We start from the raw sequence: 72,089 nt of genomic DNA, 5'->3' as shown, positions 1-72,089 counted from the left end.
TCCTCTAGATATTAGTCCTCTATCAGAGTAGTAAGTAGTTGGCAAAAATTTTCTCTCATTCTTTCAGCTCTCTTTTGAGGTTTTTCATAGTTTCCTTTGCTATACAGAAGCTCTTCAGTTTCATACAATACCATGTGCTGATCCTGTTTTTTATATTTCTTGTGCCTTTGGTATTTGTTGAGAAAATGTATTTAAGTATGGGACTGATGCCCTCTTCAAGGAGCTACAAGATTTCTGGTCTGAATTTCAAGTCTTTTTTCCATCTTGAATTGACTCTTGTGCAAGGTGAGAAAGTGGGGTTTATTTCCATTTTTCTGCATGTGGTTAACCAGTTTTGCCAATTCCATTTATTGAAGAGGCTATCTTTTTTCCAGTGTAAATTTTTGTCCCCTTTGTAAAAAATCAATTGGCTTTAAGTGAACAGATTTGTTTCTGAGTCTTTTACTTTGCCTTATTGGTCTATGTATCTGTGTTTGTGTCAATACCATTTTTTTATTACTATGGCTTTGTAGTGTAGTTTAAAGTCAGGTATTGTGATGCCTCCTGCATGGTTCTTGTTGCTGAAAACTTTTTTTGTTATTCCATATGTTGTTGTTGCTGTTGTTGTTGTTGTTGTTGTTGTTGTTGTTGTTGTTTCAAATTAATTTAAGGGCTGATTTTTCTATGTCTGTGATAAATGATCTTGGCAATTTAGTGGGTATTGAGTTGAATCTGAGATAACTTTTGGAAGAATGGCCATTTTGATATTTATTCTAGTAGAATAACCTGTCCAAGAATATGGAAGATCTATCCATCTCCTAAGCTTTTCTTCAATTTTTTTCAATATTTTATGATTTTCCTTGTAGAAATCTCTTCTCTCTTTGGTTAGGTTTATTCCTATGTAGTGTGTGTGTGTGTGTGTGTGTGTGTGTGTGTGTGTGTGTGTGTGTAATATTCTGAGTGGAAGTATTTTTTATTTGTTTTTTAGTGGATTTATGGTTTACATACAGGAAAGATTCTGATTTTTTAAGATTAAGTTTTGTATCCAGACATTTTGCTTTTCTTTTGCTTTTGGTTGAGTTTTTTGGGTCTTCTAAGTATAGTATCATGTCATCTGCAAATAGTGAAAGTTTTAGTTATTCTTTACCTAATTGTATTTCTTTGATTTTCTTCTCTTGCCTTATTTTTCTGTCTTAAGTCGCAAGTACTATATTGCAAAGAACGGTAATAATAGACATCCTTGTCTGGTTCCTGTTTTTAGGGGAAATTCTCACAGTTTTTCTCCATTTATTATGATGTTAATTATGGGCCTATTGTATATTGCCTTTATGATGTTGACATATGTTCTCTTCTGATTCTCTACAGTGATTTTAGCATAAATGGCTGTTAGATTTTATCAAATGATTTTTCAATGTCTATTGAAATGATTATGTGATATTTGCCTTTGTGTCTGTTTATGTGATGAATTACATGAATTGTTTTCTGTATGTTGAACCAGCCTTGCACTACTGGAATGAACCCTACATGATCATGGTGTATGATTTTCTTTATGTGATTTTGGATGCATGTTGTTAGTATTTTGTTTAGCAGTTTGTGCCTATGTTCATCAAAAATATATGCCTATTGTTTTCTTTTCTTAAGCTGTCTTTATTTGATTTGGGTATTAATATTATGTTGACTTAATAGGATGTATTTGGAAGAGTCTCATTTCTTTCTATTTTATGAAATAAATTGAGGACTATTGGGATTAGCTCTACCATTAAGGTTTTATAAAATTTACTTGGGAAACCATCTAGTCCTGGGTTTTTGTTTGATAGTAGGCTCTTTATTGGTGCTTCAATATTCTTGTTTGTTATTGGTTATTTTTAAATTTTTATATCTTTTTGACTCAATTTAGGAAGGTTGTATATGTCTAGAAATTTTTTATTTTCTTCTATATTTTTCTATAGATTTTCCATTTTGTTTGAGTATAGTTTTTCAAAGTAGTTTCTGATAATCCTCTAGATTGGTGATAATATCTTTTCTTTCATCTCTTAATTTTATTATTTGGATTGATTCTTTCTTTTGGCTAGGTTGGCTAGTGGTTTATTTATCTTATGTTTGGAAGAGAGAAACCATCTTTTAAGTTTGTTAATTTTCTGTATTTTTTATTCTATATTTTATTGACTTTTTAATAATTTTTTGTCTTCTACTGGCTTTGGGGTTAGACTGCTCCTGTTTTTTAAGGGTTTTGAGGTCTATTATTAGGTTATTTATTTGGTTATTTTCTGTTCTTGTTATGTGGGCACTCAGTGCTATTAATTTTCCTCTTAATAATGCTTTAAAGATGTCTCAGAAGTTTTGATATAATGTATACCTGCATTCATTTGTTCCTAGAAATTCTTAATGTCACCCCTTTTTCAAATTTATATTAATCCTTAAATCTAAGTTGTAAGATTATTTAAGAAACTATGATTTTTCACAAATTATTAGACGTCAATGATAATGCTATCATCATATAAAACATTTTAAACTATCTTTCTAGTATAATGTAGTTTTTCTAATGGCTGTCTATAAGTACCACAGCCTAGTTTGTAAAAGAGAGTTTACAAAATACTAAGAACAAAATATCATTAACCACAGTTGCATGGTTCAGCACCTAGGACAGTGCCTGAAAAAGTAAGGTGTTGTGTTTTTATTTTATCATTAATAAATAATTGAAAATAAATTAATGAATGAATATGGCTGACCCTAAAGCTTCTTATTTAAAGTTACCAGTATAATGCTACTATATGTAAAAAGAAAGTGGAATAGGCTCTCTAAGATAGCACAACTGGCTCCAGCGCATATTTCAGTCTTTTTACATGACATATCTGCCTGAGGATCTAGTGTAGATCATGCTTCCAGGAAAGGTTAGTAATCAGCATTACATCACACAGACATACACATATATACTAAAACTTTTGCATTTGGTATTATTTAATTCCCTCTTAAATTACTACATGTTTCCAGGATTTCCAGGATTTCCTTTGAAGTCACAAAACATAATATTTTAACACACTTACTTCCCACTAGTGTCTATACTCACTCCACAGTTAACAAAGGAAATAGAATTTCCTGTGTAGAGATGCTTTCATGGCAAAAGTTTCATTTTAAAGAAACAATTTTTTCTTTTATATAATTTGCAGGAATTTTTTATATTTTGAACAAAAGATAAGTGTACATCTACAAATTTGAAATTTTTGAGTTACTGAAATACCAATCTGTGTAGTTAAGGTAAAAGCAAGTTTATATAAAAAATTTAGAATCCTTCAACATATGATACTATGAAATATGATAATCCATTTAAATATAATATATGCTACAGTTACTTATATTCTTTTATCATCAATTACCTTAAAAGTAACTTTCTGAAGAATACTCCTTCCAAATTTTCTACAGTCTCTTCATTCAAAGAATCACTGAATCTCATGAAAAAATGTTAATAAAAGATAATTTGTGATCTAAATTTTTACCAAATTGTATGATAAAATAAATGTTTATTGAATAAGTTCTATTAACAATAATGAGATCTCTTTTTGTTTTTCTAGGATAAGACTTGAGTGATATAATCTATCTTGTAAACTCTAACTATAATAGAAGAAAATTGCATTTTAAAACATGATAGAGGCCAACTTCCAGGAAGGTGGTGACCAATAGAAGCAGCACATACTGGTTCTGCTGACACCCAATCTCCATTGCCTTAAAAACAGCATTCTACAAAACCAGAAAATACTACCAGTAGAGTAAAAACATGATAGGTACGTGGCAGCAGGAAAAAAATAGGTGAGACTGATCAGAGAGCAGAATAGAAATCTGCCTGCTATGGCAGTGCCATCTTGCCTCACTGCACCCAACTCCAGAGACAAACAGAAAAACAACGAGGGACCTGAAATGAGCAGCTACAGATAACTGGCATTGTAAGCCATCAGTTCTTCCTGCACAAACACCAGCTACAACTTCTGGCAGTGGCAGATGAGCTCTCCACACCCTCCAAGGATCCAGAGTAGCTCTCAACATTAGAAAAAAACCTGTCCACTTTACAGCTGCAGCCACCACACCAGCACCAGCTTGCATCACAGCACCCAACTCCAGGGATGAACAGGGAAACAAACAAGGTCCTGAAGTAAACAGCTCCAGATCATCAGAATTGTAAGCCATTAGTTCCTCCTGTGAAAATACCTGCCACAACTGCCAGTAATGGCATCTGAGCTCACCACGCCCTCTAGAGATCCAGACCAGTGTTCACAAACACCTGGAATGAAGCCACAGTCTTTGCTGGAGAACACTCAATGTGGCACCCCTAGGAACTCAAAGAAGTGTTGGAATAGCAACTATGAGATCAGACCAGTAAGACTTCAAGTCCAACCTTATTAGATGAGATAAAGGAGGTCATTTTTTTTTTTTTACTGGTAAAAGAAACAATAGAGCAAGGGGAAAGAATGATAGTCAACATTCATGCCCCAAACATAGGTGCAGCTACTTTAATAAAACAAACACTTTGTGACATTAAGTCATACATAATCCCAATACAGTAATACTGGGAGACTTCAACACCCCTCTCATACCATTAGACAGATTTTCTAGACACAATGTCAGTAAAGATTCCTCAGACCTAAAGAGCACCATCAACAAAATGGAACTATTAGACACATATAGAATATCCCACCCAACTACAGCAGAGTTTATATTTTTATCAGCTGCTTACAGCACTTCTCCAAAATAGATCACATCCTGGATCACAAAGTGAGCACTAGAAAATTCAAAAAATGTGACATACTTCCCTGTGTCTTTTGAGACCATAATGGAATGAAACTAGATATCAACAATAAGACCCAGAGGAACCACATGAAGATGTCAAAACTGAATACCACACTGCTAAATATAGAAGGGGTCATAGAAGAAGTAAGGGGTAAAATCAAGAAATTTTTAGAAACAAAAATAGAGAGCCGGGCATGGTGGCGCACGCTTGTAATCCCCGTGCTTGGGTGGCTGAGACAGGAGGATCGAACGGGTTCAAAGCCAGCTTCAGCTACTTAGTGAGGCTTTAAGCAACTTAGTGAAACCCTGTTTCCAAATAAAAATATAAAAAATGCCTGGGAGTATAGCCCGGAGGTAGAAAGCCTCTGGGTTCCACCCCCAGTACCACCAAAAAAAAAAAAAAAGAAACAAACAAAAATAGAGATACAACATATAAAAACCACTGGGACACTTTGTTTTGTTTTGTTTTAAGTTATAAATTTTTATTACTGTATTGTAGTCATACATCTCATTGGGACATAAAACTTGTGGAGATACACATGCACATATTACCCATTTAACCCTTTCCCAATCTCTATCCCCTTCCCTCCCCCTCTCTTCTTCCCATGTTTGGTCTAGTGATTGATTTTGATATGTTTGTTTAAGTACATCATGTGCTTTAAAGGGAAACCCCCTCCCATCCCCTCAGATAGGTCACCTTGACTGCTCCTCTATAGGATCCCTTCTTCATCTAGAGTTCCTCCTGTCACCCATTTATCTTCAGTTTTCACATATTAGGGAAAGCATCTGATTTCTTACTTTTTGTGACATTTCCCCAATGCCATAATTTTGTTCTCCTTTATGGATGGGTAAAATTCCATTGCATACATATCACATATATTTGTAATCCACTTATTTGTTGATGGACATCTTGGCTCGATCCATAGTTTGGCAGTGATTAATTGTGCAGCTATGACCATAGATACTCATACAATAATTTGGAAGTTTGATTTTCATTCTTTTGGGTAGATACCCAGAAGTGGTATTGCTGGGTCATATGGTAAGTTCATTCCCATTCTTCTGAGGATCTTCCCTACTGTTTTCCAAAGTTGTTGCACTAATTTACAGTCCCACCAATAATGTATTGGAATTTCTACTTCTCCATATCTGATCAATTACAGTTTCTTTCTCCCTTGGAAGGCCTTCTTTTATTTTCCACACTGATTCCCACTTACTGAAATCTTGGAAGTCAGAAGGTGAATAACTTTGAAGAGATAATCCATTCACTACCTTTTTTTTTTTTTTAATAGACTTCATTTGGATCTGGGAGCCAGCAGAGATGAGGTGATGCAGCAGCAGCCTCAAGTGCTTCCTGACTGCATGGTTGCAGGGACCTGCTGGCCCTTTGTTGTGGAGCAGACCCCAGTCCTGGCCTCACCATGTGGCAGGCCCCGGTCCCAGCCTCACTGGCTCCAGGCTCGACCTCACTGAGCAAGCAGCAGACTCTGCACTGGCCTCACTGGCTTCAGTCCCAGCCTTGCCAAGTGGCAGACCCCAGTCAATGGGACACTTGAAAGCAGTTTTAAGAAAAAAACTTTATAGCACTGAGTGTTCACATAAGAACAGAAAATCACCAAATAAATAAACCAATGACACACCTTGAAAAAGGGGAGCAATCTAACCTCAAAGCCAGTAAAAGACAGGAAATAATTAAAATAAGAAGAGAAACTAATAAAGTAGAGAATTAAAAAATTCTGAAAATCTAATAAACCAAAAATTGGTTTTTTGAAAAAATTAACAAGATACATAAAGCACTAACCAACTTAACCAAAAAAAGAGAAAATCAACCCAAATTATAATGATAAGAAGTGAAAAAGGAGATATTACTACTGACCATTTAGAAATCCAAAGGATATCAGAAACAACTTTGAAAAACAGTACTTCAACAAAATGGAAAATGTGGAGGACATTGACAACTTTCTAGATAAATACAAACTGCCTAAACTGAGTCAAGAAGATATAAAAAAAATTTACACCAACCAATTGCAATAAAAAAGATTGAAACAGCAATAAAAAGCGTACCATCAAAAAAAAAAAAAATAAAGCTCAGGACCAGATGATTTCCCAAGTGAAATTTCTGAAACATTTATAAAAAGAACTAATCCCAATACTCCTCAGTTTATTTTGTGAAACAGAAAGAAACAGGACTCTTCCAAATACATTTTAGGAAGCCAACATCACATTGATACCAAAACAGAATAAAGACAGCTCAAGGATGGAAACTACAGGTCTATATCCTTGATGAACATGGATACAATATTGCTAAACAAAATACTAGCAACATGCATTCAAGAAAATTATATACCATGACCAGATAGGGTTCATCCCAAGGAAGCAAGGCTGGTTCAACATACAAAAATCAATCAATGTAATTAATCACATAAACAGAACCCAAAACAAAAATTACATTATGATTTCAGTAGATGCTAAAAAAGCATTTGACAAAACCCAACATCCATTTATGCTAAAAGCATTGCTTTTAGCAATGGAATAGAGAATTGGACTAGAAGTAATGTACCTCAACATCATAAAGATAATATACAATAGGCACATAGCCAACATCATATTAAATGGGGAAAAACTTCAAGAATCTTCCCTAAAAATAGGAACAAGACAAGGATTTCCATTATCGCCACTTCTTTTCAGTATAGTACCTGAGACTTTTGTCAGAGTAATAAGGAAAGAAAAGGAAATCAAAGGAGTAAAAATAGGAAAAGAACTAAAACTTTCCCTATTTTCAGATGATATGATACTACTGAGAAGACCCAACAAAGTCAAGCAAAAGGTTTATAGAACTTATCAACAAATTTAGCGAAGAATCTGGATACAAAATCAATCTTAAAATATCAGAAGCTTTTCTGTTAACTAACTATAAATCCACTGGAAAAAAAATCCAGAAAACACTTCCACTCAAGATTTACCACAAAAAATAAAATATTTAGGAATAAACTTAACTATGGAAATAAAAGACCTCTACAAAGAAAATTATGAAACACTGAAAAAGAAATCAAGGAAGATCTTAGAAGATGGAAAGATCTTCCATGTTCATGAATAAGCAGAATAAATATCATCAAATGGCCATACTTCCAAAAGTGCTCTAGAGAGTCAATGCAATACCCATTAAATTACCAAGGTCATTCCTCACAGACATAGAAAAGTCAGTCCTTAAAGTCCTTAAATTAATTTGGAACAACAAAAACAGAATAGCCAATGTAGTTCTCAGCAACAAAAGACATGCAGGAGGAATCACAATGCCTGACTTCAAACTATACTACAAAGCCATAGTAATGAAAATAGCGAGGCCAGGTGTGGTGGTGCATGCTTAAAATTCCATCATTCAGGAGTCAGAGACCAGAGGATTGTTTTTCAGACAGGCTCAGCTATGTAGTAAGGCCCTACAGAACTCAGTGAGACCCTGTTTCAAAATAAAAAATCTCTAAAAATAGGGCTGGGGGTGTAGCTTGGAGGTATAATGCACCTGGGTACCATGATTGGTACCACACACACAAAAAAACAACAACAACAACAACAACAACAACATGGTACTGGCACAAAAACAGATACATAGACCATTGGAGCCGAATAGAAGACTCAGAAACAAATCCACACACTTACAGCCAATTAATTTTTGAAAAATGGGCCAAAAACATACACTGGAGAAAAGATAGCCTGCTCAACAAATGATGTTGGCAAAACTGGTTAGCCATCTGCAGAAAAATGGAAATAAACCTCACTTTCTCATTCTGCACAAAAGTCATTTCAAGATGAATCAAAGACTTAGAAATTAAGTCACAGACCTTGATGCTCCTTGAAGTGGGCATAGGTCCAATACTGCAACACACAAGCACAGACAAAAATTTTCTCAACAAGACCCCAAAAGCACAAGAAAGTAAAAGGCAAATCAATACATGGGATTGCATTAAGCTGAAGAGCCTATGTAAAATAAACTATCAAGAACCTCAGACAAGACCAAAAGAATGGGAGATTTTTGCCAACTACTCCTCGGATCAAGGACTAATATCTAGACTATACAGAGAACTCAAAAAGCTCAGCACTATGAAAGCAAATAACCCAATCAAAAAGTGGACAAGTGAACTCAATAGATACTTCATGAAGGAAGAAATTCAAATGGCCAATAAGTGCATGAAAAAATGAACAGCATCATTAGCAGTCAGAAAGATGCAAATCAAAACTACCCTGAGATTTCAACTCCAACTAGAATAGCAATCATTCAAAACACAAACAACATCAAATGCTGGTAAGGATGTGGAGAAGTAGGAACTCTAATACATTGTTGGTGGGATTGCAAATTAGCAAAACCACTCTGGAAAACAGTATGGAGGATCCTTAGACGAATGAGAACAAATTTACCATATGATCCGGCAATACCACTTCTGGGTATCTACCCAAAAGAAAGGAAACCAAACTCCCAAATGCATGTATCTATGCTCATAGCTGCACAATTCACCACTGCCAAACTATAGAACCAGCCAAGATATCCATCAACAGATGAATAGATTACAAATCTATGGGATATGTACACAATGGAATTTTACTCAACCATAAAGAAAAACACAACATTTATAGGCAAATGTATTGAACTGGAGGACATTATGCTAAGTGAGATTAGTCAGTCACAAACAATAAGAAATCAGATGCTCTCCCTAATCTGCAGAAGCTAGGTGGAAAATGAGTCATGGGAGGAATTTAATTTTATTAATCAGTAAAACTTCATGGTTTTGTTTTCGAATAGGCAAAATAGTTATATCTCCATTATCAAATGCCTTGAGAATTATTTAGATTTCTCCATTTCATCCATATTTCTATTTTTTTATAAAAAACTCTCTTTTATTCCTATTTCTTTTAGTTGTATTGTGAGTCCTTAAATAGGTCTTGGTAAGTTTATTATTTTGTATATTTTCTCTTTATTCATTTTATTTATTATTTATTTTTATTTGTTTATTTACCTTTTTTGTGGTACTGGGCGTGGAACCCAGGGCGTTCTAACTCCAAGCTACTGTCCCTTATTTTTTATTCTTTATTTTGGAACAGGGTCTCACTAAGTTGCAAAAGACCTCACTAAGTAGTAGCTGAGGCTGTCTGCGAACCGCGATCCTCCTGTCTCGGCCTCCCAAATGCTGGGATTACAAATGTGAGCCACCATGCCAAGCTATCTCTTACTTTTTTTTTTTTTTTTAAGTACTGGGGATGAATTCCAGAGGCATTCTACCTCCGAGCTACACCTAAGCCCTATTTTTTGGTCTTTTTATTTTTGAAATAGGGTCTCACTGAGTTGCAAAGGGCCTCACTAAACAGCTGAGGCTGTCCATGAACCTCCATTCTCCAATCTCCGCCTCCCAAATGCTGGGATTATTTTTATTTATGTATTTATTTATGTATTTATTCATTTATTTATTTGGTGGTAGTGGGGATGGAACCCTTCTACCTCCGGGCTACAGGGTCTCTTAAGCCAGCGTGGCTGGCTCCAAACCTGTGCAATTCTCCTGTCTCCACCTCCCAAACGCAGGGATTAAAAGCGTGCACCACCATGGCTGGCCGGAATGCTTGGATTATAAGCATGCACCACCATGCATGGCCTTATTTATTTATTTTTATTTCTTTTGGTTTTAGTATTAAAACAAGAACCTTGCACATAGTAGGCAAGTACTTTACCCCTAAGATGATTCCCCCAGCCCATGATTATATTTTACTTTATGAACACATTCTCTTAATGCATATTATCTCAAACATCACACATACAATATAAACCATTTTATAGTTAAATTTTGGCACTGTTTTTTTTTTATTTCATTTGCTATATGAATTCAAAATCCCATCGTCCTAATGCAAATATTTTGGAGGTAGCTGTTAATTATCTCAATATTGGGTATCTTCAATAAAAATTTCTCAATTTAATGTAGCTTTTTGGAAATAATTTAACATTTTCAAACGTCCTTACCATATTGCTACAAGTTATAACACAATGCTATCAGTGAGTAAAGAGATACATAATCACAACAGTAATCACAGCAGTAAGCAAAATAAATATATATAAGCAAAATATAATCTTAAATGTCATTAAAATATAGTTGGCCCTGAATAAATATCACCTAAATGAGGTAATGCCATTTATTTAAATGACAATGTAGAAAACAATTAAAAATGAATATTATTAATTTGATAGGAACCCTGAGGGAAATCAGAGCTACACACCTCTGTGCATATTACCACCATCAAAGTCTCAATATGCAAATGAGGACACTGTGCACTGGTACTCCTTCAGGGAAGCTGCTTTCATGAGAGGGGGAGAATTGGGTCTTGGTAGTTTGTCTCTTTATCTCAACCTTCTTGTAACTACCGCAGACATGATGTAGGTAATGATCAGTTTGTTTGGCAATGTGACAATAAGATCAGTCTGAACAAAATTATCTCAAAATAAAGCGTAACTGCTTTTTTCAATACTGGGAATTGAAACCAGAAGAATTCTACTTCTGAGCTATACCTCCAGCCTTTTCTGTTTATTTTTTTTTAATCTTGAACTAGAGTCTTGTTATGTTACTGAGGCTAGCCTGCACTGGGATTACAGGCATATGCCACCATGCACAGCTTGTAATTGCTTTTTAACACAGGTGAAAAATAAATTAATACATTAACTTACAGGAATTTCCTAATTTACTTGTATGATAATTGGTGCCAATTTTTAGAGTACTTTATCTGAATTGTGAGGGCAGCACTGTTCGTGTCTCCTGCAACCAACAGTGTGGATTCAATCTGGAGATGCAGATTGCCTGCTACTTGACTGAATTTTCCATTTCTGACACCACAAGCCATAATGGAAGCGTCTAAGATTCCTGGTCTCTGACTATAGGCTGCTCATTTTGAAGTTCATTACTCTGCTCCTCTGGACTCTATTAAACTTCTCCCTGAGCAGTTCCACCTGCAGGGCTCCTCTACTTGAGTCCCTCCCCTGCCTCTATGCTCACAACTGAAATGCCAACTTAACCCCTGACTGCCAGGAAAAAAAAGTAATTCAGATAAAGCATTTTCCATTTGGATTAAACTGAATGGGAATATTCTCTAATCGAAACAAAGTTTTATACTTTAATTTGGATTAGCATTCTTCTTTACATATGCTCATTTATTATATTTAATGTGAGAAAATGCAATTTGTGTTTAACATTAAACTGTGCCACTGTAAATTGTGGTGCATCAAATTTGTATTAATATATCTTCATATCTTCTTAACCTTCATTTCTTCTCTTTGTGTGTGGGTATCCCAGAAAGGGAGAAGAGAAGGGGAGAGGAAGAGGGAGAGAAACTGCATGCAGAGGAGGAGGAGGAAGAGAAGGAGAAGGAGAAGGAGGAGGAGGAGGAGGAGGAAGAAGAGGAGGAGGAGGAGGAGGGGGAGAGAAGGAGGAGGAGGAGGAAGAGGAGGAGGAAGAGGAGGAGGAGGAGGCAGAAATGAGAGCAAAACATGCTAAGTAAGACATAGGTACAGACAAAAATTGAAGAACAACAGTCTTTGAAGGTCCCCTGAGGCTTTGAAATACCTAAAAATTCAACAATCCGAACATCAGTTATTAATATCTTGAGGTATCTATAATATGGATTTCATGTGCTACCAAAGTCCCCATTACCACTCCTGATAAAACTGCCAATTTATGCTCATATTCTAAATTATAAATAACACCTTTGGTTTCTGAAATAGTCATTTTTTTTCTATCATGATATGTAACAATTCTGCCTTTGCTTATTTCTTGACTCCATAAAGTATTCAGTAATTGGTAACACTGTGCCCCAAAAGAAAGATAATACTCTACCAGGTAAGACTTAATTTCAGAAAAGGAAAAAAAGAAGGAAGGAAGGAAGGAAGGAAGGAAGGAAGAAAGGAAGGAAGGAAGGAAGGAAGGAAGGAAGGAAGGAAGGAAGGAAGGAAGGGGAAAGGAAAGTAGGGAGGGAAGGAGGAAGGGAGGGAGAAAGGAAAAGAGAGATGTTTTTACTATGGAGAAATTGGAAATAAACCAAAATTAAAAATAAAAATGAGATACTGATTTTGATGATTTGATCATAACATGTAATCAGGTCACATGTATTCAACTGACTTAACACGGAATGCAAAAGAACCTTCAAGATAGAACATGATATTTGTGTGTGGGGAGGGTCTGGGGATGGAACCCAGGGGCATTCGACCTCCGAGCTACACCCCCTGCCCTATATTTTTTATTCTTTATTTTGAAACAGGGTCTCACTAAGTTGCAGAGGGCCTCATTAAGTATTAGCTGAGACTGTCCACTAACCGCGATCCTCCAGTCTCAGCCTCCCGAATGCTGGGATTACAAGCGTGAGCCATCACGCCAGGCTAGAATATGATATTTTAAAGGCCTATAAACTGATCATGGGCTACTGACATAGGAGCAAATCATCTCAGCTATGAGGGCCTTGTTTTCTTAACATACAAAGATACCCATGATGTCATCTGAAGCAAATTTCTGAGATGGTGTGACGTTGACCTGCCTGTGGTTTCCCCACCCACCGCCCAGGTGTATAAAAGGCTCTTGACAGACAGCGACATCCACACTCAAGCTCCCTTCCTGCTCCTGCACTCGACCTTCCACTCCTGACACCATGTGTTACTATGGCGGTTACTATGGTGGCCTGGGCTATGGCTACGGTGGCCTAGGCTGTGGCTATGGAGGCTTTGGCGGCTTCGGTGGCTATGGTGGCTATGGTGGCTATGGTCGCTATGGTTATAGCTGCTACCGCCCCCTGTGCTATGGAAGATACTGGTCTGGTGGTTTCTACTGAAGAATATCCACAGCTGCTCAGCCTATGGACTAAAAACTCCTATCTTACTGAAATTATAACCAAATGTTATCACATGAAAAAATTTTAAGTGCCTCCCCAAATGCCAATTATATACTATGCAACTTAAAATATAAATGAAATTTATATGAAATGTTTCATTATTTTCAATTCAATTGTATAGAGAAGTTTTTAAATTACCTCTAAAAATCTATGTAAAAATGCTATCAAGTTTAAATTCATATAGATATGTATTAGTGAATAAACATTGTTTTATTGCAAATATTGCTTCCCTGAAGTTCTTCTAAATTATCTCCACCAATTTGGCCTATGTGCTTTTGTACATGTGATTAGTCACCTGTGTGTGTGTGGTTGTTCATGGTAGACTGAGAGAGGCGATTTAAGGAAGGGAACGGAGTTCTTTTGTGGTCATTATTGAACATGTCAGTTTTTTCTAACAACAGCATCAATACATATACACCAAGAATTACTCAACTCCTTTTTTTTTTTTTTTTTTTTTTGGTGGTACTGGGGTTCCTGGAAGCCCTTCTACCTCCAGGCTACACTCCCAGACCTATTTTTATATTTTTATTTGGAAACAGGGTCTCTTAAGCCAGCGAGGCTGGCTCCAAACCAGCCTGATCCTCCTGTTTCCGCCTCCCAAGCGCCGGGATTACAAGCATACGCCACCACGCCCGGAAACTTAACTCCTTCTTTAGTCACTATATTCTTAATTTATAATTCCAGAATTTTCTTTGAGGTCACAAAAGTTAATTCTTCAACTCACTTCCAATTCCCACTAATGCCTACATGACAAAAATAAACAATGGGAAGGAAACAGGACTTCCTTTGAAGAGATACTTGATTAAAGTCTCATTTTGAGTTAAAAAAAACTTATCATTTAATTGACATGAAAATTTAATACTATCACCAATGAGTGTATGACAATTTATATTTTAAATGTCAGTGTTTTTAATGTTATTACAGAATAACAATACATGTGGCCAAATTGCAATCAAAATTAGTTGAGTAATTTTAGAAGCTCACAACATTTAACATAATATATAATAAATCTGGTAAACATAACACATTCTACAGTTACTTACATTCTCTTCAACCCTTAAGTCCCTTTAGAATTAACTTTCTAAAAATCCTCCTTCCAATATTTTTGTCATCTATTATTATGAATAGTCATTGAATCTCAAAAAATGTTAATAAAAAACAGTCTTCTATGACCCTAAATTTACTGGACTGTAGTAGAACATAAATATTTATTGATTGAATTATAATTAATAGTGAGAACTCTTTCAAACCCTCTTATGTGAGAATAAGATTTAATATAAACAATCTTTAAAAACTTTCAAAATAGAACAAAATTACATTTAACATATTATAAAATGCATCCACTCAAGGGCATGTTTTTATATACAATTTTTATTTTTATATTTTATTATCTTTATTTTATTTGTACACTATAGATTCACATTATAATGTGGATCATACTGACAATGGCATACATTCACAAAGTACTTGGTGCCCTCCCCCCTCACTCTGCTTCTCATTCCCTCCCCACCCAAAAATGAGTTTCCTGATTAACCATGCTACATTCACACTCCTCCATTAATCAATCTCAGCCTTCTTCCTCCCTTACCCATCCTTTCTAGTTTTGCTGAGATTTCCCCTCCATTATCTGGAGTCCCTCTGGTATCCCTAATACTCCCTAGTTTGGGCATATTCGAGAAAACTTATGTCCCTTCTCTTTCTGTGCTTGGCTTATCTCACTAAATATAATGTTCTCCAGGTCTTTCCAGCTTCTAACAAATGACATGATTTTGTTCTTCTTTATTGCTGAGTAGAATTCCATTGTGTGTATATCCCATAATTTTGTAAATCATTCATCAGTTGATGGAGACCTGGTTGATTCCATATTTTGGCTATTATGACTTGTGCTGCTAGGAACATGGGTATGCATATGTTACTGTAGCTGTCTGATTTCAACACCTTTGAAAAGATACCCAGGAGTGGTTATAGCTGGATCATATGGTGGATACATTCCTCCTTTTCTAAGGAATCTCCACATTGATCTCCATAGCGGTTGAACTGGTTTGCACTCCCACCAACAGTATGAAAGAGTTCCTCTTTCCCCACATCCTCACCAGCATTTGTTGTTATTTGATTTCTTTATAATGCTTGCCACTCTGACTGGAGTTAGATGGAATCTCAGTGTAGTCTTGGTTTGCATCTCCCTGATGGCTAATGATGTTGAAAAATTTTATATATATAATTGGCCATTTGTTTCTCTTCCTTTTGTGAAGTGTCTATTCAACCAGTTGCCAATTTCTTTATTGGGTTATTTATTTTGCTAATGTAGAGTCTTTTGAGCTCTTTGTATATTCTGGATATTAGCCCTCTATCAGAGTAGTGGCTGGCAAAGATCTCCCATTCTGTAGGTTTTCTCTTTAGGTTCTTGATGGTTTCCTTTGATGAGAAGAAACTTTTTAGTTTGATGCCATTCCACATGTTAACTCTTGATTAAATTTTTTGTGTTTTGGAGGTAACATTGAGCAAGTTACTACCTGTGCCTGTATGTTGGAGTGTTGATCCTATGCCCTCCTCTAATAGTCTCACGGTCTCTGGTCTGATTTCCAGGTCTTTGATCCATCTCAAGTTTGTTCCTGTGCATGGTGAGAGGTAAGGATTTAGTTCCATCTTCCTATAAATGGATAGCCAGTTCTTCAGCACCATTTGTTCAAAAGGCTATCTTTTCCCCAGCATATGAGTTTGGCCCCTTTGTCAAAGATCAACTGACCTTAAGTGTGTGGGCTTGTTTCTGTATCTTCTATTCTGTTCTATTGCTCTGTGTCCCAGTTGTTGTGCCAATACCATGCTGTTTTAACTACTATTTCTCTGTAGTATAATTTGAAGTCAGGAATTGTATGCCTCCTGCATGGTTCTTATTGCTGAGAATTGCTCTGGATATTCTGGGTCTTTTCTTTATCCATATAAAGTTCATGTCCGATTTTTCTAGGTCTGTGAAGAATGTTGTTTGGTATTTAAATGGGAATTGCACTGAATCTGTAGATCACTTTTGGCAAAATGGCAATTTTGATAAGATTTATTCTATTCATGAGCAAGGGAGATATATCTTCCAAGGTTTTCTTCAGTTTCTTTTTTTAATGTTTTATAGTTTTCATTGTATATGTCTTTTACATCTTTAGTTTGGTTTAATCCTAGGTCTTTCATTAGTTTTGAGGTTACTGTGAATATAAATGTTTTCTTTCTTTCATAGTGGATTCATTGCTGGCATAGAGAAAAACAAGTGATTTCTTTAAGTTGATTTTGTGTCCTGCAACTTTGCTGAATGGTTAATCTGCTCCAATAGTCTTTTATTTGAGTTATTTCGGTCTTATAGATAAAAGATCATGTCCTCTGCAATCAAGAATAATTTTAATTTTTCTTTTCCTATTTGAATTGCCTTGATATCCTTCACTGAAGGTTTTGTAGAATTCAGCTGGTTTTGTAGAATTCTTCTGGACCTGGGCTTTTCTTTGATGGCAGAATTTTTATTGTTTTTCTACTTCTTTGCTTGCTATTGGTTCATTTATATTTGCTATGTCTCCTTGGCTCATTTTAGGTTCATTCTATGTGCTTACAAATCTATCGATTTCTTCTATGTAGTTAGTACAGAGTATTTAGATATAGATATATGAAATAGCTTCAATATAAAACAGAGAGATACAGTGAGGGAAAAACATTTTGAGAGAAGAGAGTATATAGACTAGAGGGAGAAAACTTGCAAAAGAAATGGTGGAGGGAGCAAACAAACATGTATAAAGTAACAAAATGAGCTACAAAACCTAACAATTATAAACCAAACACAAAAAAATACCAACCATAACAACAAAACAGAACAAAAAGAACTAGTGACAGTATGAAAGAAAAAAAAAAAAAACCAGCAGACTTGCTAATTTAGATATATAGGGCCCGGGTCCTTGTAATATTTCTATGTCTGTCCACTGTAGTAGATTCTGGAGTAAATTCCAGTGTCTCTCATTTTCTCTGTAACCTTTTGTCAACTTTTGGACCTACTTTATGAGTGTTTGCGCCCCCTTCTCATCTGTGACATCTTTGTGCTCAGGTGTCAGGGTGTCTGGTGTCACTATAAATGAGTTTTGTGTAAGCTTAGGGTTCTGCATGTCTTCATCTTGGGCTTGTGCTTTCTGGCCCTGGGCTCTGCACTCTTTATCCCTGTGCTTTGTATTTTTGGGCCCTGGGCTTCCCACCTTTTAGCCCTGGGCTCCACTTCCTCTGGTCTTGGTTCTGTGATTTCTGCCGTGGGCTCTATGATCTCAGACCCTGTGCTTTAAGCTTTTAGTTTCTCAGCTCTGTGATTTTGGGGCATGGGCTCTGTGCTTTTTGGGCCTGTGTTCTGCACCTTCAGACCCTGGCCTCTGCACCTTTCTATCCTGGGCTCTGCACCTTCCAACCCTGGCCTCTGCACCTTCTGGTCTGGGCCTACGCCTTCCTACCCACACCTGCGGAGAACATCCAGTGTAGTCACAGAGTGACCTCCTGTGACCCTGTGCAGGCACCGCACCTTGAGCAGTATGGACCTTTCATGTGCCTCTGGAGATTCTAACTAGATTACCTCAGGGATGGGCCACCAGATCTTAGCCCTCTGGGCTCCCTGCAGCTGATCTGGGTGGTTGTCCACTGAGTAAGGAGTAACACAAAGCAGTTACCTTGCTCTCCTGCAGGCCAGGTCTCTGGAGGGCACAGTGTGCTGCTGTGGGTGACAGCCTCTGGTGAGCACAAGGTTGTTTGGATCTTTCTTTGCGTCCCTGAATTGTGGTGCTAGTTGCTTAAGATTTTGAAGCTCAGCCACTGCTTTCTGCACTTCAAGTTCTTTGATTACTTGCCAAAATTTCTTGGGGTTTCTGAGCCGGTGCTGGCAGTTGCAGTTTGGACAGGCGGCTCGAGATGTCGCTGGCTGCCATATCAAGTCAGTTGCTCACTCAAGCTCTTTGTAGTGTATCTTGCATTTAGAGTATTGGATTTCCTTCTGTCATGATTCCCTTTTTTGTGTTTTTGTTCATAATATCTTCTGCTGCTTTGCTTTTTTTTTGTCAAGATGCTGACTTCTTGGTAGTTGAATTTTATTTGTTATAGTTGCCCTCGTATGTACCATTTTAAAATATTATCTTTACATATTTTCTTTTATTTTGAAGCAAATTGTGTGTGTGTGTGTGTGTGTGTGTGTGTGTGTGTGTGTGTGTGTGTGTACTGGGGATATAACCCAGGGGCTTTCAATCTCTGGGCTACACTCCCAGACCTACTTTTATATTTTATTAGAAACAGGGTCTCACTGAGTTGCTGAGAGCCATACTAAGTAGCTGAGGCTGGCTTCAAACCTGTGTGATCCTCCTGTCTCAGCCTCCCAAGTACTGGGACTATAAGCATGCCCACCATGCCTGGCCAGAAGCAAAATTTTACTCAAACATTTTATTTTGCTCTTTTTGCTTGCACAATGCCTTGCCTTTTCATTTAGATGAATAAAGGATTCTAAAAGGTTATCTCAGCCTGGCATGACAGAGAATGGCTGTAGTCTCACTACCAGGGAACCTGAGAGAGAAGATTGCAGGTTCAAGAATAGCCTCAGCAACTTAGTGAGACTCTTAACAAGAAATATAAAAAGCTAGGAATGCATCTTGGAGGTAGAATGCCCCTGGGTTCAATCTTCAGTACAGAAAGAAGAAAAGAAAAAGACTAAAAGAAAAAAAGAAAAAAGAAAGCAAGAGGAGAAAGGAAGAAGGAAAAGATCATCTCTGTTACATTCTAATATTCATCTTAATGACAACCCTGAAGCATAGCCTCATATAAATAAAAATCTATGCAAACAAGAAACCTGTCTTCTCAGATAAGCATTGGCAAATATCCAGATGGGTCCAAACATCACATGAGCATTTCTGAGTCCTCAAATACTTTGGACAGATTAGTTAAAGCAGAAATATAAGATCAACTGTGAAAGAGAAGACAATTCTTGAAAATCAAGCATAGGAATTCATTCAAACTAAATGATTTACAATTTGAGACTTATGTGTGGACAGATAATATAGATTGTAGGTATAAACAAGGGCATGAAATTTGTGTTTCACAAATCAGTGAAATTTCACACTTTTGTTTTCTTATAGGCAAGTTAGTTGTGTCTCCACTATCCTAGTGTCTTGGGAAATAGACTCTTCTATTTTTTGTGTATTCCTATTTTCCTGTAGAACTACTCTAGTTTTATTCCTATTTTTCTTAGTTTTATTGTCAGTCTTAGGATAGATATTGATCATATTATTATTTTGCCTATTCATTTTCTTTATTTATTCATTTCATTTTATTAATGGTTTTATAATACTGGGGATTTAACCCAGGAAATTGCACATGTTAGGCAAGCACTCTATCAGTGAGTTATGTCTCCATCCCATGATTTATCTTTTACTTTACAAAACTATTCTCTTAAAATGAATTACCTCAAACATCTCACATATAATATAAACAATTTTATTATACAATTTTGAATATGCTTCATATTTCATTTGCTATATGGATAAAAAAATCCTATCATCATAATGTAAATATTTTGGAGTGAGCTATTTATTATCTCAACATTGGGTATATTCAATAAAAATTATAATTTAATATCACTTCCTAGAAATAATTCAATATTTTCAAATGGTTTTTCTACATCGCTGCAAGTTATAACATAATGCTATAAATGTATAAAACAATCATACAGGGAACCATAATCACAATGATAAGAGTAATTTGGCCCTTAATAAATACCACCTAAATGAAGTAATGCCATTTACTTAAAAGAAGAATATAGAAAACAATGTAATTTTAAAATACATTTATTGATGCATACTATCCTTAAATCATAATGTAATTTCAATAAATATTATTAATTCAAATAGGAACAGGAGAGGAAACTGCAGCTATGCATCTCTCTCTACATACCTGTTGGCAAAGGCTCCTGAGGACACTGTGCAGTGGTGCTGATTTAGAGGTGAAGAACTGCCCTTTTCTTTCTCTCAATATTTCTGTAAGTACCTAGACTTTATGTAGACAATGATCATTTTGTTTGGGCAATGTATCAGTAAGATCAGGCTGAACAAAATATCTTCAATTGTAATTATGTCTTAATGCAAGTGAAAAACATATTAGTATGTTACATATAATAGTGCAACAGTTGACCTGCATGGTAGGTGGTGACATGTCATTTGAGTATTTATTCTGAATGATGAGGGTAGACCTATTCGTGCTTTCTGCAGCCAACAACATGGTATTTCAAAGCCCATGCTTGAGCCATAGATTGACATTCCCTCTGAGAAGCAGATTTCCTGCTACTTGACTGGACTTAATGGCAGCCTCTAAGATGCCTGATCTCTGACACTGGGCTGCCCAATATGCAGTGCATCATTCTGCTCCTATGGGCTCTAATAAGCTTCTTCCCGAGCAGCTCCACCTGCAGGGTGGTGCCACCTTGTTTCCTCACCATGACTCCACTCTCACCTCAGAAATGCCAACTTAATTTCTGACTGCTGGGAAAAATAGTTTAGATTCCACATTCTCCAGTTTGACTAACCTAAAAAAAGTCATGTGATTAATACAAACGCATTACAGTTTATCTTGCCTTAATTTCTTCTTCTAATGGACTTGTTTCATATATGTCATGTGAGAAAATATAGTTCATATTTAAATTGCATTTTATCATACTTTAATTAATTTATATTCTTATCTTCATTATTTGTGTTGTGCATGTGAGAAAAAAGGATTTTGGAAGATATATCTATTTTCTCTGTCTCACATATTATATATAATATATATATATATATATATATATATATTACCTCAACTCAGATATAATAAAAATCTTTTTATTTGCTATAGGAATAAAACTTTTCTATAGGAATATGAATATATATATATATATGTATATATGTATATATATATATATATATCATATCTCTCTCTCATAGACATATGAGAGAGAGAGAAAGAGAATGAGAATGAGACATGAGAAAGAGATGAGCCAAAACATGTCAAGAAAGACAGAGGGAACTGTAGAACATTATGCTAAGTGAGATCAGTCAAAAAAGTAAAAATTGGATGTTTTCCCTATTTTGCAGAAGCTATGGAGAACATGGGTCATAAGAGGAACTCTAGACAAAGAAGGAGAAAACATAATTGAGCAAATAAGACAAACTAACGAGAAAGATGGGAGGGTGGAAGAGGGACAATCTCTAATATACATGATTATATTTTTGAACATATTGAAGTCAATCACTAAGCCAAACATGAGGAGGGAGCGGGGAGAAAATGGGATGGAAGTGGGGAAGGGCTAAATGAGTGACATGTGCGCGTACGCCTCTGCCATTTTGTATCTCATTAAAATGTCTGACTACAATGCACCAATAAAAATTAATATTTTTTAAAAAAAGAAACAAATACTGAAGAACAATGCATTCTTTGGAAGTTCCCTGATGTTTTGGGACACCTAAACAGTCAACAAGTGAAAAATCAGTGATTTTTTTTTAACTCGGGTCATTTGTAATCTGACTTCCATGTGTCACCAAAGCCACTGTTTAGTTCCTTAGCACTGTGCCTCAGAGAAGAGATATTATACTAAGTGATATTTATATATTTATTTCAGAGAAAAAAAGAGAGAAAGAAAATAAGGAGAGAGAGAAAGGGAGGGAGGAAGGGAGAGAGGGAGGGAGAGAAGAAGGGAGAGAGGGAGGAAGGGAGGGAGGAAGGCAGGCAGGCAGGCAGGCAGGCTAGGAGTAAATGAAGGAGGAGGAATAGGAACTGAAGGAAGAAAGGAAGGATAGATGGGAGGGATGTTCTTCCTAGAGAGGAATGGAAACAAAACAAATATAAAAATGAAATGCCAATTTCTTGATTTGCATCATACCATTCAATCAATTCACACATGTTCAACTGATTTAATATGGAATGTGAAAGAACCTTCAAAATAGAACAGAAGTATCATAGGTTAAAGGCCCATAAACTGATTATGGACTTCTGACATAGATGCAAAATCATCTCAGCTATGAGGGCCTTGTTTTTTTGACATACAAAGATACTGATGCTGTTTTCTGATGCACATTACTGAGATGGTATGATGTTGATCTGCCTGTGGTTCCCCCACCCACCATCCAGGTGTATAAAAGGCACCTGGCAGACAGCGACATCCACACTCAAGCTCCCTTCCTTCTCCTGCACTCGACCTTCCACTCCTGACACCATGTGTTACTATGGCAGCTACTATGGTGGCCTGGGCTATGGCTACGGTGGCCTAGGCTGTGGCTATGGCTGTGGCTATGGCTATGGTGGCTATGGTGGCTATGGAGGTTACGGTGGCTATGGGTATGGCTGCTACCGCCCCCTGTGCTATAGAAGATACTGGTCCTGTGGCTTCTACTAAGAAGTTTCCTCATCTGCACGGCCTATTTCCTGCAAACTTCTGTCTATTGAAATTATCTCCAAGTTTCTTCACATGAGAAAAATTTAAATGCTTTAAAACACCAATTATATACTACATAATCTTTGAAATAAATAAAAATCATTTATCATGACCTACTTCATTTTCAATTGTTTTGTGTGATACTAAGTAGAAAAATGTCCACATTACCATTAAACACTGTGTAAAATGTGATGGAATTTGAATTCATCTTCTGTATAAAAAGATATGTACTAGAAAATAAATTGAATTTTATTGCAAATATTACTTTCTTGCAGTTCTTCTATATTGTCTCCATAAGTTTGGTATATATACTGTGTATGTTTTTTCATGGAAGTTGGGGAGAAAAGGATATTTATGAAGGGTATGAAGATTTTTTTGTGGATAATAATGAACAGGATAAACCTGGAGTGGTGGCACACACTTATAATCTCAGCATTCGAGAGGCTAAGACAGGAGGATCCTGGCTCACAGACAGCCTCAGCTACTGAGGTCCTTTTGCAATTCAGTGAGATCCTGTCTCAAAATAAATAATAAAAAAAAATAGGGCTAGGGGGGTATTTCAGAGATAGAATGCCCTTGGGTTCCATTGCTAGTGCCGCCAAAGGGGGGGAAAAAACAGGGTAAAAATAATAAAAATTTCTACCAAATCATAAAAATTCTATTTTATGTATGTCTTTTAAGAACTCAAATAATTTAGGCTGTGCTCTCCTGGTTTGTGGTTAAGCCAATATCATGGGGCAAGGAGAGCCCTGACTTGTAGAGTGGGCAGAGACTTTCTCATTGTAAATATTCCCACTCTTTCTTGCCTAAAGCTTCCCATGAAACGCTATCAAATGCAAAAAGAAAGTGGAATAGGCTCTGAGCTCAAGCTGGTTCCAGCCCATCATTCAGAGTCTGCTTAAATGACATATTTGCCTGAGGTGCTACTATAGAGCATGCTTCCAGGAAAGGTTAGTTAATAATCAGCACCACAACACACACACACACACACACACACACACACACACACACACACAACACCCATACAACAAACCTGTTATATCATGAATTAGTTGATTCCCTCATAAATCTCTAGATTTTTTTTTTTGGTTGTTTGTTTTTTGCGGGTCTGGGGATGGAACCCAGGGGTATTCGACCTCCAAGCTACATTCCCTGCCCTATTTTTTATTCTTTATTTTGAAACCGGGTCTCACTGAGTTGCAGAGGCCTCACTAAGTAGCTGAGGCTGTCCATGAACTACGATCCTCGCATCTCAGCCTCCCGAATGCTGGGATTACAAGCATATGCCACCACACCCGGCTCTCTAGATTCTTAATTTATAATTCTTATTATCCTTATTTATAATTACAATATTCTTATTGAAGTCATAAAAATTAATTTCTCAACACCTAATTCTCACTAGCACTTACACTGAATCAGTAAATGATGAGAATTAGCATAGTGGTGAAAGCCTATAGTCCCAGGATCTGGGAGCTAAAGACAGAATAATCCCAGGTTCGAGGCCTTTGGAAAGACTGAATGAGGAGCATCAGAGCAACTGTAAAATAGAAAAAAAATTCCTGAAAATCAAGCAGAGGCACAATGTCTGTAACCCCACATCCAAACTCAACCTGATTTAAATTTGAGAATTATCTGTGGACATGTACAAATATGTACATGCAAGAGGCAAAATACTTGTAATTCACATATCAGTGAAATTTGAATTTTTGTTCTGTTGTAGGCAAATTAGTTGTGTCTCCTCTATTCAAATATCTTGGGAGTATAAGTATTTGATTTATTTATACTCCTCTACATCATGTATATTTCTATTTACCTATAGACCAACTCTTGTTTTATTCCAATTTTTCTTAGTTAATCATGAGTCCTAGGATATGTCTTGGTGAATTTACTATTCTGCACATTATTTTCTATTTATTCATGAATTTCATTTTATTTCTTGTTTTACAGTACTGGATACTGAACCCAGGGTCTTGTACAGGTAAAGCAAGCCCGCTACCACTGAGCTACATCCCTGGCTCATGATTTATCACCTACTTTACAAACCATTTCCTGAATACATGTTACCTCAAACTTCTTACATAAAATAGAAATTATTTTATTATAATATTTTGGTGGTGCTTTATATTTAATCTGCTATAAGGATAAAAATCCCCATTATTGTACTGTAAATATTTTGGAGTTAGATATTCATTATCTCAACATTGGGTATATTCAATAAAAATTTTTCTATTTAATATCACTTTCTAGAAATAATTCAATATTTTCTCATGGCTTTCCTGTATTGCTACAAGTCTTAACATAATGCCATAAATGAGTAAACTGATCATACTGGAAAGCATAATCACAATAATAAGACTAATCTGGCTCTTAATAAATATCACCTAAGTGAAGTAATGGCATCTACTTAAAAAACAGAATGCAGAAAACAATGAACTTGTAAATATTTTATGGCACATTACATCATAATGTAATGCACCAATGCACCTTACATCATAATGTAATTTCAATGAATATAATTAATTGAAATAGGAGCATGAGAGAAATTGAAGCTATGCACCTCTTTGCACATCCCCATCAACTGCAGCTCACCATCCAAACGAGGACACTGTGCAATAGTACTGGTTTAGGAAATGTACACTCATGAGACGTAGAGAAAAATGCATGGACAGTTCTTTTCTTTTCCTCGAACTTTTGGTAAATATCATAGGTATGATGTAGATGATGATTGTTGGGGCAATGAAATGAGATTAGGTTGAACAAAATTTTCTTACAGTGAAAATTACATTAATAAATGTCATACAATAATGGCATAAATGACCTGTGTTAGGTGGTGACACTGCATTGAGTGATTACTCTGTATCGTGAGGGCAGACCCGCTCATGTCTCCCGCAGTTAACAGCACGATATTTCAAAGTCCCTGCACAAGGCATATGTTGACATTGCAACTGAGGAAGAGGATTCCCTGCCACTTGACTGAACTTTCCTTTTCTGACACCTTTGCCCTAAGGCAGCCTCAGAGATGCCTGCTTCATGACTCTTTGCTGCCCATTTTGCCGTGCATCACTCTGCTCCTATGGACTGTATTAAACTTCTTCCTGAGCAGCTCCCCTGCAGGGAGCCTCCACTTTGTTTTCTAACCCTGCCTCCATACTCACTGCCAGAGCCAGCCAGCAAAAGTACAGGTTCCGAAGAGAGGCGTGAGGATGAAGAATTCAACTCTTAAGAATTTGATTCCAAGAATTTTTTTAATTCTAACATGGGGTGGGGCCGCCAGCCTACTATCTCTACTGGCCGACCCCTGCTCCTGGGTCAATATCTCTACTGGTTAACCCCTACTCCTGGGACAGTATTCTCTGTTGGGCTGACAATGAGTTTATTTTTCTAGAGATATTTATACAGTTACAGGTTGATCAATATCCTCGTGCTATCACCACCAGAATACAATAAAGACCAATCCAAAGCACATACATTACAGGTAGGTTAATCAGTACCTCGTACCATCACCACCTGATCTTCTCTTAGACCTTTTACTTAGAACTTTCCATAAACTCAAACCTTCATGACTCTGGGCAAAGGACAGTCAGCTAAGTCAGAAATATTCTTTTAGGGGAAAACCTTAATGGCTTCCCACAACTCACATCAGAAATGCCAATTGAAACCCTTACTACAAGGAAAAGTTACTCAGATCCCATATTCCCCATTTTGAATAATCTAAATGGAATGTTGCATAATTGATAGAAATGTTTTATGCTTTAGTTTGCATTAACATTCTTTTTTTCACGTGGATTCATTAGATACACTTCATGTGAGAAAATAAAGTTCATGGTTATTAAACTGCACCACTGTTAAATGCGTGTCATTATATGTGTGTGAATATCAAATAGAAAGTTAGAGAAAGAGAGACAGAGATGCAGAGACAACGAAGAGCAAAACATGTCGAGAGAAAGGAGTACATGCAAATACTCAAGGACAAAGCTGTCTTTGGAGGTCTCCTGGAGTTCTGGTATACCCAAACATTCAACAGTAGGACAATCAGTTATTTTTTCTATCTCAAGCCATTTTTATTCTTCCATGTGCTACCAAAGCCACTGCTACTACTTATCAGACTAGCAATTTATAATTAATTATAAATAACACACTGCTTACTGAAACAGTTGTGTGTGTGTGTGTGTGTGTGTGTGTGTGTGTGTGTGTATGTGTTTCTGGGGATTGAACCCAGGGGCATTCTACCTCTGAATTACACCGCCAGCTCTAATTTTACACTAAGTTATGAAGGGCCTCATTCAGTAGCTGAAGCTGATCAGGAACCTACGATCCTCTTTTCTCAACTTTCTCAATCCAAGTACTGGGATTACAAGCATGTGTCACCATGCCCTGCTTGAAACACTCATTTTTTGTCATTATATACAATAATTCTTACCCTTGTCTATTTACTGATTCTGCAAATCTTTTCATAATTCCTTAGTACTGTATCTCAGCAAAGAATAATATTATACCAGGTAATATTTATTGCATAGAATAAAGGAAAGAAGGGAGGAAGGAAGGAAGGAAGGAAGGAAGCAAGGAAGGAAGGAAGGAAGATTTTTACTATGGAGAAATGGGAAAAAAATAAAAATGAAATAACTTTTCATGATTTGCATCATACCGTGTAACCAGTTCATATGTGTGTACAAATAACTAAATATGGAATGAGAAAAAGTCTTCAAAACAGAAAGAAGGATGATTTTACATGCCCATAAATTGATGTAACATCCTGACATAGGAGCAAATTATCTCAGTTATGAGGGAGTGAAGCACATTACTGAGATGGTGTGACGTTGACCTATCTGTGGTTTCCCCACCCACCGTCAAGGTGTATAAAAGGCCCTTGGCAGACAGCGACATCCACACTCAAGCTCCCTTCCTGCTCCTGCACTCGACCTTCCACTCCTGACACCATGTGTTACTATGGCAGCTACTATGGTGGCCTGGGCTATGGCTACGGTGGCCTAGGCTGTGGCTATGGCAGCTATGGTGGCTTTGGTGGCTATGGTAGCTATGGTGGCTATGGTTATGGCTGCTACAGCCCCCTGTACTACAGAAGATACTGTTCCTGTGGCTTCTACTGAGGAGTTCTCACAGCTTCTCAGACTAATGGCTGAAAAATCCTATCTAATTGGAATTATCTCCACATTTTTGACATAATAATTTAGAAGTTTTCAGAAACATCAACTCTATACTGCACAATCTAAAAGATAAATGAAAATTTAACATGACCCAGTTCATTTTTCATTTGATTTGTTGATGCTGATTAGAAAAGTTTTTGAATTACATTAAAAACACTTTAAATGTGATCAAATTTGAACTTATTTTTGTATAAAAACATGTATTAGTAAATAAATTTTGTTTTATTTCAAATATCGCTTTTTACAGTTTTTTCTATATTTTCTGTATCAGTTTGGCCTATGTGTTTGTGTACTTGCATGTGATTAGTCACGTGTGTGTGTGGTTGTTCATGAACACGGTCAAGAGAAGGATATGAAGGGGGATACTGAATGATGGCTAGGGTGTGGAGGAGCAGTGGGAACACTAGTACATTGTTGTGGGATTGCAAATTAGTGCACCTACTTTGGAAAACATTATGGAGGATCCTAAGAAGAATGGGAATGAACCTACCATAAGACCCAGCAATACCACTTTAGGTACCAACCCAAATCTATCAATATTTTCTATCAAATTAAAAAAATCTGTTTTATGTATGTCTTTTAATCTCTCCTACAAATTATGTTCTACATTTAAATTGCTTCCCTGGTTTTTCATTCAGCCAAAATCAGGGAAGAAGGAATGTCCTCATTTGTAGTGAAAATTTTCAGCCATTTCCCATATGTATAATAAAACTTAATATAAACTATATAAACTTTAAATAAAATAGAAAAATTGCATTTAAAACATTATAAAATACATCCACTCAAAGTTTTATTTGTGTATGCCCTTCATAATGATCTTCATGTATTTTCTGAAACAAAATTTCAAACTTTTTTTTTGCTCTTTTGTTCATACAATATCTTATCTTTGACATTTAGATGAATAAAGGATCAGAAAACGTTATCTCAGGCCGGGCGTGGTGGCACACACTTGTAATCCCTGCGCTTGGGAGGCAGATACAGGAGGATCGCGCAGGTTCGAAGCCAGCCGCGCACGCTGGCTTAGGAGACCCTGTTTCCAAATAAAAATGTAAAAATAGGTCTGGGAGTGTAGCCTGGAGGTAGAAGGGCTTTCAGGAACCCCAGCACCACCACAAAAAAAAAAAAAAGAAAAAAGAAAAAAAAGAAAAGGTTATCTCAGTCTGGCATGGTGGTGAACACCTGTAGTTCCAATATCTATTAGCCTGAGACAGGAGAATCACAGGTTCAAGACTAGTCTCTGCAACTTAGTGAGACTCTTAATAACCCAGCAAGACCCTGTAACAAAATAATGCATATAAAGAGCTGGGAATATAACTTGGATTTAGTATCCCCCTTTCAATCTTCTTTACCAACAAAATAAGTGAAGAAAGTTTATCTTCATTACATTCTAATATTCATCTTAATGACAATCTTGAAGCATAGGAACAATGTCTGTAATTCTGAAGCCAAACTAAATCTGAATTGAAATCTGAGAGTTGTCTGTGGATATATCTGTAGGTACAAGCAAAAGGCTTACAACTTGTGGTTCACGAATCAGTACTATTATAACCTTTTGATTTTTTTTTTTTTTTCGGTACTAGGGATGGAACCCAGGGGCATTCTACCTCCAAGCTACACCCCAAGCCCTATATTTTATTATTTTATTTTGAAACAGGGTCTCACTGAGTTGCAAAGGGCCTCACTAAGTAGCTGAGGTTGTCCTCGAACCACAATCCTCCTGTCTCAGCCTTCCAAATGCTGGGATTACAAGCATGCACCACCACTCCTGGCTTACCTTTTGATTCTTATAAGAAAATTAGTATATTTCCACTATGTAAATGTCTTGGGAATTATTTAGATTCTTCTACTGTATAAAAATTGGATTCATTCCTATTTTTCTTAATTATTTGTCAGTACTAGTATAAATTTTGGTGAGTTTACTACTTTGCATATTATTTTTCTTTATTCATGTATTGCATTTTATTTATTTTCTTGTAGCATTGAACCCAGGGCCTTGCACATGTTGAGGAAGCACTCAACTAAGCTCCATCCTCAGTCCATGATTTATATTTTATGTTATAAACCTCTTAATATGGGTTACCTCAAACATCTCAGATACAATATAAACCATTTTATTATAAATTTTTTACTGGTGTTTCATATTACATTTCCTACAGGCATAAAAATCTCATCATCCTAATGTAAATATTTTGGGGTTAGCTGTTAATTATCTCAACATTGTGTATATTTAATAACTTCTTTTTCCTTTCCTAGAAATAATTAAATATTTTCAAGTGGATTTCCTGCATTTCTATAAATTTTAACATAATGCTATAAATGAGTAAAGTGGTCATACTAGGGAGCACAATCAAAATAATAGGAGTAAAATATCCCTTAATAAGTATTACCTGAATGAGCCAATTTCATTTACTTAACAGACAGAATGTAAAAAACAATGTATTTTTAAATACTTTCATTGGTGCAATATTACATCATAATGTAATTTTGATGAATATCATTAATTCAAATAGGAGCATGAGAGAAATTGGAGCTATGCACCTCTCTGCATATACCCATCACTGGAGGCTCATTATCCAAATGAGGACACTGTGCAGTGGTGCTGCTTTGGGGAACTTGCGTTTATGAGAGGCACAGAATCCCACCTGAACAGTTCTTTTTTTCTCTCTCAATCTTCTTCTTTATATACTTTTTAAATTTTTATTGATACATTTTAGGCATATATGCACACACCACGTTAGCCCTTACCCAATTTTCCATTCCCTCTCTCTTCCTCCTTCTCATGTTTGGCTTACTGATTGACTTTGATATGTTTGTGAATGTTTCTATAACTATCATAGACATGATGTAAACAATGATCACTTTGAACAATGTAATGGTAAGATTAGATTGAACAAAAATATCTTATATTTTAATTACATTTTAATACATGTGAAAAATACATTAATATGTTACATATAATAATGTCACAGTTGACCTGTATGCTAGGTAGTGACATGTTATTTGAGTATTTATTCTGAATGTTGAAGACAGACCTACTCGTGCCTTCCGCAACCAACAGCATGATATTTCAAAGCCTCTTCTTGGGTCAGAGGTTGACATCCCCTCTGAGGAAGCAGATTCCCTACCACTTGACTGGACTTAATGGCAGCCTCAGTGATGCCTGGTGTCTGACTCTGGACTGCTCAATTGCAGTCCATCACTCTGCTCCTATGGGCTCTAATAAGCTTCTTCCTGAGCAGCTCCACCTGCAGGGCACCTCCACCTTGTTCCATCACCATGACTCCAGTCTCACCTCAGAAATGCTATCTTACCCCCTGACTGCTGGGGAAAATAGTTCAGATTCCACATTCTCCAGTTTGACTAACCTGAAAGGACTGTTATGTACAAAAATGTTACAGTTTATTTTGCCTTAACCCTCATCTTCTTCACATGGGTTCATTTCATACATTTCATACATTTTATGTGAAAAAAAAGAATTCATATTTACTGAATTGTACTACTGTGAATTGTACCTCATCGTATTTCTATTAATTTATCTTCATTATTTTTTATCTTTGTGTATGCAAGCAATAAAAATAATGGAAGATTCTATATTATATATCTTCTATCTATATATCAATCTATTTAATATGTCTTTCTGTCTGTCTGTCTCTCTCTCTCCCATATATATTGTTCTCCCTCAGGAAGCTCCAGAGAGAAATGAGAGAGAGAGAGAGAGAGAGAGAGAGAGAGAGAGAGAGAGAGAGAGAGAGAGAGAGAGAGAGATCATATATCTATCATTTATTTATTTATAGAGAGAGGATAGTGGGAGATAACTCTCTCTATATATAATATATATTATGTATAGAGTTGGAATAAGAGAAATAGAAAATATATGCATATCTTATATATATTCAGATGTCTCTATATCTATATATAGATATATAGACTAATGGGTATATAGATGAAGAGAGAAACAGAGACATGAGAGAGATGTGAGAGGTAAAAACCAAGAGAGACAGAGGTTGGAGCAAACACTGAAAAACCACAGTCTTTGGAGGTCCCCTGGTGTTCTGATACACCAAACAGTCAACACTAGGAAAATCAGTTATTTTTTCCATCTCAGGTCATTTGGGATCTGACATTTCATGTGCTACCAAAGCCACTACTGTCCCTGATCAGACGACCAATGTATTTTCACTTTCAAAGTTTTGCAAAAAAACACCATTGTTTAGTGAAATAGTCATTCTATTCTACAATTATATATAATGTTTCCTAACATTGTCTATTTAGTGACTCCATAAATCCTTTCATAGTTCTTTAACACTGTGCCTCAGGGGAGAGATATTATACCAAGTAATATTTATTTCAGAGAAAGAAGAAAGAGAAGAAAGAAAGAAGGAAAGAAAGAAAGAGAGAAAGAAAGAAAGAAAGAAAGAAAGAAAGAAAGAAAGAAAGAAAGAAAGAAGAGACAAAGTGAAAAGGGGAAGGAAGGAAGGAAGGAAGGAAGGAAGGAAGGAAGGAAGGAAGGAAGGGATCTTCTTCCTATAGAGGAAAAGAAACCACACAAGTATAAAAATGTGATACCTATTTTTTTTATTTGCACCAAACCATGAAAACAATTCACATATGTTCAATTGACTTAATATGGATGTGAAAGAGCTTTCAAAATAAAACAGAGAAACATATATTAAAGACCCGTAAACTGATCATGTACTGCTGACATAGAAGCAAAATCATCTCAGCTATGAGGGCCTTGTTTTCTGGATAGACAAAGATACTGATGATGTTGTTTGAAGCACATTACTGAGATGGTGTGACCTTGACCTGCCTGTGGTTTCCCCACCCACCACCCAGGTGTATAAAAGGCCCTTGGCAGACAGCGACATCCACACTCAAGCTCCCTTCCTGCTCCTGCACTCGACCTTCCACTCCTGACACCATGTGTTATTATGGCGACTACTATGGTGGTCTGGGCTATGGCTACGGTGGCCTAGGCTGTGGCTATGGCTATGGTGGCTATGGTGGCTATGGTTATGGCTGCTACCGCCCCCTGTGCTATAGAAGATACTGGTCTGGTGGTTTCTACTGAGAGATTTTCTCATCTGCACAACCTGTTTCCTGCAAACACCTGTCTTACGAGAATAATCTCCAAACTTCTTCACATAAGAAACTTTAAATGTCTTGAAAAACACCAACTTACTTCATAAATGTGAAAAATAAATGAAATTTATCATGACCTGTTTTATCATTTTCAGTTGTATTGTGTGATATGTGATACTAAGAAAATTTATATACGTACCATGTCAAATGTAATTGAATTTGAATTTTATTCTGTATAAAAATACAGATAAATTGTGTAAAATCCAATAAATTACATTCCATTGTAAATATTGCTTTCTTGCAGTTCTCTATTATCACCACCAGTTTGGTATATGTATTTGTGTATTTGCATGTGGTTAGTTACCTGTTTGTGGTTGTTCATGGAAATGGAGGAGAGAGGCTATTGAAGGGGGATACAGGAGATACAATACTCTTTTGTGGTCAGTAATGAACAGGGTAAAATATCAGCATTTTCTACCAAATAATAAAGAATTCGTTTTTATATATGATTTTTAATCACTTCTAACATTTAGGTTGTGAATTTGCTGTGCTTTCCTAGTTTGCGCTTAAGCCAATCTCAGGGGAAAGGGAAGCCCTGACTTATAGAGTGTGCGTATTTAGTCATTGTAAAGACTCCCACTTTCTGATATAAAGCTTCCAATATAATGCTGCTAAATGCATAAAGAAAGTGGAATTGGCTCTCTGAGCTCACACAAGCTGGCTCCAGCCCATCATTCAGAGTCTGCTTAAATGACATATTTACCTGAGGTGCTGCTATAGAGTATGCTTCCAGAAAAGGTTAGTTAGTAATCAGCACCACACACACACACACACACACACACACACACACTCATATATTAAATCTTTACATCATGAATTAGTTAATTCCCTCATAAATCTCTAGATGCTTAATTTATAATTGCAATATTTCCCTTGAAGTCACAAAAATTAATTTTTCAACACCCAATTATCACTAGTACCTATACTGAATCAACAATCAATGGGAAATAGCATTTTCTTTGAATAGATATTTATGTGGTTAGAGTCTCATTTTGAATGAAAGAATAAATTTAAATGACATATTTAAAATAAATTTCAATATTTTGAACAATTATGAGTGCCTATCTATTTATATTTAAATGCCAGTACTGCTGAAGTTATTACAGAGGACCAATACATGTGGCCAAGATAAAATCAAATTTATATAAATAATTTTAGAAGTCCTCAACATATAATATTAAATATAATAAACCTTATAGACAATATATACTACAGTTAGTTATGTTCTCTTTTACCCTTTATGTCCCTTTAAAAATAGCTTTATAGCCGGGCATGGTGGCGCATGCTTGTAATCCCCGTGCCTGGGAGGCAGAGACAGGAGGATCACGCAGGTTCGAAGCCAGTCGTGAGCGCTAGCTTAGGAGACCCTGTTTCCAAATAAAAATATAAAAATAGGTCTGGGAGTGTAGCCCGGAAGTAGAAGGGCTTCAAGGAACCCCAGTACCACCACCAAAAAAAAAAAAAAAAATAGGTTTATAAAAATCCTCCTTCCAACATTTCTACAATCTAATACTATGAATAATTGATCTGCAAAAATTGCTAATGAAAGACAATAATCCACAACCACAAATTTTTACTAGATCTAGTAGAAAATAAATATTTCTTTAATGAATTATAGTTAAAGACACTGAGAACTCTTTCCTCCCTATGACAATAAGACTTGATATAAACTATCTTTATAAACTCTAAATATTAAAATAGAACAAATTTTGCACTTAAGAGGTTATAAAATACATCCATTCAAGGGTATATTTTTGTATACCATTTTCAATGATGATCTTCACGTTTGTTTGTTTGTTGTGTGTGGTACTGGGGATGGAACCCTGGGGCCTTCTACATCCGATATACATCTCTAGGCCTTTTTTATATTTTATTTGGAAACAGTTTCACTAAATTGCCAACAGCCTCACTAAGCTGCTGAGCTGGCTTCAAACCTTTTATCCTCCTGTCTCAGCCTCCCAAGTACTGGGATTAGAAGTGTGTGCATCAGTCCTGGTATGATCATTGTGTGTTTTCTGAAGTAAAATTTTACTCAAACATTTTGTTTTACTCTTTTTGTTCATAGAATGTCTTGCCTTAGACATCTAAGTGAATAACAAATCAAAAAGTTATCTCAACCTAGCATACTGGTGAAAACCTCTACTCCCAGTATCTAGGAGCTTGAGACAGGATAAACACAGGTTCAAAAGCAGCCTGAGAAATTTAGTGAGACTCTTAGCAACCTAGCAAGAACTTCCTTCAAAATAAGGGGTATTAAGATCTGCAGATATAGCTGGAAGGTAGAATAGCTTTGGGTTTAATCTTCAGTACCACCAAAGAGAAAAAAAAGAAAAGGTCATCTTCATTATATTCTAATATTCATCTTAATGAGAAATATGAAGCATATTCTCATTTAAATAAGAAACATATCTTTTTCAGATAAGCCGTGAGACACATCAAGATATGTCTGAACACTACAAGAGCTTCTCTGACTCATCAAATACTTTGGAAAGATTGAAGGAGGAACATCAGAGCAACTGTAAAATACAAAACAATTCTTGAAAATCAAGCATAAAAACAATATCTATCTATAACCCCACACCCAAACTCAATTTGATTTGCAACCTGAGAATTATCAGTGGATGTATATGTAGAATTATCTGTGGAGATATAAGCTTGTACCTATATGCACAAGAAAAAAGGCAAAGAAATTGTGATTCACACATCAGTGAAATTTTACTCATTTTGTTTTGTCAAACAAAACACAAGTCAATTAGTTGTGTCTCCATTATCTAAATATCTTGGGAATTATTTAGACACCTCTACTTTAGGGATATATCTATTTCCCTATAGAATATATATATATATATATATTCAATTTGGGAGCTGGGTGTGGTGGTGTATGCTTATAATCCCAGCATTCTGGAGGCAGAGGCTGGAGCATTGCAGTTGTCAGACAGCCTCAGCTACATAGTGAGGCCCTTTGTAACTCAGTGAGACCCTGTTTCAAAACATAAAAAAAGAATAAAAAATAGGACCGGGGGTGTAGCTCAGAGGTAGAATGCCCCTGGGTTCCATCCCCAGGACCACAAAAAAATTATTCAATTAAAAAATTTTCCTAGATATAATTCAATATTTTCCCATGGGTATTCTTCATTGCTACAAGTTTTAACATAATGGTATGAAATGGTAAAATGGTCATACTGGGCAGCATAATCACAATAATAAGAATAATTTGACTCTTAATAAATATCACCTAAATGAACTAATGTAATTTACTTAAAAGACAGAATGTAGAAAACAATATAATTTCAAATATTTTGTTGTCCCATTACACCACAGTGTAATGCACCAATGCACCTGACATCATAAAGTAATTTCAGTAAATATCAATAATTGAAGTAGGAGCATGAGAGAAATTGGAGCCATGAACCTCTCTGCACATCCCCATCAACGGATGCTCACCATTCAAATGAGGCCACTGTGCAGTGGTAATAATTTAGGGAATGTGTGCTCAGGAGAGGTGGAAAAATGCTGTGTGGACAGCTACTTTCTTTCTCTCAAACTTCTTGTAACTACAGTAGACATGATATAGATGATAACTTTGAACAATATAAGATCAGGCTGAACAAAAATATCTTAATTTTTAATTATACTTTAATACAAATTAAAAATACATTAATACACTACATACAATAATGTCAAAATTGACCTGTGTGGTAGGTGGTAACATTGCATTTGAGTGATTACTCTGAATTGTGAGGGCAGACCTGCTCATGCCTTCTGCAGCTAAAAGCATGATATTTCAAAGCCCCTGCACAAGGCATATGTTGACATTCCAACCAAGGAAGAAGATTCTTTGCTACTTGACTGGACTTTCAGTTTCTGACAGCTCTGCCATAATGGCAGCCTCAAAGATACTTGTGTTATGACCTTTGCTGCTCATTTTGCAGTGCATCACTCTGTTCTATGGACTGTATTAAACTTCTTCCTGAGGAGTTCCACATGCAGGGCTCCTCCACCTCTTTTCCTCATCCTGCCTCTATACTCACATCATAAACGCCAACGTAACCCCTGACTGCTGGGAAAAATTATTCAGATCCCATATTACCCATTTTGATTAACCTGAATGGAATGTTGTGTAATTGATAGAAATGTTTTACATTTTAATTTACATTAACTGCCTTTCTTCTTCCTCTTCTTCTTCTTCTTCTTCTTCTTCTTCTTCTTCTTCTTCTTCTGAGTTCATTGGATACACAATGTGAGAAAATAAAGTTCATGTTTATTGAACTGTACTACCATTAATTGCACTTCATATTTCTATCAATTTCATTATTGTTACTTTTCTTTGTGAGTTAATATAAGAGAGAAGGTTAGTAGTAGACATCTATACATATATATATATATATATATATATATATATATATATATATACACACACACACACAGAAAGAGAGAGGGAGAAAAGAGGAGTAAGGAAGAGAAGAAGGAAGGAAGGAAGGAAGGAAGGAAGGAAGGAAGGAAGGAAGGAAGGAAGGATCTTCCTATGAAGAAATAAAAACCAAAAAATTTAAAAATGAGGTGCTGATTTTGATTATTTGCATCATGACATGTAATCAGGTCACATGTGTTCAATTGATTTAAAATGGAATGTGAAAGAGCCTTCAAAATAGGACAGGAGTATCATATATTAAAGGCCTATAACCTGATCATGCACTCCTGACAAAAGAGCAAATCATCTCAGCTATGAGGGCCTTGTTTTCTCAACACACAAAGATACTTGTGATGTCATCTGAGGCACATTTCTGAGATGGTGTGACGTTGACCTGCCTGTGGTTTCCCCACCCACCGCCCAGGTGTATAAAAGGCTCTTGACAGACAGCGACATCCACACTCAAGCTCCCTTCCTGCTCCTGCACTCGACCTTCCACTCCTGACACCATGTGTTACTATGGAGGCTACTATGGCGGCCTGGGCTATGGCTACGGTGGCCTAGGCTGTGGCTATGGCTGTGGCTATGGCTATGGCGGCTATGGCGGCTATGGTGGCTATGGGGGCTATGGTGGCTATGGTTATGGCTGCTACCGCCCCCTGTGCTACAGAAGTTACTGTTCCTGTGGCTTCTTTTGATGAGTTTCCACACCTTCTCAGAGGATTGGCCGCAGACTCTTGTCTTACTAGAATTATCTCCAAATTTCTTCATATGAGAAATTTGTAGATGTTTTGAAAAAACTAACCATATACTACATAATCCAAAATATAAATGAAATTTAACATGACCCGTTTCATCAGTTTAATTGAATTTGATGTTGAGTAGAACAGTTTTTGTATTACATTTAAAACACTGTAAAATGTGATCAAATTTGAATTTATCTTCTGTATAAAATACACACATTAGTAAATAAATTGCGTTTTATTTCAAATTGTGTGTTCTTGCAGTTTTTCTAAACTTTCCCCATTAGTCTGGCATAAGTGTTTGTGTATTTGCATGTCATTAGTCACCTCTATGTGGTTCTTCATGGACATGGGAAGGGAAGAAATTGAAGGGGGTACTGAGTTCTTTTGTGCTTATTAATGAATATGATAAAAAAATCAATACTTTCCATCACGTAAAAATCTGTTTTATGCATATCGAAGTCAATCACTAAGCCAAGCAAGGAAGGGAGGGACGGGGAGGGAATGGGGTGGTATTTGGGTAGGGGTTAAATCAGCGATGAGTACATGTTTATACACACAAGTTTTTTACCCCAATAAGTTGTATGAAATATAATGCACCAATAAAAAAAAACTATGTTATCACAAAAAAATGTGGCTCACCAATAAACATTTCTCTGAAAAAAAATAAAAAAATCTGTTTTATGTATATCTTTTAATCTCACATGCTATCTAGGTTGTACATTTATCTGGATTTGCTGGGTTGTTATTCAGCCAAAATCTGGGAATAAGAGAAGACCTAACTAACTTGAAAAGTATGCAAATTTTTACAGTATAAATACTCCCACTCCTTTTTATTTAAAGCTTCCAAAATAATGACACTAAAATCACTACTGACAGTGTAGAAATCTATAGGATCATCAAAACTGCTTTGAAAATCTATACTCCAACACAATGGAAAATCTGGAGGAAATGGCCAACTTTCTAGATAAATACAACCTTCCTAAACTGAGTCAAGAAGATATAGAAAATGTAAACCAACCATTAGTAATCAAAGAGATTGTAACACCAATAAAGAAAAGCCTAGGACCAGATAGTTTCCCAAGTGAATTTTATAGAAGAGTTAATCTTGATATATCTCAATCTATTTCATGAAATAGAAAAAAATGGGAATCTCCCAAATGTAGTCTATGAAGCCAACATCACATTAATACCAAAACCAAATAAAAACAGCTCAAGGAAGGAAAACTACAGGCCTATATTTTTTATGAACCTGGATGCAAAACTGCTAAACAAAATACTAGCAACACGCATTCAAAACCACATTAAGAAAATCATACCCCATGACCAGGTAGCGTTCATCCCAGGGATGCAAGGCTGGTTCAACATACGAAAATCAATCCATGTAATTCATCATATAAACAGAACCAAATACAAAATCACATGATCATTTCAAGAAATGCTGAAAAACCATTTGACAAAATTCAACATCCATTTATGCTAAAAGCACTGCAGAGAATTGAAATAGAAGGAACATGCCTTAATATCATAAAGGCAATCTACAAGAGGCCCACAGCCAGCATCATGTTAAGTGGGAAAAAACTTCAAGAATTCCCCCTAAAAACAGGAACAAGACAAGAATGTCCAGTATCACCACTTCTTTTCAATATAGCACTTGAGACTCTAGCCAGAGCAATAAGGCAAAAGAAAAAAAAAAAGAAAAACAAAAAGGAAATCAAAGGAGTACAAATAGGAAAAGAAGAACTCCATTATATTTTAACAAAATTCACCTTAATGGCAACCCTGAAGCATAGTCTCAAGTCTCATCTAAATATTTATATAAACAAAAACATTTTCTCAGATAAACATTGAGAAAGTCCAGATGGTTCCAAACACTACATGATCCTCTCTGACTCATGAAATACTTTTCATAGACTGGTTGAAACAGGAGCATCAGCACAACCGTGAAAGAGAAGACAATTCCTAGCCGAGCGTGGTGATGCCTTCTAGGAATCCCAGCATTAGGGAGGCTGAGAAAGACGATAATGGTTCCTGGACAGCCTCAGCTACTTAGTGAGGTCCTTTGCAACTCAATGAGTCACTGTTTCAAAACAAAGAATACAAAATAGTGCTGGAGGTGTTGCTCAGAGGTAGAATGTCCCTGGGTTCCATCCCCAGTACTGCAAAAGAAGACAATTCTTCAAAATCAAGCATAGAAACAGTGTCTATAACTTCCTATTCAAACTCAATTGGATTTGCATTTTGGGAATTATCTGTGAACCTGTATGTTGTTGGTACAAGCAAACGGCATAAAATCTGTGATTCACAAATCAGTAATATTATGCTTTTTTATTCTTAGAGGCCAATTAGTACATTTCTACTATATAAATGTCTTGGAAAATTTTTATATTCCTCCACTTCATCTATATTTCTATTTCTCTATAAAACAAATTTGGTTTAATTCCTATTTTTTAGTTTTTTTTTTGTTGTTTTTTTTTTTTGGTTTTTTTTTTTTTTTTTTTTTTTTGGTGGTACTGGGGTTCCTGGAAGCCCTTCTACCTCCGGGCTACACTCCCAGACCTATTTTATTTGTGGAAACAGGGTCTCCTAAGCCAGCACGGCTGGCTTCGAACCTGCGCGATCCTCCTGTCTCTGCCTCCCAAGCGCGGGGATTACAAGCGTGCGCCACCACGCCCGGCCTCCTATTTTTTAGTTTTATTGTGAATCCTAGGATAGGTGTTGGTAAGTTTAATACTTTCTCTATGTATTCATGTATTCATTTTATTTACTACCTTACAGCACTGGGGATTGCACCCAGGGCCTTGAATATGTTAATCAGGGCTCAATCACCGAGCTCCATTCTCAGCCTATAATTTATCTTTTACATTTTGAACCTATTCTCTTAATATGTGTACCTCAAACATCTTACAAGCCGGGCGTGGTGGCGCCGCTTGTAATCGCAGCTTTCAGGAGGCTGAGACCAGAGGATCGTGGTTCGCCGACAGCCTCAGCTACTACTTAGTGAGGCCCTCTGCAACTCAGTGAGACCCGGTTTCAAAATAAAGAATAAAAAATAGGGCAGAGGGTGTAGCTCGGAAGTCAAATGCCCCTGGGTTCCATCCCCAGACGCGCAAAAAACAAAAACAAAACATCTTACATGCAATATAAACTATATTATTATAAAATTTTTACTTGTGCTTCATATTTCATTTGCTATAGAAATAAAAAATCCCATCATACTAATGCAAATATTTTGGACTTGCTGTTTATAATGTCAACATTGGGTATGTTCAATAAAAATTATTCAATTTATTTTCATTTTCTAGAAATAAGTCAATATTTTCAAATGTCTTTCCTGAATTGATACAAGCTATAACACAATACTATAAACTAGTAAACGAATCATACTGAGAAGCATGATCAGAATAAGAACAATTTGGCCCTTAAAAAATATCACCTAAATGAAGTACATTTACTTAACAGACAGAAGGCAGAAAACAATGTAATTTTAAATACTTTAATTGATGAAAAATCCCATCATAAGGTAACTTTGAGGACTTCCGGGAAGATGGCGACCGAGAAAAGCGGGGCTTAAGAGCCCCGCTAACAACAAATCTCCATTACCACAAAATCAGCGCCTTTCATAGCCAGAAAGCACCATCACCAGTGAAACAAAAAATCACCAGGCTCCAGAGAGAAAGCGGACTGAGAACAGAGCCACAGAGGAGATACACCGGCCTCACGCCCGAGGACGCGGCAGCAGCGCCATACTGCCGGAGGCACCGGCGAATTCACGGAACGGCTACAGCAAGCCGAGGTGAGCCACTGCGGAACAGCTAGGCGGGATTTCTCCCCGCAGAGAGCATCTAAAGCTCCCAGTGGCCGAGCTCAGCACACGCTGCAGGGATTCAGAGTAGAAATCAAAATCAAGAAGAAAAATGCCAGCCCCATAGCCGAGGGCGTAGCAGCGGCGCCATATTGCCACCGGCGGCAGCAGCAGTGAATTCAGCGAGGCCAGTACAGCTACATCTGCGTACTCAAGAACAGTGAGTCAAATTGCGGGCCACAGAGGAGAAATCCCAGTACTGTACTCCCTGGGACTTGACCCAGTAGGGGAGGGGCAGTGGCAGAGATATCACACCATAGGAGAACGTGCAACCTGGCACCCCCCACAGTCTAAAGCAGCCTCTATCGACTCTCTGGGTTGGAGACTCTGTGATAAAACCCAGTAAAGGAGTAGTGGGGTCTGAGATACTACTGACTCGAGATCCAGAACACCTTAAGGGAAGTCATAGTGACCCAAGGAAAGAACCCAGAGAAGGCACAAACATCCGAAATCATGGGAAAGAGGAATAATACTGGAGCAATGAATGCCCACAACCCCACAACATCAGAACCCGATAAAACAGAAAATCAGAGATTTCTAGAAGATCAAATCAGGAAAATAACTGTAGAAATAATAGAGGTGCTTCGAAAAGAACTCAGAGAGAGCCAAAAAGAGATAAAGGATGCAATTAATGAAGTAAAGGCCTCAATTCAAAGCACAAACAACCGATTAGAACACATGGAGAACAGAATCTCGCTCTTAGAAGATGAGCAATCCAAAAATGAACTCATAGTTTCTAGAAAAAAATATCCGACAGCAGGAATCTGATATTGAAGAAATATGGGCCCATTTTAAGAGAGCTAACCTAAGAATAATTGGAATAGAGGAGGGAAAAGAAAGTGATACCAAAGGGATCAACAATCTCTTCAAAGAAGTAATAGCAGAAAATTTTCCAAACATAGAGCAAGAGGTTGATACAAAGGTCCAGGAAACTTATAGAACTCCCTTTAGACAGGATCGGAGAAGAGGATCCCCACGCCACATAATTGTCAAAATGACCAATGTGGAAGCCAAGCAGAGAATCTTAAAGGCAACAAAAACAAAGGGCCAAGTGACATTCAGAGGCAAACCAATTAGAATCACTCCAGACTTTCCAAACCAAGTCATGAGAGCCAGAAGGGCTTGGAGTAACATATTCCAAACTCTGAAAGAAAACAACTTCCAGCCAAAAATTTCCTACCCAGCAAAACTTTCTATCAAATTAGATGGAGAAATAAGAAGCTTCCATGACAAACAGAAACTGAAGGAATTTATGTCTTCAAAACCAGCACTAGAGAAAATACTCAAAGAGATTAACTACAAAGAAGAAATAGGTAACACACACCAGAACCAGAGAAACAAGATTTTCCATCCAACAGACAACTAAGATTGGTTATCTGTGGAGATTCATTATTTATGTTAGTCTTTTACCTATCTGTAAAGGGTATTGTTTGCCTTTATTATTGTTAATTTTTAGGATTTCTAGTTGGAATATTAATATACCTTCAGATATAGCAATTGGAAATATTTTATCCCATTCTATTAGTAACTGTTAACTCTGTTTACATTGTCTTTGGATATACAATTTTTTTATTTTTTTATTTTTTAGGGAGTCTGTATACTCCTCTGTTGCCTGTGTCATTGAAATCATAACCAAGAAATCACTGCCAATTTCAATGTTGTGAGGTTTTATGACCCAGATTTTCTCCTAAAAGTTTATAGTCTTAAGATTTGTATTTAGGTCTATTATCTATTTTGAGTTAATATTTGTATATGGGATTAGGTAAGGGTCCAATTTTATTCTTTTCCATGTAATTATTATTTTTTAACAATATTTAGTTAAAAGATTATCATTTCCACCACCAAATGTTTGTGAAAACCTTGTCAAAAATAACTTGACAATATAGGGAAGAATTTAGCTCTAGGCTTTTATTTAACTCCAATGGTTTATATATATGCCTTTAGAATAGTACTACACTGTTTCAATTATTGTAGCTTTATATGGTTTGAAATTAGAAAATATATATCTTCTAGCTTTGTTCTTTTTCAAGATCGTTTTGGGTACCTAGACTCCATATTCCATATTAGGATAGATTTTTTTCTGAAAAATAAATATATAAATATATGATAGTTTCACCTAAAAAATAGAAAAAAATATTCTCTGGTAAGAAAGAAAGCAAAAAGAAATATTGAAATGTTATCTTTAAGTCATCAAAAGCTTGGTATCAGACAAATGAAACTGTTATGTGAGATTATCATTTTTAATTTTAGATAAATTGCCATAATACTAGATGTCAACTACTAAGCCAAGCATGGGAGGGAGGGATAGGGAGAGAATGGGGTGGGGATTGGGTGGGGGCTGACTGGGAAAAGTGTGCATGTATGTCTACAAAAGTATGTATCCTACTACGATGTATGAATACAGTGCACCAATAAAAAAAAAAAAAAAAAATAAGGTAACTTTGATGAATGTCATCAATTCAAATAGGAGCATGAGAAAAAGTGGAGCCTTGTACCTCTCTGCACACACCTATCAGCAGAGGCTCGTTGTCCAAATGAGGCCACTGTGAAGTGGTGTTGCTTTAGGGAATGTGTGCTCATGAGAGGTACAGAATCCCTCATGTACAGTCATTTTCTCTCTTAGTCTTTCTATAACTATCGTAGACATGATGTAGACAATAATCATTTGGGGCAATGTACCAGTAAGATCAGGCTGAACAAAAATATCTTGAATTTTAATTGTTTTAATACAAGTGAAAAATGCATTAATATGTTACATATAATAATGCCACAGTTGACCTGTATGATAGGTAGTGACATTTCATTTGCGTAATTACCGAATGGAGAGGGTAGACCTACTCTTGATTTCTGCAGCTAACAGCATGATATTTCAAAGCTCCTGCACAGGTCGACATTTTCTCTGCGGAGGCTGATTTCCTACTATTTGTCTAGACTTAATGGCAGCCTCTAAGATGCCTGGTCTCCGGCTCTGGGTTGCTCAATTGCAGTGCATCACTCTGCTCCTATGGGTTCCAATAAGCTATTTTCTGAGCAGCCCCATGTGCAGGGCACTTCTACCTTGTATTCTCACCATGACTCCATACTCATATCAGAAACACCAACTTGACCCCTAACTGCTGGGAAAAATAGTTCAGATTCCACATTCTCCACTTTGACTAATCTGAAAGAAATGTTGTGTAATTGATACAAAAATATTTCTGTTTATTCTGCCGTAACTTTTTCACCTGGGTTCATTTCATACATTTCATGTGAGAAAATAAGGTTCATGTTTAATGGAGTGCACTACGGTGAATTGTAATTCATATTTCTAAAAATGTATCTTCATTGTCTCTTTCTCTTTGTGTGTGCATGTGAGAAAGAAGTATAAGAGATCTATCTATCACATATTATATATGACATACATGTAGAAATGCATATAATGGAGAGAAAGAGAGGAGAGAGAGAGAGAGAGAGAGAGAGAGAGAGAGAGAGAGAGAGAGAGAGAGAGAGAGAGAGAGAGAGAGAGAGAGAGAGAGAGAGAGAGAGAGAAACATATCAAGAAAGGCAGAATTAGAAACAAATACTGAAAAACAATGCTGTCTTTGAAGGTCCCCTGATGTTTTGGTATACATAAACAATAAACATTCATAAATAGAAATATCAGGTTTTTTTTCGATCTCCATTCATTTGTAACTGAAATTCCATATGCTACCAAAGCCACTACGACCCCTGATCAGACTACCAATTGATGCTCATTTTCAAATTTATAAATATCACCATTGCTTACTGAAATAGTCACTTTTCTAAAACACATAGCAATCCCTACCGTTGTCTATTGACTGATTCCATAAATTCTCACATAATTTCTTAAGACTGTGCCTCAGGGGTGAAATAATATTATATCAAAATATTTATTTCAGAGAAAAGAGAGAGAAAGAGAAAGAAAGAGAAAGACAGAGAGAGAGAGAGAGAGAGAGAGAGAGAGAGAGAGAGAGAGAGAGAGGAAGGAGGGAGGGAGGGAAGAAGGAAACAATACGAAAGTAAAAATGAGATACCTATGTTCATTATTTGCATCATACCATGTAATCAGGTCATATATGCTGAATTAACTAAATAGGAATGTAAAGGAAACATCACAATATAATAATAGTTTAATTTTAAAGGCCTATAAATTGATGGTAGACTCTTGACACAGGAGCAAAATCATCTCAGCTATGAGGGCCTTGTTTTCTGGATAGACAAAGATACTCTTGACATCATGTGAGGCACATTACTGAGATGGTGTGACGTTGACCTGCCTGTGGTTTCCCCACCCACCGCCCAGGTGTATAAAAGGCACCTGGCAGACAGCGACATCCACACTCAAGCTCCCTTCCTGCTCCTGCACTCGACCTTCCCCTCCTGACACCATGTGTTACTATGGTGGCTACTATGGTGGCCTGGGCTATGGCTACGGTGGCCTAGGCTGTGGCTATGGCTGTGGCTATGGTGGTTATGGCTATGGCTATCGTGGCTATGGTGGCTATGGAGGTTATGGTGGCTATGGTTATGGCTGCTACCGCCCCCTGTACTATAGAAGATACTGTTCCTGTGGCTTCTACTAAGGGATGTTCACAGATGTCCAGACTGAAATGATCTACAAATTGCTTTCCATGAAAATTTTTTGAATTTCTTCAAAAATACCCCAATACTAAAAAATCTTAAAAAAAAATAAATGAAATTCAGCATGTCATGTTTCATGGCTTTCAATTTAATAGTGTGATAATATGTTGAAATGTTTTGTATTACCTTTAAAACATTAATTAAAACGTGATAAATTCGACTTTCAGTTTCTGTATAAGAATATGTAAATGTAAATAAATAAACTGTATTTCGTTGCAGATATTGCTCTTTTGCAGTTCTTCTAAATTATCTCCACCAGTTTGGAATATATATTTGTGTAGTTCTGTGTGACTTATTACCTGTATGGTTGTTCATGGATGGGGAAGAGAAGGATAGAGAAGGGAAAGAAACAAGAAACAGAGGTATTTTCTGGTCATCAATGAACACAGTAAAAATATCAATTGTTTTTAACAAAGTATAGAGATTTGTTTTTATATGTCTTTTAATGTCTACCTACCATTTATGTAGTGCATTGAAGTGTGGCTTCTCTCATATGCTGGTCAGTCAGTCTCATGGGGCACTGGAAGCCCTGACTTGAAGTGTGTGCAGATTTTCTCAGTGTAAATACTCCCACTGTAACTGGTTGAAATTACCAATGTAATGCCAGTAAATGCAAAAGGAAAGTAGAACACGCTTTCCCCAGCTTACAAAAGCTGACTCCAGCACATACTTCAGAATCTACTTAAATGACATATCTATCTGAGTTTCTAGAGTAGGAAATATTTCCAGGAATGGCAGTGATTTGAATCACAACACACACACACACACCCATAACACCAAAATACACATACACACACGAAGACTTTTACAACAGGAATTGCTTCATTCCCCCCTAAGGCACTATATTCTTAATTTATAATTTCAGAATATCCTTTGAAGTAACAAGAATTAAGTTTTCCAACTCACTTCTAATTTCAACCAGTTTGAGAATTTATGCCTATACTTCTAATTATAAATAACAACATTGGTTATTGAAATAGTCTTTTTTCTGTTGCTTACATTTATACTCCATAATAAATAATGGAAAATTTAATTTTCTGTGAAGAGATACTTGCATTTTTAAAGTTGCATTTTGAATGAATGATTGCTTATTTTTTGATTTGGAAGAAATTTTAATATTTTGAACAAAATTAAGTGTACATCTATTTATTTGTGAAATGTCAGCATTACTACAGGTATTACAAAAGACCAACATGTGTGGCCAAACTGAAAGAAACCTTATATATAAATATTTTAGAACCATCAACATATATAATATGAAATATGACAAATAATTTAAGCATAATAAACATTACAGTTGTTTATATTATTTTACTCTCGAGTCTTCTTTTGTATGTGGTACTGAGAATTGAACCCTGGGGCATTCTACCTCTGAGCTATACCCCCAACCCTATTTTTAAAATATTTTGGACTCTGAAACAGAATCAAACTATTTTGGATTCTGAAACAGAATCAAACTTTGTGAAGACCCTCAAAATGTTGCTGAGTCAGCCTTGAACCTTCGATTCTCTTGTCTAAGCCTCCCAAATACCAAGATTACAAGTGTGTGCCACCACAGCTGGCTATCTCAAGTATCTTTAAAATAACTTTCTAAAAAAAAATTTCAAGATATTTCAACAATATTGTCATATGAAGAATCATTGAATGTTATAAAAAATTTTTAATAAAGAGTGGTCCATGATTCTTACATTAAATTGTAGTAGACAATAAATATTTCCTGACTGAACTATATTTAAAAAGTGTAAGAACCCTCTGGTCCCTCTTATGTGAGAAAAAGAATTTACTTCAAAAATTATCTGTATAAACTCAAAGTAGCTTTTTAATACATGATAAAATATATTCACTGGAAAGTATACTTTTCATGCCATTTTAATTGATGATCATCTGTTTTCTGATACTGAATTGTACTCAAATTTTTGTTGTGCTTTTGGTTCATAATATTACCTTGCCATCTAGACTCAATCTGATTTGGACTTTGGGATTTGTCTATGGACAAATATGTAGGTACAAGCAAGGGACATAAAATCAGTGGCTCACAAATCAATGAAATTTCATTTATTTTATTACAGGTAAATTAGTTTTGTCTTCATCATGAAACGTCTTGAAATTATTTAGACCATGCTGCATCATGTGTATTTATTTTTGGTTGTAGAACAAATCTTGTTTCATTTCTGTGTTTCTTAGTGTTAGTATGAGTCCTTAAATAGGTCTTCATAAGTTTAGTAGTTTGAATGTGATTTCTCCTTACTGTTTGTTTGTTTGTTTTTCTGTTTATTGTAGCACTGAGGATTGAACCCAGAACCGTGTTCGTCCTGGTCAGTTGTTCTACAACTGAGACCCATCCTCAACTCAAGATTTATCTTTTATTTACAAAATCATTCTCTTAATATTTGTTACCTCAAACATCTGGCATACCACGTCAATCACTTTATTGTTAGATTTTGACAGTACTTTACATTCCATTTTTTATAGGAATGTAAATCTTCATCATTCTAACCCAGATATTTTGGAGGTACCTGTTCAGTATCTCATCACTGAGGGTCTTAAAAATTACTCATGCTGATATAGCTTCTGAGAAAGAATTTAACGTTTTCAAATGGCTTTACCACATTGCTACAAGTTACAGCAGAATGCTGTACATGCATAAACAGATCATACTGGGAATCATAATCACAATAATACAAGTAATGTAACCCATTATATTAAACATAACTAGCATATAGTTAGCCCTGAATGAATATCACCTTAATAATTTGCCATTTACTTAAATGACAGAATGTACAAAACAAGTTTAATGAATTTAATTAATTCAACTGGTAGCAGGAGAGAAATTGGAGCTAAACACCTCTATACAGATCTCTGTCACCACAGCCTCACTGTCCTAATCCATTAGATGCACAGGGTTCAGAAAACCTGCATTCATGAGAATGAAGAATTGGAACTTGGGAAGTTCTTTCTGCCTCTGGACCCTCCTGTAACAATCATAGACACGATGCAGATAACAATCACAAGATCAGTCCAAACCAAAATATCTGAAAATAAATTACCGATTTTTAACACAGGTGAAAAATACAATATACTACATACAAAAATGGCATAATTGACCTGTATCTTAGGTGGTGACATTTCGAGTGACTAGTTTGAACTGCGAAAGCAGTGCTTCTCAGGACGTCTGCAGGCAACAGAACACTAGTTAAAAGCCCCTGCCTGCACTGAGGATATGTTGACATTCCATCTGAGGAAACAGAGTCCCTGCTTCTTGACTGAACTTTCAGTTTCTGACCTAGGATAATGGCACCTCTGAGATGCCTGGTCTCTGACTATGGGCTTCTCGTTTTGCAATGCATTGTTCCGCTCCTATGGACTCAAATAAGCTTCTTCCTGTGCAATCCCAGGTGCAAATTGCCTCCACTTGGGTTTCCTTACCCTGCTTCTATGCTCATCAGAAATGCAGGGTTAAAACTTGACTGCTGGGAAAAATCATTCAGATGCCACATTTCCCAATATGACTAACATGAGTGAAATGTCTTACACTTGATAAAAAAGCTTTATAATTTAATTTCCATTAACACTCATCTTCACATATGCACATTTCATATAGTTCATATGAGAAAATAAAGTTTATGTTTAATAAGCTGTACCACTGTGAGTTGTGCTTCATCATGTTTCTAATAATTTTATTCATTACTCGTGCTTCCTCTTTTTGTGTTTATAGGTATATCTGTGAGATGAATAGTGAAGAGGAGAGAATAAAAGCAAGAGATGCCAGGAGAAACAAAAGTAGAAATAAACGATGAAGAACAACACTGACTTGGAAGTTTCCTGAGGTTTTCATATACCCAAACATTCAACCATCTGAACATCAGTCATCAGTTATTTTTATTCATCTGAGGTCATTTGTAATCTGGCTTCCATGTCATAGTGAAGCCACTATTAGCCTGATCAAAGTTCCAATTTAGGCTCATATTCTAAACAATAAGTTTCTCTCTTGCTTACTGCAATGGTCTTAATATATCTATTGAAATATTTATATTAATATATATATGTATATGTATATATACATATATATATATATATATATATATATTCCCTTTCTGTTTCTTTCCTAATTCCATAAATCTTTGTTTAATTAATTGCTCGGCACTATCCCTCAGTGGAGAGATAATATTATGCCAGGTAAGACTTATTTCAGAGGAAAAAAGAGAAAGATAGACAGAGGAAGAGAGACAATAGAGAGAGACATTGAGAAAGAGAATTATGATTAATTTTCTTCCTACAAAGAAATAGAAAGAAAACAAAATAAAAATAAAAATGAGATACCTATTTTCTTGATGAGCATCATACCATGTAAACAGGTCATGTGTGTTCAACTAACTAAATATGGGACAGAAAGAACCTTCAAAATAGAATAGGAGTATCATTTTAAAGGCCCATAAATTGATGGTGGACTCCTGACACAGGTGCAAAATCATCTCAGCTATGAGGGCCTTGTTTTCTTGACAAGGAAGATATTCACTGCATCGTCTGCGGCACATTACTGAGATGGTGTGACCTTGATCTGCCTGTGGTTTCCCCACCCACCGCCAAGGTGTATAAAAGGCACCTGGCAGACAGCGACATCCATACCCAAGCTCCCTTTCTGCTCCTGCACTCGACCTTCCACTCCTGACACCATGTGTTACTATGGCAGCTACTATGGTGGCCTGGGCTATGGCTACGGTGGCCTAGGCTGTGGCTATGGCTGTGGTTATGGATTTGGCGGCTATGGTGGCTATGGTGGCTTTGGTGGCTATGGCGGCTATGGCTATGGTTGCTACCGGCCCCTGTACTATAGAAGATACTGTTCCTGTGGCTTCTACTGAGGGGTTTTCATAGCTGCTGAACCTGTTGACTACAAACTCCTGCCTTACTGGAATTATGTCTAAATTTCTTTTCCTGAGAAAATTTTAAATGTCTGTAAAAATGCAACTATATACTAAACAACCTAAGAAAAATAAGTTAAATGCAGCAAGGCATGTTCCATCATTTTTACTCTGAATATGTGTGTTTGTACAAATGTTTTTGTTTTACTATAAATAAACTACGTAAAATGTGATCAAATTTGACTTTCATCTTCTCTGTAAAAAGATATATACAAAGCCGGGCGTGGTGGCGCACGCTTGTAATCCCTGCGCTTGGGAGATGGAGACAGGAGGATCGTGCAGGTTTGAAGCCAGCCGTGCTGGCCTAAGACACCCTGTTTCAAAAACATAAAATAGGTCTGGGAGTGTAGCCCGGAGGCAGAAGGGCTTCCAGGAACCCCAGTACCACCAAAAAAAAAAAAAAAAAAGATATATACATACACACATATCTATATTTAAATAAACTGTATTTTCTCCCAAATAGTGTTTTTTGTAGTTATTCTAAATTGTTTCCAGTTTGGCATATATGTGATTAATAGTTTGTCATTGTTTATGGAAGTGGGGGAGAGAAGGGTAGGGAAGGGGGTCATCAATAAGGAGAGAAAATATGTTTGTTCTAATAACAAGTGATACAAAATCTGTCTATATGTCTTTTGAATAGTGCATTTGAGTGTGCTTTTCTGGTGTGCCGGTGAGCTAATCTCATTAGGGACAGGCAGCCCTGACTAGTAATGTGTACACACTTGCTCAGTGTAAATATTCCCACTCTTTCTGGTTAAAAGTTGTCAATGTAATGCCACTCAATTCAGACAAGAGAGTGGAATAGGCTCTCTGATCTAGCACAAGCTGTCTCCGGTGATGAACTCAGGAAGGGCACACCTGCCTGAGGTTCCAGTGCAAAGGATGTTTCCAAGAAAGGTTAGTGACCAGCACAACACATGGCGCACGAGCACACGAGCACACACGACAAAACATTTACATCAGAAATTATTTTATTCCCTCTTACATCACTAGGATCTTCTAATTCAAAGATTTCCTTTGAAGCCACAAAAATTAATTTTTCAACTCACTTCTAATTCCTACCAGTGCCTACATTCTAAAAATAAAGAATGAGAGATAGCACTTCCTCTGAAGAGATAATTGTATGGTGAAAGTCTCTTTTTGAATGAATAGTTTCTTTTTTTTTCCAGAAGCATATAAATATTTATTAAACTTTTATTACTTCTATCTTGTGATTACAATGACATTTCAGGAAGAGAAAACATCACTGGGCATACACAGGACATTTGACTCATCAATAGTTTAGAGCCTGCTAGCCTTGCCTTATTAAAAAATATAAGTGAATATTTATGTTATTACATACCTAGTTACCTCTGCCACAGGATTTCTATCTTTAATCTGGTGTGCATCCCTCAATTTTGACTGCATAAGTGCTATGGAATATAATACAATTTTTCATATACCCCAAATTTCATTTTTGTAAAAATTAAATGTTCTATGTTCTTTTAATTTATTGTTTTTTAAATTTTTATTGGTGCATTGTAGTCATTCATCTTAATGGAATAAAAGATGGTGGAGACATACATGCACACATCACCATCACACAATTAGCCTTTACCCAATTCCCACCCCGTTCCCTCCCCAGCCCTCCTTCCCATCCTTGGCTTAGTTATTGACTTTGACGTGTTTGTTTAAGTATATCATTTGCTTAAGAGAGTTTCTCTTCCCCTCCTCTCATCTCCTCAGTTAGGTTGCCTCATTTGCTCATGTATAGAATCTCCTTCTTCATCTAGAGTTCCTCCTGTTACCCATTTCTTTCTCACTTTTGCGTATTAGGGAAAGCATCTGATTTCTTATTTTTTGTGACTGACTAATCTCACTTATTATAATGTCCTCCAGTTCCATCCATTTTCCTGTAAATAATGTAATTGTGTTTTTATTTATGGCTGAATAAAATTCCATTGTGTACATATCCCACAGTTTTGTGATCCATTCATCTGTTGATGGACATCTAGGCTAGTTCCATGGTTTGGCTATGGTGAATTGTGCAGCTATGAACATAGATACATATGCATTAGTTTGATAGTTTGGTTTCCTTTACTTTGGGTAGAAACCCAGAAGTGGTATTATTGCTGGATCAAATGGTAAGTTTGTTCTTATTCCTCTGAGGATCCTCCATAATGTTTTCTAAAGTGGTTGCACTAATTTGCAATCCTAACAACAATGTATTACAGTTCCCACTTCTCCACATTCTTGCCCGCATTTGTTGTTATTTGTGTTTTGAATAAGTGCCACTCTAGTTCGAGTTAGGTGAAATCTCAGGGTAGTTTTTATTTGCATCTCTCTGATTGCTAATGATGTTGAACATTTGAGACTCTCGAAGAGGGCATACATAGGTCCAACACTGCAACACACAGGCACAGATAAAAACTTTCTCAACAAGACCCCAAAGGCACAAGAAACTATAAGGCAAATCAATATGTGGGATTGCATGAAACTAAAGAGCTTTTATACAGCAAAGGAAACTAGCAAGAACATCAACTGAGAGCCAAGAGAATGGGAGAAGATTTTTGCCAACTACTCCTCTGATAGAGGAATAATACCTAAAATATACAGAGACCTCAAGAAACAGCACCAAGAAAACAAATAACCCAATAAAAAATGGGGAAGTGAATTAAATAGACACTTCACAAAGGAAGAAATTCAAATGACCAATAAATGCATGTATCTAAAATTTAAGAATGTTCTATGACCAAACAATCTTCACATGAGTTTTCTGATGAGAGGAACTTTAACTAAGTTATGTATAAAATGTGCTTCTTGTTGACAAATATAAAAATAACTTGATTATTTACTAGTAAATTTTAGGTTATTGGTATGCTATAATTGTTTAATTTCTGTGCTAACCTTATGGTTTATTCAGTTTTCCCTAAATATTGGCCATGGTTAGCTGCATCAAAATCATCTGAGGAATTTACTTAAAAATATATGTAATCTCAGGACCTGGCTGATATTTTATACTAAAGTTTAACCAGGGAATTTGTATAGATAAATCATATACCTCAGCACCCACTGCTGTATCACCTTATTTGTGATAATTACTGTATTTGCTGTATCACATTATGCTGTATGCTTATTTCTGAAAAAACTTGAATCAGGTAACCTAGTGAGACCCTATCTTCAAAATCAAAACAGGCTGGGGATGTAGATCAGTGCTAGAATTTTTCCTACCTGTTTTTATCTGATTTGCAAGAAATGTTGATATTTTGACAAAAAACAAGAATGTACATCTACTTAGATTTGAAATTTTAGCCTTACTAAAGGTATTGCCAACACATATGGCTAAAAAGACCAACACATATAGGTAACATAAAGCAGATTTGTACCAAAAAATTAGGAGCCTACAACATATATAATATGAAATATGATAAATTACTTAAGTATAATATGTGTTACAGTTATTTATATTCTCTTTTACCCAGAAGTTCCTTTCAGAGGCACCTCTCTTAATGTCCTTCTTACAGCATTTCTTTAATCTCTTCCTATGAACAACCACTGTATCTCATGAAAAATGTTAATAAAAGACAATAATCTGTGACTCTAAAATATCACTAGATCAGAGTAGTCAGATCATAGTGATTGAATGAACATAATTAAAGAGTAAAAACTAATTTTACCCCTTATATGATAATAGAACTTTATCATTACAAACAATTTTTATAAACTTTAAATAAAACAAAATTGCATTTTCATTCCTGATGAAATATATCCACTCAAGGGAATATTTGTTTATGCCATTTTAATAAAGTTGACCTTCACCTATTTTCTGAAGCAAAATTTCATTCAACATCTTGTTGTGCTCTTTTGTTTTATAGAATGTCTTGCCCTTGACATCTGGATGAATAAAGGGTCAGAAGAGATAATCTCCATAGCATTTTAATATTCATCTTAATGACAACCCTGGAGCGCAGTCTCATCTAAATAAAGATTTATGTCCACAGAGCACATTTCTTTTCAGATAAGAGTAGAGAAAGATCAAGATGGGTCTAAGCATTACACGAACCTCTCTGACTCTTCGAGTACTTTGAATAGACACTTTGCAGCAGAAACATCAAAGCAACTGTAAAATAGAAGATAATTCCTGAATATCAAGCATGAGAGCAATGTCTATAATGCCACACCCAAACTCAATCATATTGGCACTCTGAGAATTGTGTGTAGATATATGCAGGCACACACAACGACTATAAAATTTGAGATTCACAAATCATGTCATTCTCAAGAAGATGGAAAGACCTGGAGAACATTATGTTTAGTGAGATCAGCCAAGCACAGAAAGAGAAGGGACTTATGTTTCCTCTAGGGAGTATTAGGGATACCAGGACTCCAGATAATGGAGGAGAAACCTCATCAAATCTAGAATGGAAGGATGGGAGAGGAAGAATTCTGAGGTTGATTAATGAGGGAGCTACATCAAATTTGTGTAAAAATATAAATATAGCATGGTTAATGGGGACACTCATTGTTGGAAGTGGGGGAGGGTAGTGGGGGTGGAGAGGGCACCAAGCAGTCTGAATGTATGGCATTTTCAAAATGTTCCACATAAAAATAAAAATAAAGCAAAGGAAGAAAAAAAAGAATATTTGAGATTCACACATCAGTAGGTTTCTTTTATGTTTTGTTTTGTTTTCTTATGGGCTAAATGTTTTTATTTTCACTCTCAAATATCTTGGGAATTATTTAGATCACTCTACTTCATGTATATATCTATTTTTCTACAGAAAAACCCTAATTTTATTTCTATTTTTATTTGGTTGTACTGTGAATCCTTGAATAGGTCTTCGTGAGTTTATTATTTTGCAATTTTTATTCCTTTATTTTGTTCTATTGTTTTATAGTACTGAAGATTGAACCTGATAGGCAAGTGCAGCACCACTGAGAAACTTCCCAAGCCCATAATTTATCTTTTAATTCACAAAATCATCTTCTTAATATTCGTTACCTCAGACATCTCACATACAATATATGCCATCTTACGGTTAGATCTTTGGCTATGCTTTATGTATCATTTCTTATAAGAATGTAAAATTTCTACAGCCTGAAGCAAATATTCTGGAGGTACCTAGTCATCATCTCAACACTGTATCTTCAGTTAAAATTATTTATTGAATATAGCTTCCTAAAAATAATTTAGTATTTTCATATGTCTTTACCACATTGCTACAAGTTATAATGTAATGCTATAAATGAGTAAGCAGATCATACTGGGAAACATAATAACAATGATAAGTGTAATACGATACATTTTCTTAAACATTTTCAGCATAGAGTTGGCCTTTAATAAATATACCCTAAATAAAGTAAGGACATTTACTTAAATGAAAGAACATAAAAATTATATAAGTTTAATTAATTTCATTAATTCAACCAGGAACATGACAGAAATTGGAGTTATGTACCTCTATGCGCAAACCCAACAGCAAAGTCTCACTGCCCAAATGAAGACATCTTGTGCATGCTCCAACTTTAGGGAATCTGCATTCCTAATTGGTGGAAAATTGGGGTTGACCAGTTTTTTTCTTTCTATCAACCCTCCTGTAACTACCACAGCTATCAATGTAGGTAATGGTCAGTTTGTTTGGGCAAAACAGCAATAAGATCAGGCAAAATCAAAACATCTTAAAATAAATTTGAATTGTTTTTTAACACTGGGAAAAATACATTAATACATAAAATACTAAAATGTCATTGTTGAACTGTATGATAGCCGGCAACATTTTATTTCAGTGATTAGTCTGAGTTGTGCCTTCTGCAGCCAACAGCTCAATATTTAAAAGCCCCTGCACTGAGCAGGCAATCACATTTGACTTGAGGATGCAAATTACCTGCTGTTTGGCTGAACTTTCATTGTCTGACACCTCAGCCATAAAGGCAGGCTTCAAGATGCCTGATCTCTGACTATGGGCTACCCATTTTGCAGTGCATTAGTCTGCTCCTATGGATTCTAATAAGCCTCTTGCTGGGCAGCTGCAGCTACAGGGCTTCTCCATTTGTGTGTTCTGGCCATGCTTCCATACTCATATGGGGAATGCAACCCCTGACTGCTGGGAAAAGTAATTCAGATTCCACACTCCCCGTTTTGCTGAATCTAAATGCAGTGTCTCATAAATGATTGAAAATTGTTACATCTTGATTTGCACTGACATTCTTCTCCACACAACTTCATTTAATACATTTCATGTGAGAAAATATAAAATTCATGTTTATTAAACCGTACCTCTGTCATTTGTGTTTTATTATATTTCTATCAATTAATCATTATTATTTTTGTTTCTTTTCCTCATGTGTGTGAGAGAAAAGAAGTGTTTGTGTGTGTGTATGTGTGTGTGTGTGTGTGTGTGTGTGTGTGTGTGTGTGAGAGAGAGAGAGAGAGAGAGAGAGAGAGAAAGAGATAAAGACAGAGACAGAGACAGAGACAAAGAGAGAAAAAAACACTCCAAGAGAGACAGAGGTAGGAAAAAAATCCTGAAGAACAAGGCTGTCTTCAGAGGTTCTCTCAAGGTGAGTATATGTAAATCTGGACATCAGCTATTTATCTCAAGTAATTTATAATATGATTTACATGTGATACTCAAGCCACTACTACTCCTGGTCACAGTAATGTAGGTTCATATTTCAAATTAGAAATAACTCCTTTGATTACTGAAATAGTCCTTTTTTCTCTCACTATGTATGAAAAAACCCTTCCTTTGTCTATTTATTGACTCCATAAATCTTCAACTAATTCCTTAATCTGTGCCTCAGAGGAGGAATAAGACTATACCAGATAAGACTTATTCCAGAAAAAGAAAAAACAAAGGGAAGAAAAGGGAGGGAGGGAATTTTTCTTCTTCTTATGGACACATGAAAAGAACACTAAACAAAAATAAAAACGAGATACCTATGTTCATGATTTGCATCATACCATGTAATTATGTCACATGTCTTCAATTAACTAAATAAGGAATGAATAAGAAATGTCAAAATATAATAACAGTTTTATTTTAAAGGCCCATAAATTGATTGTGGACTCCTGACACAGGCGCAAAATCATCTCAGCTATGAGGGCCTTGTTTTCTAGACACAGGAAGATATTCACGACATTGTGAGGCACATTACTGAGATGGTGTGACGTTGACCTGCCTGTGGTTTCCCCACCCACCGCCCAGGTGTATAAAAGGCCCTTGGCAGACAGCGACATCCACACTCAAGCTCCCTTCCTGCTCCTGCACTCGACCTTCCACTCCTGACACCATGTGCTACTATGGCGGTTACTATGGTGGCCTGGGCTATGGCTACGGTGGCCTAGGCTGTGGCTATGGCTGTGGTGGCTATGGTGGCTATGGTGGCTATGATGGTTACAGTGGCTATGGTTATGGCTGCTACCGCCCTCTGTGGTATAGAAGATACTGTTCCTGTGGCTTCTATTGAGTTTTCATAGCAGCTTAGGCTGCAAACTCCTATCTTATGGAATTACCTCTAAATTTCTCTATATGAGAAATTTTTAAATGTCTTGAAAAATACCAACTATATACTAAACAATTTGAAAATTTAAATAAAATTCAGCATAAACTGTCTCATCATCTTCAATTGGATTGTGATAGTGTATAGAAATGTTTCATTTTACCTTCACAACACTATGTAAAATGTGAGCATTTGAATGTATTTTCTGTATGAAACGATATTCATTAGTAAATAAACAGTATTTTAGTGCAAATGTTGCTTGCTTCGGGTCTTTTAAATTCTTTATCAGTTTGGCTTATGTTTTTGTGTATTTGCATGTGATTAGTCACCTGCGTGTGTGCTTGTTCACAGAAGTGAGGGAGCGAAGGGTAGATGAGGGAGGGACAGAGCTCGCTGTGGTCATTAATAAACAGGGTAAAATGTTAATTCTTCCTGGCATATCATCCTCTTCTATCATTTAAGTAGTGCATTTACCTGTGTTTTTCTGGTTTGTTGTTGAGCCTTTCTTAAGGAGCCTCAGTAATGGAAGCTCTGATCTGTAGAGCATGCAGATTTCCTTACTGTGAATACTGCCACCCTTTCTGATTTAAATCTACCAGTGTAATGCCAATAAATGCAAAACTAAAATAGAATAGGCTCTTTGAATTCACACAGACTGGCTCCAGCGCATAATTTAGCATCCCTTTAAATGATATATCTGCATGAGTTTCTAGTGTAGACCATGCTTCCAGGAAGGGTTAGTGGTCGGAATTGCATGCACACACACACACACACACACACAGACACACACACACACACACACACAAACACACACACACTCACACACTTTTACATCAGAAATTAATTTTCTCTTAAATCACAGGATTCATAATTTGTATTTTCAGGATCTCTTTGTTTATTGGTGCATTGTTTAATGGTGTACAAGATGGTAGAGGCATACACGCACATATCACTCATTTGGTCTTTCCCCAATTTCTACCCCATCTCTTCCTCCTCCCTTCTAATTTTCAACTTTCTTCTAATTCCTCCTAGTACCTACATTTCAACAATAAACTATGAGAAATAACTTCCTGTCAAGAGCTACTTGGGTGGTAAAATTTCATGTTGAATGAATGAATTCTCTCATTTATTTTACAGAAAATTTTAATATCTTGAACAAAAAATTAGTGTACATCTATTTATATTTGAAAAGTCAGCATGACTATTGGTATTACAAAAGACAAAAACACGTGGTCAAGCTAACAGCAAATTTTTATAAGTAATTTTTAGACGTCTAAAACATAAATATTATGAAGTATGATAAATCATCTAAACACAACATATACTACACTTATTTATATTATTTCACTCTCACGTTTCTTTAAAAGTAACTTTCTAAAAAATCTTCCTTTCAGCATTCTATAATTTCTTTATATGAAGAATTATTTCATCTCTTAAAATGTTAATAGAAGATAATAATCCATTACTCTAAAATGTCTCTAGATTATAGTAGAAAGTACATATTTAATGAATTAATTATATTTAAAATAGTGAGAACTCTTTTGACCTAACATGAGAGTAAGAATTGACTGATATAAACTATCTTTATAAAGTTTAAATAAAATAAAACAAGATTGCATCTTAATACATAATAAAATACATCCATTCAAGGGACTTTTGTATATGTCATTTTAATTGATTATCTTCAATTATTTTCTGAAGCAAAATTTCACTCAAACATGCCATTGTGTTCTTTTTGTTCATACACTGTCTTGCCTTTGACATGCAGATGAACAAAGGAACAGAAAAAAGATTATCTCCATTCCATTCTAATATCTTCTTCTTCTTTTTTTTTGTGGGTGTCTGGGTGGAACCCAGGAGCATTCGACCACCGAGCTACACCCCCTGACCTATTTTTTATTTTTTATTTTGAAACCAGGTCTCACTGAGTTGCAGAGGGCCTCACTAAGTAGCCGAGGCTGTCCGCGAACCACGATCCTCTGGTCTCAGCCTCCCGAATGCTGGGATGACAAGCGTGCGCCGCCACCCCCGGCCCACTCTAATATCTTAACGACAACCCTGGAGCATAGTTTCAGTTAAATAAAGATTTATGTAAACAAAAACACCTGTTATCTGATAAGAGTTGAATAAGATCAAGATGAGTCTAACTGTACAAATCAGCACATCATGTACATCATATTATTTCTGAGAATCTGCATTCAGGAGCATTGAAGAATTGGGGCTTTGATAGTTCTTTTCTTTCTCTAAGCCCTCTTATAACTATCAAAGAAATGATGTAGATAATGACCACTTTGTTTGGGCAATATAACAATAAGATCGGGCTGAACAAACATATCTTAAAATGAACTATAATTGCTTTTTAACATAAGTTAAAAAAACATTGATGCATTACGTACAAAAGGCCATGAGAGCCCTGTATGAGAGCTGGTGCATTTTATTTGAGTAATTTCTCTGATAGTGAGGGCAGCACTGCTCACATTTTCTGCACCAAGCAGGTGTTGACATTCAATCTGAGGGGCAGGTTCCCTGCTACTTGACTGAACTTTGCATTTCTGAAGCCACAAGCCATATGGCGGCCTATAAGATGTCTTGTCTCTGACTAGGAGCTGCTCGTTTTTCAGTCTATCACTCTGTCTGCTTCTATGGATTCTATCAGTCTTCTTTCTGCACAGCTACACCCGCAGGGCTCTCCTCTGTGCTTCCTTTCCCTATCTCCATACTCAGAACAGAACTAACTGACTGCTGGGAAGAATAGTTCATATTCTGCATTCCCAACTTGGACTAACCTGAAGGGAGTATGTTATCATTGATACAAAAGCATTACAGTCTAATTACCTTAACCTTGTTCTTCACATGTGTACATTTCATTGAGAACATCAAGTTCATTTTGAAAGAATTATGTTACTTCATCATATTTATGCTTCATCATATTTCTATTAGTGTATCTTGCTTATTATTTTTTTTTTGGTGGTGGTACTGGGGTTTCTGGAAACCCTTCTACCTCTGGGCTACACTTCCAGACCTATTTTTATTTTGGGGAACAGGGTCTCTTAAGCCAGCGCGGCTGGCTTCAAACCTGTGCGAACCTCCTGTCTCTGCTTCCCAAGTGCGGGGATTACAAGCGTGCGCCACTATGCCCAGCTACCTTGATTATTTTTCTCTTTGTATGTCTATGTGATTTGTGTGTCTATGTAAGAGAGAAGGTTAGAGAGAAAAATGAGGGGAAGACAAAAAGAGAGAGAAACAGAGAGAGAGAGAGAGAGACAGACAGACAGACAGACAGACAGAGAAAGAGAGACAGAGAGACACAGAGAGACAGAGACACAGAGAGACAGAGAGAGACAGAGACAGAGAGAGACAGACAGAGAAAGAGAGACAGAGAAAGAGACAGAGAGAGAGAGAGAGACAAAGAGAGAGAGAGAGAGAGAGAGAGAGAGAGAGAGAGAGAGAGAGAGGCAAACACACCAAGTGAGAAAGCAATAAAAGCAAAGTTCTTTGGAGATTCCCTGAGGTTTTGGAGCATTTAAACTTCAACCTTCAGTTATCAGTTTTGTTTTTTTTTAATCTATATCAGGTCCTTTGTAATCTGACCTCCATGTGATAATGAAACCACTGCTACCATCCATCAGATTACCAATATATGTTCATATTCAAAATTATAAATTATACCCTTGCTTACTGAAGGTCTTTTTATATCACTGTGCATAAATTACTTGGCTTTGTTTATTCCTTTATCCCTTCATTCCTTTGGTTACTTCTTAGCATTGTGCCTCAGAGGAAAGATGTTATACCAGGTAAGGAAGGAAGGAGAGAGAGAGGGAAAGAAGGAGGAAGGAATGCTTTCTTTCTATGAAGGAACAAAAATTTCAAACATAAACACAACATACTTATGTTCATTATTTGAATCATACCATGTAATCAGGTCATATGTGCTCAATTGGCTAAATATGGGATGAGAAAGAGCTTTCAAAATAGAACAGGAGTATCACTGTAAAAGTGCATAAATTGTTGGTGGACTCCTGACACAGGGGCAAAATCATCTCAGCTATGAGGGCCTTGTTTTCTGGATAGACAAAGATACTCTTGACATCATGTGAGGCACATTTCTGAGATGGTGTGACGTTGACCTGCCTGTGGTTTCCCCACCCACCGCCCAGGTGTATAAAAGGCACCTGGCAGACAGCGACATCCACACTCAAGCTCCCTTCCTGCTCCTGCACTCCACCTTCCACTCCTGACACCATGTGTTACTATGGCGGCTACTATGGTGGCCTGGGCTATGGCTACGGTGGCCTAGGCTGTGGCTATGGCTGTGGCTATGGCTATGGTGGCTATGGTGGCTATGGTGGTTACGGTGGCTATGGTTATGGCTGCTTCCGCCCACTTTGCTGCAGAAGATACTGTTCCTGTGGCTTCTACTGAGGGGTTTCTGCAAGTTTTTAGCTTATTGGCTACAAACCCCTGCTTTTCTGGAATTATCTCTGCATTTCTTCACATAAGAAAGTATTGAATGTCTTCAGAAATTCTAACTATATACTAAACAAGCCGAAAAAAAGTACAATTCAACATGACATGTTTCATCATTTTCAGTAAGATTGAGTGATAGTGTGCAGAAAAAAAATTGTATTACCTTTAAAACTCTATGTAAAATGTATTAAATTTGATTTTCATCTTCTGTGTAAAAAGATATGCATATAGGTAAATAAAGTATGTCATTGCAAATATTGCAGTCTTACAATTTTCTTTAATTACCTCCATTAATTTTACATATATACTTGTGCTAATTTGTATGTGATTAGTCACCCCTGTGTTTGATTCTTCATGGGAATAGGAGAGAGAAGGGTAGAGTAAAGGCTGGACAGAGCTCTGCTGTGGTTATGACTGAACACGATAAAATATAAACTATTTTATTAAATCATATAACACCTGTATATCTTTTAATTTTTCTTACCATATATTTAGTGTGCTCCCCAGTTATGTTGGTGATATTGTCTCAGGGGTGAAGAGAAGCTTTGACTTATACTGTGTGCAGATCTTTTAAGTGTAAATACTCCTATTGTTTCTGATTTAAAGCTTCCAATATAATGGCACTAAATGCAAAAAAAAAAAAAGTAGACTATGATTCCTAAGTAGTAGCACAAACTGGCTCCAGTGCATAATTCAGTCAGCTTAAGAGACCTATTTCCCTGAGATTCTAGTGTATAGCATGCTTCCAGGAAAGGTTAGTGATTGCATCAATGTGCGCTCTCTCTCTTCTTCTTCTTCTTCTTCTCCTTCTTCTTCTTCTTCTTCTTCTTCTTCTTCTTCTTCTTCTTCTTCTTCTTCTTCTTCTTTTCTCTCTCTCTCTCTCTCTCTCTCTCTCTCTCTCTCTCTCACACACACACACACACACACACACACACACACACACACACACCAAAACTTTTGCATCAGTAATTATTTCACTTCTTCTTAAATTCTTAATTTACAATTTCCACTTGATTTTTTTTTTTTAATTTGGTACTGGGGATGGAATCCAAGGGTATTCTACCTCCGAGCTACATCCCCAGCCCTATTTTTTATTCTTTACTGTGAAACAGGGTCTCATTGTGTTGCAAAAGGCCTCATTAAGTAGTAGCTGACACTGTCCATGAACTATGATCCTCCTGTCTCAGCCTCCCGAATGCTGGGATCAAGCATGCACCACTATGCCTGGCTCCACTTGATTTTTAATTTATAATTCTAGGGTATCTTTTTTTTTTGGTGGTATTTGGGTTCCTGGAAGCCCTTCTACCTCGGGACTACACTTCCAGACCTATTTTATACTTTTTAATTGGAAACGGTCTCTTAAGGCAGGGCGCCTGGCTCTGAACCTGCGTGATCCTCCTGTCTCTGCCTCCTAAGCGCTGGGATTACAAGTGTGCGCTACCACACCCGGTGTAGGATATTTTTAAGTCACAACAATTAACTTTTCAACTCACTTGTAATTTTCACCAGTGTCTACATTACATAACAAACAATGAAAAATAATACTTCCTCTGAAAAAATACTTGCATCGTAATCATCTCATCTTGAATTAATTATTTCTTTTTTTGATTTATAAGAAATTTTAGTATTATTGCAAATTATGAATTTACCTCTATTTATATTTGAAATATTAGAATTACCAAAGGTATTACTAAAGAATAACACATGTGGCAAGGCTGTAAGTTTTGAAGCTTACAACATACATAATATGAAACATGATAAACAATTTAAACGGAAAAATACTATTGATATTTATATTCTCTTTTATCCTTCAGTGTCTTTAGAAATAAATTTCTAAAATATCCTCTTTTTAACATTTCTACTATCTCTTCTTATGAATAATCATTTGACCTTATGAAAAGTGTTAATAAAATACAATAATCCAGGACACGAAAATATTACTAGATTGTAGTCAACAATAAATATTGAATTAGTCATTTTAAAATAGTGAGAACTCTTTTGACCCCTCTTATGTGAGAATAAGACCTAAAATAAACTATCTTGATAAAATTTAAATAAAATAGAATAAAATTATATTTTTACACATGATAAATATAGCCACTCAAGGGAACATTTTTGTATGCCATTTTAATGACGGTCTTCATCTAATTTTTGAGGCAAAATTTCCCTCAAATATTTTTTGTGCTCTTTTGTTTCATGAATGTCTTGCCTTTGACATTTAGATGAATAAGGATCAGAAGATATTATCTCCCTATTACATTCTCATATTCATCTTAATGACAACCTTGCAGGATAGTCTCATCTAAATAAAATTGTAGGTTCACAAAGCACCTATCTATTCAGATAAAAGTTTAGAAAGTCAAGATACAGCCAAGATATTCATCAACAGATGAATGAATTACAAAACTGTAGGCTATATACACAATGGAATTTTATTCAGCCATAAAGAAAAACATGATTACATCATTTACAGGGAAATACATGGAATTAGAGGACATTATGCTATGTGAGATTAGTCACAAAAAAGAAGATGCTTTTCCTAATATGCAAAAGCTATTGATAAATGGGTAATAGGAGGAGGAACTCTAGATGCAGAAGGAGATCCTATACAGGAGCAAATAAGGCGACCTAACTGAGGGGATGGGAGGGAGGAAGAAACTCTCTAAAGCACATGATGTACTTAAATATATCAAAGTCAATCACTAAGACAAGCATGAGTAGGAGGGATGGGGAGGGAATGGAGTGGGGATCGGGTAAGGGCTAATTGGGTGATGTGTGCATGTATGTCTCCACAAGTCTTTTATCCCATTAAGATGTGTAACTACAATGCACCAATAAAAAATTAAAAAATAAATAAGTAAATAAATAAAATTGTAGGTTCACCAAACACCTTTCTATTCAGATAAAAGTTTAGGAAGTCAAGATCACTCCAAGCTTTGAAAGAGCCTATCTGACTCCTCAAATACTTTGAAAGACTCTTTGCAGTAGGAACATCAGAACAACTGTAAAATAGAATTCTTGAATATAATAGAATAGAATAGAATTCTTGAAGATCAAGCATGGGAGCAGCCTATAACCCTGCATCAAAACTCAATCTGATTTGCAATCAGAATCGTCTGGATATATATGTAGGTACAAGCAATGAACATAAAATTTGAGGTTCACAAACCAGTACAGTATCGAGTTTTGGTTTGGCTTTCTAATAGGCAAATTCCTTGTGCCTCAACTATCAAATGTCTTGGGAATTGTTTTGACTCTTTCACTTCATGTATGTTCCTGTTTTCCTATAGAACACTTTTTGTTTCATTACTGTTTCTCTTCATTTTATTTTGAGTCCTTGAATAGGTCTTGGCAAGTTTAATATTTGGTGTAGGATTTATCTCATTTTATCTATGTTTTCCCATGTTATTGCTGTACTAAGAATTGAACCCAGAGCCTTGCATTCTACCACTAAACCACATCTCTAGTCCATGATATATCTTTTAATTTATGAAACTATACTCTTAATTTTCATTACTGCAAATACTTTAAATATAATATTGACTACTTCATTGTTAGATTTTGACCAGGTCTTATATGTAACTTATTATAAGGATGTCAAATTCAAAAATCCTACAGCAAATATTTTGGAAGACCTGTTCAACATCTCAACATAGGGTGTCTCTAATTAAAATTAGTCGATTTACTATAGCTATCTGGAAATAATTTAATAATTTTAAATGGCTTGAGAACATTGTTACAAGTTATAGGATAATGCTATAAATTAGCAAACAGATCATACTGGAGAACAGAGTCACAGTAATAAGAGCAACATGGGACATCGTCTTAAATGTCATTAGCATGTACCTGGCCCTTAATAAATATCATGTAATTTAAGTAATACCACTTACTTAAATTATAGAATGTGAAAAACAATGTAATTTTAATGAATTTCATTAATTCAATCAGGAGCATGAGAGAAACTAGAGCTATGAACTTCTATGCATAACCCCCATTAGCAATCTCACTGTCCAAAGGAGGACACTGTGTGCAAAGATACTATTAGAGAGTTTGTATTCCTCAGAGGTGGAGAATTGGGCTTGGTCAGTTCTTTTCTTTCTCTCAACCGTCCTACAAATATCAGAGATATGATATGGATAATGATATCTTTCTTTGGGCAATATAATCCTAAAATCAAGCTAAACAAAAATACCTTAAATAGCAATAGTTTTTAATACAAGTAAAAAATACATTAATGCATTACATACAAAATGGCCACAGTTGACATGCATGATAGCTGGTGACATTTTATTTGAGTGATGTGTCTGAATTGTGAGGGCAATGCTGCCCAAGCCTTCTGCACAATATTTAAAATCCTTTGCACTAAGCAAGTGTTGGGAAACATATTCCCTGATACTTCACTGAATTTTATATTTCTGACACAAATAATGGCAACCTCTCTCATGCCTGGTTCCTGACTCTCAGCTGGTCAATTTGCAGTGCATCATTCTGCTCCCATGAGCAGCTGCTTTTTCCTGAGCAGCTCAGCCTTATCTAGCCTCCATCATGACATTAGACGGCACCAAGCACAGTCTGAATGTATGCCATTTTCAATATGTCCCACATAAAAATAAAAAAAGAAATTAAAAAAGAAAAAGAAAAGAGAAATGTCAACTTAACACCTTGCCTCCAGGAAAAAACTTCATATTCCACATTTTCCATTTTGATTAAAATGAATGAAATGCCTTATAACTGATCAAAAGTGCTATATTTGTATTTGTATTAACTTTCTTCACATATGCTCATTTCATATACTTCATGTGAAGAAACTATATTTATTACAATTCATGTTTAATAAACTGTACAAATGTAAAGTATGCTTCATCACACTTCTATTAATTTATCTTCATTATTTGTGCTTCTTCTGAGTTTTTGTTACACCTGAACATTAACCATTTGAATATCAATTACTTTTTATCTCTCTCAGGTCATTGTAATCTGATGTCCATGTGGTACCAAGTCAACTACTACCTCTCATTAGACTACAAATTTGTGTTCATATCCCCAATTATAAATAACAATTTTGTTTTTTTTAATAGTGTATATGCCTTTGCCTATTTTTTTTTGATTGCATAAATCTTCCTTAGCACTGTGTGTCAGGAGAGAAATAATATTATACCAACACTTATTTCAGAAAAAAGAGAGAAAAAAGATGCCTATGCTCATAATTTGTATCATACTCTGTAATCAGGTCAGATGTGTTCAATTCCCTAAATAAGGAATTAAAAAGAAACATCAAAATATAAATAGTTTTGTTTTTAAAGGCCCATAAATTGATGGTAGATTCCTGACACAGGGGCAAAATCATCTCAGCTATGAGGGCCTTGTTTTCTGGACACAGGAAGATAATTATAACATCATCTGAGGCACATTACTGAGATGGTGTGACCTTGACCTGCCTGTGGTTTCCCCACCCACCACCCAGGTGTATAAAAGGCCCTTGGCAGACAGCGACATCCACACTCAAGCTCCCTTCCTGCTCCTGCACTCGACCTTCCACTCCTGACACCATGTGTTACTATGGCAGCTACTATGGTGGCCTGGGCTATGGCTACGGTGGCCTAGGCTGTGGCTATGGCTGTGGCTATGGATATGGAGGCTATGGTGGCTATGGTGGCTATGGCTATGGCTGTTACCGCCCCCTGTACTACAGAAGATACTGTTCCTGTGGCTTCTACTGAGGGGTATTGGCTTCAAACTTCTGTCTTATTTGAATGATCTCCAAATTTCTTCAAATAAGAAAGTTTTAAATATCTTCAAAAATTCCAACTATATACTATGTCATCTGAAATCCAGTATGGCATGCTTCATTACTTTTAATTTAATAGTGTGATACTGTGTAGAAATATTTTTGTGTTACCTTTAAAATACAAATTAAAGCATGATAAATATGACTTCCAGCTTCTGTGAAAAAGATATATATTAGTAAATAAAATGTGTTTCATTGGAAATTTTGACTTTGTCCTATTCTTCTAAATTACCTTAATCAGTTTATTACATATGTTTGTGTATTTTTGTGTGATTATTCCCATTCATAGTTCTTCATGTAACGAGGCAGAGAAGGATATTAAAGGGGAGAGAGAACTCTTTTGTGGTCATTAATGAACAGGGTAAAAAAATCAACTCTTTATAACAAATCATATAAAATATGTTTTATGTATATCTTTTAAACTCTCCTATCATTTCAGTTTGCTTAGGCTCTTTACCTCACTGTTAAAAATGGCAACAATAATTGTATTAAACATCAGATCATTTAAAAGGGGCATATTTGTATTGTTTCTGTAGTTCACACACACATGATTGGATTATATCTGTTATAATTCTGCCTCTGTAAAACAATTCTAAAATATTTTTAAACTGACTGCTAAAGAATGACTATAGGTTTTATCATAATGAAAATGTCAGCAGCAATACTGACATTCTGGCTCCCCAACATGGCAGCCAAATAGCATTTCAAAATATATCATTTTTTTTCAATTTAGAAAGATTACTGTATTATTATGCATAACACAAATAAATTTATCAAAACCTTGAGATATTTTCTCAGTATCAAATTAGCATTAGGTTATTTCCTTTTTTTCACCCAGAAGTCTACTACTCCTTAAATGTATATGCCTATCTATACTAATTTTGCCAACAATCAAATTGTTTTCCCTCTTAACAAGGTTATGTTTCACTTGGAAAACTGAAACTGATAACTTTGAAGGCAATGAGATGCTGATATAAAGTGAGGAATAAGAAGACCAACATACTAAAGTAGAAAAAATGATGGGGAGTGGGGTGAAATTTAGTAATTCTTCTAGAAGACAGGCATGAGACTCCTATAGGAAAGAGTAACCAGCAGAATTTTAGGTTCTTTTTAAAATCTTTCCAGACCTGGTAAACCAACCACAGTTGAAGGCAGAAAAGAGCAAGATCCTGATGAGTATCCTGGAAGATTACTGAACTTAGCAGGGACAGGTTGTTCCCTTAAGATATTTTAGAAATTCTGAAGTTGCAGGGGTTCGTTCCTAAGACACCAACCAGAATCATTTCAAAATAATATGTAACTTTTACCCATATCAAGGTGCTAAATATAATCACTAGAGTTCAGAACCTGATAAAAAAAAAAGTAGACTTAACTAAAAAAAAAAAAAAAAAAAAATTATCTTTTCTAGGCTGGACCCAAAGGTATAGATAAAATCTTATTAAAAATCTAGGGGTGTAGGTTTTTGTTAGCTCTTGTTGGAATTAGGAAAATCAGACCTTTTCTAATACAACAGGAGTAACAGCAAGAAAAAATATATAGTGACATTTACTTTTCAAAAAATTTTCAGGATCCTCTACAATTTTAACTTACAGAATTCTATAGAAATATGCAAAAAAGTGACAGATAATTAAAGCTAACCAAGAAAATAGACAAAACATTGGAGATTTATTAAAATATTTTAAGCTAGTCATGATTTAAAAATATAAGAAACATAAAAAACATATAGATTGTGTACAAATTTTGAGAAATGTACTAAAGAACCAGATTTAAATCATTCTCAAAAAGAGATAATTTATTTTAGATTTTGAAAAGCTGAATTACTCATTTTAATTTTAAGCTCATCAAAACAATTTTACTGATTCAAAGAAAAATTGAAATGTTAATACTAAAAAGAATTTGAAAGATTGTCACACCTCATGTCATGATAAGACACGTGTGTAGTTAGAATTCAGCAAGGGATGAAAAATGAATAAGGAATACTTTTTTAATTTTTATTTTTATGTGGATCATATTGAAAATGGCATATATTCAAACTGTGCTTGGTTCCCTCTCCCATCCCCCACTTCCCCATCACCCCAACAATGAGTGTCCATGTTAACCATGCTACATTCATACTGTTACATATATTCGGATATAGCTCTTTTGTTAATCAGCCTCAGCCTTCCTCATCTCCTACCCTTTCATTTCAGCTTTGCTGAGGCTTCCCTTCCATTATCTGGAGTCCCTCTGGTATTCCTAATAGTCCCTAGTTTAGGCGTATTAGAGAAAACATATGTCCCTTCTCTTTCTGTGCTTGGCTGATCTCACTTAACATAATGTTCTCCAGGTCTTTCCATCTTCTTGCAAATGA

General features: G+C 36.0%; 9 protein-coding genes across 9 annotated transcripts; all 9 read left to right on the top strand.

Moving 5' to 3' along the window:
- Window positions 1-13,422: 13,422 nt before the first annotated feature.
- LOC308263845 (keratin-associated protein 19-7-like) lies at window positions 13,423-13,602 on the top strand (the record flags this gene model as incomplete). Its single annotated transcript, XM_080696938.1, has 1 exon — window positions 13,423-13,602. One exon carries the CDS (start codon window positions 13,423-13,425, stop codon window positions 13,600-13,602), a length of 180 nt encoding a protein of 59 aa, XP_080553064.1.
- A 9,292-nt stretch (window positions 13,603-22,894) lies between these two features.
- On the top strand, window positions 22,895-23,074 carry LOC308263846 (keratin-associated protein 20-2-like; the record flags this gene model as incomplete). Its single annotated transcript, XM_080696939.1, has 1 exon — window positions 22,895-23,074. The coding sequence occupies one exon, from the start codon at window positions 22,895-22,897 to the stop codon at window positions 23,072-23,074; it is 180 nt and encodes a 59-aa protein (XP_080553065.1).
- A 10,125-nt stretch (window positions 23,075-33,199) lies between these two features.
- On the top strand, window positions 33,200-33,349 carry LOC308263851 (keratin-associated protein 20-2-like; the record flags this gene model as incomplete). Its single annotated transcript, XM_080696944.1, has 1 exon — window positions 33,200-33,349. One exon carries the CDS (start codon window positions 33,200-33,202, stop codon window positions 33,347-33,349), a length of 150 nt encoding a protein of 49 aa, XP_080553070.1.
- A 4,991-nt stretch (window positions 33,350-38,340) lies between these two features.
- Window positions 38,341-38,529, top strand: LOC308263436 (uncharacterized protein; the record flags this gene model as incomplete). Its single annotated transcript, XM_080696461.1, has 1 exon — window positions 38,341-38,529. The coding sequence occupies one exon, from the start codon at window positions 38,341-38,343 to the stop codon at window positions 38,527-38,529; it is 189 nt and encodes a 62-aa protein (XP_080552587.1).
- An 8,298-nt stretch (window positions 38,530-46,827) lies between these two features.
- Window positions 46,828-47,022, top strand: LOC308263840 (uncharacterized protein; the record flags this gene model as incomplete). Its single annotated transcript, XM_080696933.1, has 1 exon — window positions 46,828-47,022. The coding sequence occupies one exon, from the start codon at window positions 46,828-46,830 to the stop codon at window positions 47,020-47,022; it is 195 nt and encodes a 64-aa protein (XP_080553059.1).
- A 4,731-nt stretch (window positions 47,023-51,753) lies between these two features.
- LOC308263842 (uncharacterized protein) lies at window positions 51,754-51,942 on the top strand (the record flags this gene model as incomplete). The annotated part of the gene is made up of 1 exon (XM_080696935.1): window positions 51,754-51,942. The coding sequence occupies one exon, from the start codon at window positions 51,754-51,756 to the stop codon at window positions 51,940-51,942; it is 189 nt and encodes a 62-aa protein (XP_080553061.1).
- A 7,332-nt stretch (window positions 51,943-59,274) lies between these two features.
- On the top strand, window positions 59,275-59,451 carry LOC308263848 (uncharacterized protein; the record flags this gene model as incomplete). Its single annotated transcript, XM_080696941.1, has 1 exon — window positions 59,275-59,451. One exon carries the CDS (start codon window positions 59,275-59,277, stop codon window positions 59,449-59,451), a length of 177 nt encoding a protein of 58 aa, XP_080553067.1.
- A 4,275-nt stretch (window positions 59,452-63,726) lies between these two features.
- Window positions 63,727-63,906, top strand: LOC308263844 (uncharacterized protein; the record flags this gene model as incomplete). The annotated part of the gene is made up of 1 exon (XM_080696937.1): window positions 63,727-63,906. The coding sequence occupies one exon, from the start codon at window positions 63,727-63,729 to the stop codon at window positions 63,904-63,906; it is 180 nt and encodes a 59-aa protein (XP_080553063.1).
- Window positions 63,907-69,500: 5,594 nt separating this feature from the next.
- Window positions 69,501-69,671, top strand: LOC308263849 (uncharacterized protein; the record flags this gene model as incomplete). The annotated part of the gene is made up of 1 exon (XM_080696942.1): window positions 69,501-69,671. One exon carries the CDS (start codon window positions 69,501-69,503, stop codon window positions 69,669-69,671), a length of 171 nt encoding a protein of 56 aa, XP_080553068.1.
- Window positions 69,672-72,089: the final 2,418 nt, after the last annotated feature.

This window comes from Muscardinus avellanarius, assembly GCF_963383645.1.
Source record: "Muscardinus avellanarius genome assembly, chromosome: 5".
Classification (NCBI taxonomy): Eukaryota; Metazoa; Chordata; class Mammalia; order Rodentia; family Gliridae; genus Muscardinus; species Muscardinus avellanarius.
Note: the sequence above shows the minus strand (reverse complement) of the source record. Positions and strands in the feature narration are given on the sequence as shown.